At 34.9% G+C, this 72089-nt stretch overlaps 2 protein-coding genes across 5 annotated transcripts in view; one reads left to right on the top strand and one right to left on the bottom strand.

Annotated features, from left to right (window-relative positions):
- Nucleotides 1-25582: 25582 nt before the first annotated feature.
- On the top strand, nt 25583-55892 carry LOC110602835 (protein NAP1). 3 transcript variants are annotated; one of them, XM_021740410.2, is made up of 24 exons: nt 25583-25753; nt 26744-27175; nt 27275-27349; nt 28379-28459; nt 28733-28813; nt 28941-29023; nt 29694-29778; nt 34703-34828; nt 34947-35054; nt 35660-35704; nt 35782-35924; nt 36852-36984; nt 37438-37548; nt 37778-37856; nt 39465-39658; nt 43210-43355; nt 49626-49707; nt 49984-50094; nt 51416-51541; nt 51636-51775; nt 51850-51946; nt 52681-53672; nt 54152-54364; nt 55227-55892. In XM_021740410.2, exons 2-24 carry the CDS (start codon nt 26768-26770, stop codon nt 55720-55722), a joined length of 4155 nt encoding a protein of 1384 aa, XP_021596102.1. In that variant the 5' UTR covers nt 25583-25753; nt 26744-26767; the 3' UTR covers nt 55723-55892. The 3 variants fall into 3 exon arrangements, with proteins under 3 accessions (XP_021596102.1, XP_043807904.1, XP_021596103.1); XM_043951969.1 differs by having other exon boundaries at nt 25584-25753; nt 27265-27349; XM_021740411.2 differs by lacking the exons at nt 25583-25753; nt 26744-27175 and adding an exon at nt 27677-27863 and having other exon boundaries at nt 27270-27349.
- Nucleotides 55893-70445: 14553 nt separating this feature from the next.
- Nucleotides 70446-72089, bottom strand: part of LOC110603166 (sulfiredoxin, chloroplastic/mitochondrial) — a 4081-nt gene continuing 2437 nt past the window's right edge. Inside the window, exons 3-5 of one of the 2 annotated variants that reach the window (XM_021740861.2) lie at nt 71008-71041; nt 70803-70896; nt 70446-70692 (exon numbers count right to left, since the gene is read on the bottom strand). In XM_021740861.2, coding sequence (XP_021596553.1) covers nt 70677-70692; nt 70803-70896; nt 71008-71041 — 144 coding nt within the window. In that variant the 3' untranslated portion in view covers nt 70446-70676. The remainder of the gene's footprint in view (nt 70693-70802; nt 70897-71007; nt 71042-72089) is intronic. The other variant, XM_021740862.2, reaches the window with a different exon arrangement.

Below are 72089 nucleotides of genomic sequence, written 5' to 3'. Positions count from 1 at the left end.
CCACTCCTGACAGGGATGAAGTGAGCAGATTTGGTGAGTCTGTCCACAATCACCCATATGGAGTCCAATCTGTTGGACGTCGCCGGTAACCCCACTACGAAGTCCATAGCTATATTCTCCCATTTCCACTCTGGAATCGGTAGTGGATTCAACATTCCAGCCGGCTTCTGATGCTCTAGTTTCACCCTCTGACACACATCGCAGGCTGACACGAACAGTGCCACGTCCTTCTTCATAGCTGGCCACCAATACACTCTCTTCAGATCCTGATACATCTTGGTGGCTCCAGGGTGAACACTATACCTGGTATTATGGGCTTCCCCCATAATATCTCCCTTCAGACCAATGTCATCTGGCACACATAATCTGTTCCCGTAGCGGAGGATCCCCTTATCATCAAACTTGAACTCATTACTCTGGCCTGACTGAACCGTTCTGGCTATCCTGACCAACTCTGGGTCCTCATGCTGTTTCTGAGCTACCTGCTCCAGAAACACGGGTGTCACTCTCATCTGAGCCACTAAGGCACCTGTGCCAGACAACTCCAACTGTAATCCCTCACTCATAAGTCTGTGGAACTCCTTCACCACCGGCCTCCTCTCTGCTGAAATGTGGGATAGACTGCCGAGTGATTTCCGGCTTAGGGCGTCTGCCACAACATTCGCCTTACCCGGATGGTACTGAATCTTGCAATCATAGTCACTCAACAACTCTACCCATCTCCTCTGCCTCATGTTCAGTTCTCTCTGACTCAGGATGTACTGCAGGCTCTTATGATCTGTGAAGATCTCACACTTTACCCCATAAAGGTAATGCCTCCACATCTTGAGTGCAAAGATCACTGCTGCCATTTCTAGGTCATGTGTGGGGTAATTCAGCTCATGCTTCTTCAGCTGCCTAGAAGCATAAGCGATCACCCTCTCATTTTGCATTAGCACACAACCCAGTCCCACACGGGACGCATCACAATATACTGAGAAGTCATCATCACTTTTTGGCAGAGCTAACACCGGTGCTGAAGTCAACCTCCTCTTAAGCTCCTCAAAGCTTTCCTCACACTGATCGGTCCATATGAACTTCTGATTCTTCTTTGTCAATTTGGTCATAGGAGCAGCAATCTTTGAGAAGTCCTGAACGAACCTCCTGTAGTAACCTGCTAAACCCAGAAAACTCTTGATCTCGGTCACTGTGGTGGGTCTAGGCCAGTTAGCTACAGCCTCTACCTTCTTGGGGTCTACTTCAATACCCTGTTCTGACACAATGTGCCCCAAGAATGATATGCTCCTAAGCCAAAACTCACACTTGGAGAACTTGGCATACAAGCCATGCTCTCTCAAGGTCTGCAAAACTGTCCTCAGGTGATGGGCATGCTCCTCTGCATTTCTGGAATACACTAAGATATCATCTATGAAGACAATAACGAAGTGATCCAGATACTGACTGAATACTCTGTTCATGAGGTCCATGAATGCTGCAGGGGCGTTGGTCAGCCCAAACGGCATCACAAGGAACTCATAGTGCCCATACCTGGTCCTGAAAGCTGTCTTCGGTATATCTTCATTCCTTATCCTCAACTGATGGTACCCTGATCTCAGATCTATTTTGGAGAAACAACTTGCTCCTGCTAGCTGATCGAATAGATCGTCGATCCTCGGCAAAGGGTACTTGTTCTTGGTAGTGGCCTTGTTCAACTGCCTGTAGTCGATACAAAGTCTGAGGGATCCATCCTTCTTCCTCACAAACAAAACCGGAGCACCCCAAGGTGAAGTACTCGGTCGGATGAAACCCTTATCTACCAGCTCTTGCAACTGTTCTTTCAGTTCTTTTAATTCAGCTGGTGCCATCCTGTAGGGAGGGATAGAGATCGGTCTGGTACCAGGCATTAACTCAATCTCGAACTCTATCTCCCTAGCAGGTGGTAACCCTGGCAGCTCGTCTGGGAAAACATCTAAGAACTCACTCACCACAGGCACTGAGGCGGGCTCTCTGACATGACTATCTAACTCCCTCACATGAGCTAGAAACCCCTGACATCCCCTCCTAAGCAACCTACGAGCCTGAAGAGCTGAGATCAGACCTCTAGGTGTACCCCTCTTGTCTCCTCTGAAGACGACCTCTGACCCATCCTGATCTCTGAATCTGACTACCTTGTCTCTACAGTCCAAGGTAGCACCATGGGTCGATAACCAATCCATCCCTAGAATGACGTCAAAATCTGTCAAATCTAGAACCACGAGGTCGGCGGAAAGGCATCTTCCCTCTATGAAAACTGGACTACATTGGCAGACTGCCTCTGCCACTGACGGGTCACACTTGGGTCCACTGACCCATAGGGGACACTCTAACCCAGAGACCATCAATCCTACCCTCTCCACGACTCTCGGAGCAACAAAAGAATGAGATGCACCCGGGTCCATTAAGGCATACACATCAGAACAACCAACGATGAGATTACCTGCCACCACGGTGTTGGATGTGTTGGCCTCCTGTTGAGTCATAGTGAAGATCCGTGCCGGAGCTGATGGACCTTCACCTCTGTATCCTGCTGATGAAGAGGCTGACCCTCTCCCTCTGCCTCTGCCACTGGCCTGTGTTGCGGCTGGAGCTACTGGCTGCACCACACTGTCGGAGGCTGTCTGCTGAGACGGTGCTGCAAAGGCTGCCCTAGGACAATCTCGAGCCAAATGACCCGCCTGTCCGCACCTGAAACATGTGTTTGTCCCTGCCAGACATACTCCCTTGTGTGGTCTCCCACATCTCATACATGCTGTAACCTCTGCGCCAGAGCTTGAGCCACTGCCTAAACCCAGACCTGACTTGATCTTGTTCCAGAACTTATTCTTCTTAGATTTTCTGTGACCTCTGTCCCACTTCTTATTTCCTGCAACTGCTGTACTCAGAGAAGAAGAGTCTAACCTTTCCCCACCTGGGGTCTTGGAACCAGAAGACTGTGCCACTGACTGTTTTACCTTCCCCTCAATGATAGCACTAGCCTCCATTCTCCTAGCCATATCCACTATGGCATGGAAACTCTCCCTCTCTGCTGACTGTACCAAAGAGGAATACCTGGAGTGCAGCCTCATAATATATCTCCTTGACTTCTTTTGATCTGTGTCCAAATTCAGCCCAGCATATGGCAACAACTCCAGGAACCTGTCTGTGTACTCCTCCACACTCATCTGATCAGTCTGCCTCAACTGCTCGAATTCTATCATCTTCTGCTCTCTAGAGCTCTCAGGGAAAGCCCATTCTGCAAACTCATTTGCGAACTCCTCCCAGGACATACTGTCCGCTCTCGGGTTCACATAGTTCTTAAACCAACTACGTGCCTTCTTGCACTCCAGTGTGAACCCAGCCATCTGAATGGCTCTACTATCATCAGCCCCTATCTCATCTGTAATAGTCTTGACCCTACTCAGATACTCAAATGGGTCATCACCTGCTCTGTACTGAGGAGCACCCAACTTCATGTAATCGGTCATCTTGACCTTGCTCCCTCTAGATGAGGTAGGTTTGGGTACTTGTGTTTCCGGGACAGTAGGTACTGGTGGTGGTGGAGGTGCAACATCCCCTGGGGTAGGGTTTGCTGTACTGGTATAGGGAGGTGGAGGTGGGTACATGGGGTACTGAGAGTATGGTGGGTAGTAAGGTGGGTATGGCATATGTGGAGGATAAGGGCTAAAACTGAGGTTATCCGATGTACCTCCCATCGAATACCCTGGATGGTGTGAATAGGGTGGGTAGTGATGTGGCTGGACATAACTCGAGGCCTGAGTGCCTCCTTCTGATTCTCCCATACCCTCTTCCGGCATGCTCACACCGAGATTGCCATCCCTCCTCTGATCTACTTCCATATCCTCAGACATTCCTCCCTGCACTGTTCCCCTTACTGATCTGCTTCTACCCAGATCCAAAGACCTTCTAGGGTCTCTAGCTACTCTGTCTCTGTTGGACCTACTGGACATTGCCCTAGGCAAAGCTGAAGGACGGGCATCAGCGCCCTCGTCCTGAGGTGGCGCTCCAGTCAATCGTGCAGATCGACGAGTTCCTCTCATTCTATCTTCTGAAAAACAGCACATAGCATAAACAATCATTAGCATCATATGGTTCATGTGGAAACACATGAACCCTCATCACATACATAGCATCATATCATAGCAATTATGCACATGCACATTATCATGGCATATCATATCATCATATAGACAGGACTCTACATCCTATCCTAGTGGACATGATTTTCCTAGTGTGCTTGACCTTCTAGAACATCTATGAGCCCGACATACTAGGTCCGACCATATGAACCTAGGGCTCTGATACCACTCTGTAACGACCCGGAAATCCGACCCGTTACCGGCGCTAGGATCCAGATCGGCTTAAGGCCGCCGGGACCCGTAGCAAGCCAAACATACCTCCTGTAACCTGTAATATCCCATACATGATCAACATACATAAAGCTGTAAACTTTTTTTCTTTCTTTTTCCAAGCTTAACCTGAACATGTGCACATCAATAACATAACCACCACTGGAGTCCTCATCAAATGCTCCAATGGGGTATTTCCTCATTCGATAAGCTTGGACTATCAAATACATCATAAAAACATTTCTATAGATCATGTGCCAAGGGGATAACCATAAACATAGGGTCAAGCACATACTAATCCTCAATCATCATCATCATTACTATACATTACTCATTCATTGCATTACATGGTCATAATTACTCATTACATCATATTCATGTCCACTATTATCTATTACAACATACAAGGCTTGACTTCACTCTAGCCGACTTCTTGATCTATCCTGTACCTGCAACTTTGGGGATAAAGGGAGTGGGGTGAGCTACTAGAGCCCAGTGAGCAGAAACTAAAAACATTTGTTTTAATTCCTCCCTTTTTAGGTATATTATTATTCATTTTATTATTATTATTATCATTTAACTTTTTCCTTCTTTTCTTATTCATGCTTTCATGTATGCGCCATAACACAAACATTTCACAACAAGGATGAACTTGTCACCATTTAGCCCCAATCTTTCTTACTCATACATGCCGGGGGCGTAGAGCCGTAGCAGGCACACCCGGACTTTCATAATCAGTCATAGTGCCAGGGGCGTAGAGCCGTAGCAGGCACACCTGGACTCACATAGGCTATCATGACATACAAGGGCTAATGGATCATTCAACATTCATCCACATCAACAACAAAGTATGCAATGCAACATATTCGTGAATTCTAATGCATACAACCTAATATTGCATAGCATAATGATGCATGGGCAATGCTTTATGATTCATTCATTTATTCCTTTACTTTAAAGTTTAAGGGGTTGTTCCACTCACTTGGTAACTGAAGCTTTAACAACGAACTCTTGAACGACTATCTCACAACCGGGGGTCTCGGTTCCTCGGGTCCGAACCTACACAGGTGGACGCAAATGAGGCACCAAACATACGTGAACATGACTCCAAAATACTCCCCAAAGACCCCCTAAAACATCCTGAAAACATCCCATGAAATCATGCAAGAAACGGCTAAACAGGGCACTTTCGGCGGCCGAACCTCCCAGACAGAGACGAAACTTGAGTTTCGGGGGCAGGCTTCGGCAGCCGAAACTGCCTCCACAAGGGGGTTCGGCGGCCGAAAGTCACTTCGGTGGCCGAACCTGAGTTTCTGCCGAAGGGCAGAAACTTGGCTCCCTTGTGTCCAAAGCCTCCAAAACGCCTCAAAACATGCATAAACTTGTTTCTACACATGCATACACATCATACATCACACCTAGGGGTCTCAAACTATAATATACCCCAACTACAACACTTCAAACAACACATTTCCAACATACATTGTTCAAAAACATACATTATACCCATAAACATACACATAACCTAAACATGCATTCTAACCCATAGATCTTGCATAAAACTTATTTAAAACATAATAAGAGTTCAAGATCGACCCTTACCTCTTGAAGATCGAGAGGAAAACGACCTTGACTCAAAGATGGGAGGATTGAGCTCCTTGAACCTCAAAGCACTTAAACTTGCTTAAAACTTGTAAATCTTCAAAACAAAGTTATAAACTTGTTAAAAACGTGAAAGATTGAAGGAAAATGCTCAAGATTGGTGAGGGGCGGCGAAGGTTTACCTTGGCTGACAACGGGGAAGAAAAGCTCGCCCGTGCGGACCAAAGAGACCCTTTTATAGTGGCTGGCCAGGCCACGTTCGGGGGCCGAATGTGCCTCCGCATACATGCCATGTTCGGCGGCCGAACATGAGGTTCGGCGGCCGAACCTGGACTTCCCTCACTCATGCTTTCGGGGGCCTAACGTGCCTCCAAAACGCATGCATGTTCGGCGGCCGAACTTGACTTTCGGCGGCCGAACCTGGGTTTTCCTCCAAAGACTTTTCATGCAAAAACTCATTTAATTTCATACTTAAAACCATTGAAATACATGAAAACACTTCATAAAATCATAGTTTTACCCTTCTAGAGGTTTCCGACATCCGAGGTCCCACCGGACGGTAGGGATCCCGATACCGGAGTCTAGCCGGGTATTACAATATCTATTAGCTATGATATTACTTTGTAGCTAAAATTAATTGTGGCAAATAGTCAACAAATAGTTACATTATATATAAAATAAAATAAAAAATACATATTAGTTATAATTGTTGCATTTTTGTTACTAAATAGTTTAAATTAGCCACAATAGGTTTTTAGCCGTAATAAAATAAATATATTAGCCACAATAATTTTTTTTGCAACTACGTATCGTAACTAGAGATGTAATATGTTTAGTGGCCTCTACCATCTTATGTCTGTGATGCTGCTAAAACTATAGTTGATATTGATAATGAAGATAAATTAATGCAGTTCCTATGGACCTTAATGAAAACTATGATCATGTCAAAAATCAGATTCTAATTATGGATCCTCTGCCTAGTATTAACAAAGTATATTATATGATTTTAAGGGTTGAAAAATAGAGAGATTCATAATTCAACTACTCATGATTTTAATGCAACCATGGCCGTGACTAAAAAATATTATGCAGGAGCTGGATCTGGTAAGAATTTTATCAAGAAGAAGTGCATAATGAAGAAGGCAAAGCATGGAATCAACCACATGCAAACTCAAATGGATTCCCTATTTACTAAAAGAATTTCAAATTCAACATTACATGTTCTTCTTTCACTGTGATAATCGTGCGACTCAGTCCTGTCTTTCATAAACGTACAAAACACCTTGATATCGATTGCCATGTGCTCCGAAAGAAAATCCAAGGGGTTTTCTTCAAAATGTGCATGTCCCATCTTGAGTCTAATTAGCAGATATCTTCACTAAATAATTACATGCAAACCAGTTCCACTCACTAGCTAACAAGATGAGACTTCAAGTCTTTGATTCGTCTTCATCTTGTGGGAGGGGATGTGAAACTCTTTGGGAATTCTAGAAGTCACGAAGAAACAAAAAAGAAAAGAAGATGGCGTTAAATGCTGAGCATCAAAACGATACATTTGATGAACTCCTAAAACAGTAGTGTATAAGCAAAAGGAAAATGACGACACTTAAATAGAAGGCTCTAGTATGTACAAGATCTATTAGTTATATAACAATTACAATTTATTTTTCTTTTGAAAATAATTGGGAAAATGAGCTCCAAAATATTCCCACTCCTGTATAAATATCCATAGAGCACATCAATAAAATTCAATTCATTCTACTATATAATTATTTTGATTACATTTTGTTCTAATTTTGAACAAACTATTCTTTTATAACTGGACAACACATATATCAATAATTATCCTAAATTTTAGTCTAAAAATATATTAAGCTATTAAGTTTCACAAAATTAAAAGAATTTGTTATAATTCACAAAACACAAAAATTTCACGCTATTAACATTTCAATCACTAATGTATCTTTTCATTTCCTAATTATAAATAGAAAATCAAATATGTTTTAATAATATATAAAAATATTAAAAATCTTTCAATTTCCAATAAAATCAAACATATAATAATTCGGTAGCTATTAGATTACAAATTTGATAAGAATCATTTAGGCCCAAAATCTTAACACAATTTACACTGTTTGAGAGGGATTTTACAAGGTAATAAAAGTTTTTTTAAGATTTAAAAACCTTAAAAGAGAAGATTTTTAAAAGTAAGGTTTTTATTCAATTTCAACCCATCAATTTGGTTTGTCAAAAATATTTTCTCTTAAAAACTTTCAAATGCCTTAAAAAAATTTTAGGGTTTGTTTAATTATAGAAAATAATTTTTTGTTATTTACCTTTAATTTAATTTAATTTTTTATTTTATTCTTGTAATATTAAAAATTATTTTTCTAATAGAAAAAATAAAAAATATGTTCAAATTATCATTATTTTTTTATAAAAATATATTTATATTTTATAATACTCTCTACCTTAATTTCTATATAAATTTAAAATAAAGAAAAAAATTTATGCATTTTATATTAATTTAAAATAAAAAAGTTTTACATACTTAAATATATAAATATAATTATTAAAAATCATATTTCTTGTATAACAATTTTTTGTACACGAAATTCTTGTTTTTTTTATTTTTATTTTGAACATTATTTTTCAATATAATCAAGAAAACATGAAACATAATTATTTCAGTAATTTTCAATTCTTTTATAGAATCTAGAAAACAAAAAATTTATTTTATGTTTTTCAATTAGAAAAAAAAAATGAACACGTGCTCTAATTTTATTAAAAGCAAGGAATTTTTTTTAAAAAATAAGCATATTTTCTATAATTAAACAAACCCTTATTTTATTCGATAATAACAAAAAATTGTTAAGATTTAAAAATCATAAAAAAGTTTACCTTATAAAATCATATTTCAGAAAATCTTACTTTATTTTGCCTCTTCCCGAACAAAATGTTAATTTTTAACTATGAATAAAAAAAAAATTTAAAAAATTAGCAAGCCTAAGACTTATTGGAAAAAGAAGTTTATAAAAAATTATACCTATTTATATTTTTAGTAAGAAAAAAGAATTAATCTATGAAATTAATAAAAATAAAAATATTTAAAAATTTATTATGAAAAAGTACACTTAACAAAAACACAAAAAGAATTCCAAATAACTTTCTTTATTTTTGTATCCAAACATCACATTTTACTCTGAAAGCTTTTAAAATGTCATAAGAATATTTGAATTATATATGTAAAAATTGAAAATTTAAACTATAATAAAATTATTTTATATTTTCTTAATAGGGGAAGCAAGCGCAAAAACTCAAAACTCAAACAAAACTTAAGAGGTGTTCAACAGGTAGTCGACAACTTAGAAATTATTATTTCTTATAAGTTGGTTTAAATAATTTAAGATTACATTAAACAAAGCTAAAGTACGCTGATATTCACGACAATCACAATGTTCATTATGATTAACAGAATGATAGGTAAACAACTCACTACCCTCAGCTACTAAATCTCTTTTAAATTGTAACACTTCATTTTGATTAGTTAAATCAATAAACAATAAATGTTCTAAAGCTTTAGCTATATGATAAGACATATATAATACTTACTTGATCGGAAAATTCGTTTCCCCAACCAGTTGGTTTGATAGCTGAGAAAGGCGTTTCTGCCGCTTCTGGTTTAGTGTACCAGACCAAGTAGTTGAACTTGCCGGTAGGTTCGCCGAGAGTGTCTTGTACACTAACTAATTCGTTGACAGGAAGATTTCGTCTTCTGCAAATTTTTGCAGTTTCAGAATTCAAAGATAACTGAGACAACTTCTTGCCAAGAGATCGAGATTCAAATTTAGAAAATGTATTTCTCATTCATAAACTTTCGAATACAGAGAGTGTGGCTACAAAGTTTTTCCCGATGCTCTTCCTCCTTAGCCTACCTCTATTTATATCAACTTGTAGAACAAGTTGAAAGATTCTCTCTTATCTCAAAAGCTAAGACAGCCAATATTAAGACGACATGTGACTGAAAAGACAAAAGAAAAAGAAAGATTCCTTTCGGATAAGAGGTAGTGCGGGTACTCTGTGGGCCCCATCGTCCACTACTTTCTTTTCCTTTACAGCTGGAACCGGGAGTACAATAATTGCATAAAGACAGAAACTAATAATTACATATGGACAAATAGTTTTACGTCATTGCGGACGTACCAGATGCTTCTTTAGGGCCAGGATGAGTCGAACGGATTTTGACTGTCATGATATAGAGAGTCTGATAATAAATCATCATCTTCATCAGAATCACTGCTCTCCTTGATTCTTTTAGATTTGGAACAGTCACCCTTTTCTTGAGTAGTTGGCTGCTTTGTTGGTGTTGAGGTATCAGTTAATTCTTCCAGAGCCATAGTCAGACGAGTTTTTAACTCTTCTTTGGTTAAGGAGTGAAATAACTCCTTTAGCATATTTGTAACTTTAACTGACTCAGTTTCTTCTGGTTTTTTAACCAGTTGTATAATACCTTCTTGATAATGGACAGATAATTTGCCGAAAAAATCGGTTTTATCCCACCATTTTATCATAATTCTTCTAGTCAACCATTTTACATTACTGGTTGAAAACTCATCAAATTTTTTGCCCTTTTTTGCTGTTAGGATATAATCCCATCTAGCAATCCATGGTACCTTATACCGCAGAGTAAATTCCAGTCTTGGATTTTCTAAAGGCTCATTAACCTTTGAAAACTGCTCATAAACAGTTCGAACTTTATTTGGTAGAATAATGGGAAAAATTCCCCAATTAAAAAACCATTCATGGAACCATGGCGGAAATTCTTTAACTTCCTTTTCTAACTGGAATTGAATAAACCAGCTAAATTTTCTCTGTCTGTTCTCGTATAAGAGAGCTCCTGTCCAAGCCTGGATATAATCAAAATAATTATACCACTTTGGGGTGCCATATCTCATTTCTCTCATTTTAAAGAGAGAATCTCCCCATTGCTCACTGGTTATTATATTTTTGATGACAAACTTACTATAGGTCCATTGATGACCTGTTCTTTCAGTAGGAGCTATGTCTACTGACCCTGTTTCAGCAAGAATGGATTGATAGTAATCATAGGCTTTTGGATGAAAAGGAACAGCAGAATGGTGCTCAGTGTAGTATGCAGCTATCTCATATGGATTCAGATTCTCATATCTTTTTTCTATAGGACTCAGTGAGTAATAACTGATTGGAACATAGGGGTAGTTTACCTCCTTTTCATTAACTGGCTGAATGCTTATTTTATAAGCATCATCACGAACATGATCCGATTCTTTAACCGGTACAGAGGATGAGGCTTCATCATATTGTCTCTTTGTTGGAGTCCTTGTACTCATTTCCTGTAAGAAATTCTCTGGTTAGAAAATCAGGCAAAGAGTTAAATTCTCCTTTGATGAACTCAATATCAAAATCAAAGACAGACAAAATAGCCTGCCATCTTGCAAATATTTGTTTAGACGCTATGTTTTTAACGTCTTTAAGGAGTATCTCCTTAGCACTTTTACAGTCTATCCTGATTAGGAATTTCTGATTTAATAAATCAGATTCGAACTTTTAAACACATAGAACAATGGCCAAAACTTCCTTTTTTACCGTAGAGTAATTTACTCTAGGTCCTACCCAGATTCCGCTAGTGAATCTTACCAAAGTTTCTTTGTCATGCATTTTTTGTTTTAATATCCCACCATAACCTTTATCAGAGGCATCCGTTTCTACTATTTTAAAGGATTCTGGATGGGGTATAGCAAGACAAGGCAGGGTTTTTACTCTACTTTTGATTTTCTTTACTGCTAATGTACACTCTTTACTCCATTCAGGTGGGTTTTTTCTGAGACGCTGGAATAAAGGTTTTGCGTCCTGAGCTAATTCTTTATAAAAATCAGCTACATAATTTAAGCTTCCTAGGAACCTTTGCAACTGTGTTTTATTTTTGATCTCATCAGGAAATTTATCAGCAAACTCAATTGCCCTATTGATAGGAATAATGGTGCCTCTAGCAATATTGTGTCCTAGAAATCTAACTTCTGTTTGGAAGATTTTTATCTTCTTAGCAGAGACCACTAGACCGTTACATTTAACGATCTTTTCAAACAATTTTAAATGTTTGAAATGCTGGTCTATTGTCCTGGAAAAAATTAGGACATCATCAATATAGACTATAGCAAATGCTGAATAAGCATTAAATATTTCGTTCATAATCTTCTGAAATTCAGAAGGAGCATTCTTTAATCCGAAGGGCATAACATTCCACTCATAATGCCCAAAGGGCACAGTGAAGGCAGTTTTGTATTTGTCTTCTTCAGCTATCTGGATCTGCCAATACCCAGATTTCATATCAAATTTTGAGAATATTGTAGCTTCATAAAGCCTATTCAACAAATCTCTTTTGTTGGGTAATGGATATCGTATCCATCTAAGCGCCTTATTTAAGGGCTTATAGTTAATAACTAGTCTGGGAACTCCTCTTTCGAGTTCCGCTGCATTTTCAACATAAAAGGCTGGACAACTCCATGGGCTATCACTTTTTCTTATTAACCCTTTAGCCTTTAACTCAGCAACTTCCTTTTTACAAATCTCTAAATGCCTTGGTCCCATTGCAATGGGCCTGACCTTTGTAGGAATGGCCTTTTCTGAGAATTCAGGCTCATATGGCAAATTTACCACATGTTTTTTCCTAGACCAGAAAGCATCTGGGCTTTCAGCACAAATGTTTCTTATTAACTCTTCCTGGACTTCTTTAATCCTTTGTTGTATTCTGGGTTCTTTTAACCTTTCATCTATGCATTTATAGACTACTTCTTGTTTTAAGGAGTTAATAAACTTAGTCTTACTTTCTATTGTGTTTTTTAACACATCTATCTCTTTTAGTTTTGATTGAGAATTAAAATGAAAAGTGATTACTTTTCCATTTATTTCTGTACTTATTCCTTCTTTAGTTATCTGCCTAATAGGGTATAGCATATGTAAAAAGGGGTTCCCTAAGATAACAGGATGAGATAATCCTTTTACCATAAGGAAAGGGATTTCGAAGCATGTACCTTGGTTGCAGATGGCAGTATTGTTTAATTTATATCTTACCGACATTCTGCTTCCATCCGCTGTATGCAACTCTTCGAGCGTCTTTGAAAAGTACTTTGAAGGAACTAGTCCTTCATTGATACAGTTAAGATCAGCTCCTGAGTCGATCAAGGCATTGGTTTCGAACACCCACTCCTTGTGTACTACTATGGTCACCCTGGTGTGCCATTTATAGGTTATTACCCTATCTGCCATGTTGATATACTGGAGATTATTTAAATCTTTTGTTCTTCCATCTGGTTCTTGTTCTTCTATGGCTAATTGCTGCTGTTCATTTAACAGCTCTAGAACACCTATTCTTTCTTTTAACTCTTTGATCTCAGTTTTTACTGAGTTGAGTTCTGACCGTAATTCTGCCACTGTTGGCTCTTTTTGATTTTTTGAATTTTTAATTCTTTCCAGTATCTCTTTAAGATTGTATGGAGACTGGTTTTTCTCAGATTGCTGACTCTGTACTGGGGTATTTACCCCTGTATTTTTGTAGAGATCAATATAGGTTTCTAATTTCTCCCTCTTCTTGTCTGGATCTTCAATATTATCTATTAAGTCGAGGATGAAATTATCCTCTTTTGTTAGTACCATGAGACCATTCATTGCACAGAGTGATTTATAATAATCACATTTTCCATCATAGTCTTCTTTCTGTTCTTTTTCTTCGTCAGTACTGCTTTCTTCTTCAGTGGTATAGTCTACTACATTGATTTCCATGGTCTCCTGTTCAGAGTCTGTCTCATTTAGCAAAATTTTTGCCAATGCTTCTTTTAAGTCATCGTCTATAGTTAATGCCTGAATTTGCTGCTTTACGCGACATTTATTGGCATAATGTCCCCTTTTTCCACATCGGTAGCAGACAATAGTTTTCTCTGCTTTGCTCTGATCATGCCTTTTTCTTCCCTTTTCTGGGTTATTAACCCTTTCAGTTTTTCCCTTTGATTTAAAGGGTTTCTTGTATTTATATTTCTCTGCTTTGCTCTGATCATGCCTTTTTCTTCCCTTTTCTGGGTTATTAACCCTTTCAGTTTTTCCCTTTGATTTAAAGGGTTTCTTGTATTTATAGAATCGCTTTTTCTTGGAGAGTTTTTTGTAGTGTGGTGGTGGCGGCTCTTCCCTACCCCCTCTAAATTTCGGGGACGGAAATTTAAAAGGTTGAATGCCATACTGCTCACAAAAGCTTCCAAGAATTTGCTTGCCATGAAAGCGCTCTTTCTGCATCTGCTTATGAATTTTTAATTCATTACAAAGGGAGATGCCTGTGGTAACTACTTCAGAGGCTAATTCACCATAGGTGTAATCATGATACGGTATATTACCGTTATGTTTACTTCGTATTTGATCTTTCACTCTTTCTGCAAATAGTGCTGGCAATCCTGCTAAGAATTTTTCTTTCCAAACACTATTATTGCTGTCTTCTCGTATAAATACTAAAGAGAAGAAGGTATCTTTATACCATTTAAAATGTGATAGATCTGGGCATCGCAGATTAATTAACTGCTCCTGAGCTCTATCGATCAGCATATTTACTGATCCGATAAAGTGTAACCCTATAGTATATAATAGGGTATTAACCACATCTGGTACTTGCTGGGTGCCTTCTTGTTTAACCATTTTGAATATTATCTCCTTTCCTTCGTTAGAGACCGCGAAGTCCCACCATCCTTTAAGTTGGCCACCAAACCCTGCTATTAGGGCTTTGGTTGTACTAGGGTCATCATTACCCTTAGCTCTGCTTGCAATAGCATACATAGTCATATATTGAAGGACATTCTTGATTTGATAATCGGATAGTCCATCAATATTCCATTCGACGATTGAAGTACCATCATATTGCATGTAGTTATAACTTGTGTCTTCAAACTGCAGATTTATAGGCGAAGGCCTTGGATAATATGGCTTTAAGTCCATTGTCGCTCTTGCTTTAGGATATTTTATCCTATTAATCTCTGCCGGTTCAGTTTCTCTTAGCATTGTTTCGAGTTGGATTAACTCGTGATCAGTACTTGACTTTTCTTCTTCTTCTGACTCCATTGTTAATGGAGCAATTGCTTTCAGTTTGCCTTCTTCCTTCTTTTTGTCATCTCCTTTGATTCCTAATTTGGCTAGTCTTTTTGTAAGCTCTTCCAGCATTTCTTCATTCTTGTTCAATTTGATACCAAGGGGTTTACTATCCATGGGTTTGAATAGCACCTTTTCTTCTATTCTAGGGCCTGCAGAAGATTCTGCTATGTCCCTTTTAGGAAGAATATCTGTAGTCCTTGGCTGAGCTGCTATTTTTGACACTTGATTTTCAACTCGATTTAGCTGTTGTCCAATGGTATGGAGGCTAAGATTGGTATAATTTTGTTGTTTAGCTGCTGGGTTTTCTGAAGGATCATGAGAAAAAGGAATGCATTCTACTTTAGTATTTTCTGTTGGTTGATACGTTATGTCGGTCAAAGGTGGATGCATTTCTTTAAGGATTTTCTTTTGAGAGGTTAGGAAGGTTTTATAATGGGATTCAAGGGTGGTTAAAAAGGAAGGATCCTCTAGGTTTGGGTATGGTCTTTTTAAAATGGAAAAGCAGTGTTTGAGGAACCCAGGAAAGTCTTTACTTCCTTGTTTCTGGGTTTTGTATAGCTCATACTTCCTGTTCCACATTTTTTGTTCTTTGAGAGGAAGTTCCATCTGGAACCATTTATTAAATGGTTCTTCTTCTGTTTCTAGCAGCATGATTTTGAAGGATTTTGAAATCAAACTTTCTGCATCATAGCCCATGTCTGAAGGTGTTGGGCTTTGAAGCCTTGTTGGGCTTTGAGGTCTTGCATATACAGGATTAGCCACTTGTTCGTCAGATCTTTGGAGCCCAATTACTGAGTTACTTCTCAGGGATGGTATGGATACCGATGTCCTGGGAGGTAATGGTTCTGACAGTATTGATCTTCTATCAGAGACACTTCTACTTCTGCTAAAGGTAATAGCAACTGTTCCTTCATTGGACTGCATAATGGATTGAACAGTGGTTGATTCCTCCTTTTTTAGAGGTACTGCTTCTTCTAGAAGCCAACTGTCAGGTAAATTAACCTGATCCCATTGGATGGGTTTTGGAACTATTAAATTCCCTTTTGACATATTAGTCAAAAACAAAGTAGTCGTTCCTTTCGGAGAGACTAATTTTGTGGCACTATCCCTCAAATTAGGGACTACAGTATTCATTGCCTTGTAATGAATTCTATAAATCAGAATTAAATTTTCTGATCCTGGTACCATGTCGTACCCCATTGTTTTGATATCCAGAATAAGAGTTTTCATTATATGTGGGTCGGATAATGACAACGTGAGATTTGGATAGCATTGAAAAAATATCGGCCCATCACATAGAGAGGATTCTACTACTCCTAATAAGGAGTCACTGAACTTATTGTGCCTTTTATCTCTGACACAGAGCATGGCGGCTGTATTAACCCCCAACCTGGTTGCGGGTTTTACCGCTACCTATATCATTCCTATATGAAGGAATAAGTATTTCTCTTGATGCTTTCGAATGAGTTCTTCTGACAATAAACTCATCGATTGTAAGTTTCCATGAACTGGGGTAGCCTGTTCTACAGTTTTAACTATGTAATCAGATCTGAGTCTAAAAGGAGTTCTATAGATAAGATCTGAGGAAACAGGAGGTAATTTCCAATTTTGCAAACTAGTATCTATATCGGCTGCTAATAATATTTCTTTATTTTTATTTTTGTTTTTTGAGATGATAGAACTGGCTGTGCTAGATGAGCTAGATCTCCTAGAATTACCAGAGATTGAGTTAAATATCCTTTCCATTTTTCTTAGATCACTGTCAACGATTTACTCCACCACGCCTAACAACTATGGTTTTCTGGCAACAGGACACGCGACTTGGGTTTCACTAAGAATTATGGATTGGGTTCAACCAGGCTCTGAAGAGAAATACTTATTCCTTCATATAGGAATGATACAGGTAGCGGTAAAACCCGCAACCAGGTTGGGGCTTAATACAGCCGCCATGCTCTGTGTCAGAGATAAAAGGCACAATAAGTTCAGTGACTCCTTATTAGGAGTAGTAGAATCCTCTCTATGTGATGGGCCGATATTTTTTCAATGCTATCCAAATCTCACGTTGTCATTATCCGACCCACATATAATGAAAACTCTTATTCTGGATATCAAAACAATGGGGTACGACATGGTACCAGAATCAGAAAATTTAATTCTGATTTATAGAATTCATTACAAGGCAATGAATACTGTAGTCCCTAATTTGAGGGATAGTGCCACAAAATTAGTCTCTCCGAAAGGAACGACTACTTTGTTTTTGACTAATATGTCAAAAGGGAATTTAATAGTTCCAAAACCCATCCAATGGGATCAGGTTAATTTACCTGACAGTTGGCTTCTAGAAGAAGCAGTACCTCTAAAAAAGGAGGAATCAACCACTGTTCAATCCATTATGCAGTCCAATGAAGGAACAGTTGCTATTACCTTTAGCAGAAGTAGAAGTGTCTCTGATAGAAGATCAATACTGTCAGAACCATTACCTCCCAGGACATCGGTATCCATACCATCCCTGAGAAGTAACTCAGTAATTGGGCTCCAAAGATCTGACGAACAAGTGGCTAATCCTGTATATGCAAGACCTCAAAGCCCAACAAGGCCTCAAAGCCCAACACCTTCAGACATGGGCTATGATGCAGAAAGTTTGATTTCAAAATCCTTCAAAATCATGCTGCTAGAAACAGAAGAAGAACCATTTAATAAATGGTTTCAGATGGAACTTCCTCTCAAAGAACAAAAAATGTGGAACAGGAAGTATGAGCTATACAAAACCCAGAAACAGGGAAGTAAAGACTTTCCTGGGTTCCTCAAACACTGCTTTTCCATTTTAAAAAGACCATACCCAAACCTAGAGGATCCTTCCTTTTTAACCACCCTTGAATCCCATTATAAAACCTTCCTAACCTCTCAAAAGAAAATCCTTAAAGAAATGCATCCACCTTTGACCGACATAACGTATCAACCAACAGAAAATACTAAAGTAGAGTGCATTCCTTTTTCTCATGATCCTTCAGAAAACCCAGCAGCTAAACAACAAAATTATACCAATCTTAGCCTCCATACCATTGGACAACAGCTAAATCGAGTTGAAAATCAAGTGTCAAAAATAGCAGCTCAGCCAAGGACTACAGATATTCTTCCTAAAAGGGACATAGCAGAATCTTCTGCAGGCCCTAGAATAGAAGAAAAGGTGCTATTCAAACCCATGGATAGTAAACCCCTTGGTATCAAATTGAACAAGAATGAAGAAATGCTGGAAGAGCTTACAAAAAGACTAGCCAAATTAGGAATCAAAGGAGATGACAAAAAGAAGGAAGAAGGCAAACTGAAAGCAATTGCTCCATTAACAATGGAGTCAGAAGAAGAAGAAAAGTCAAGTACTGATCACGAGTTAATCCAACTCGAAACAATGCTAAGAGAAACTGAACCGGCAGAGATTAATAGGATAAAATATCCTAAAGCAAGAGCGACAATGGACTTAAAGCCATATTATCCAAGGCCTTCGCCTATAAATCTGCAGTTTGAAGACACAAGTTATAACTACATGCAATATGATGGTACTTCAATCGTCGAATGGAATATTGATGGACTATCCGATTATCAAATCAAGAATGTCCTTCAATATATGACTATGTATGCTACTGCAAGCAGAGCTAAGGGTAATGATGACCCTAGTACAGCCAAAGCCCTAATAGCAGGGTTTGGTGGCCAACTTAAAGGATGGTGGGACTTCGCGGTCTCTAACGAAGGAAAGGAGATAATATTCAAAATGGTTAAACAAGAAGGCACCCAGCAAGTACCAGATGTGGTTAATACCCTATTATATACTATAGAGTTACACTTTATCGGATCAGTAAATATGCTGATCGATAGAGCTCAGGAGCAGTTAATTAATCTGCGATGCCCAGATCTATCACATTTTAAATGGTATAAAGATACCTTCTTCTCTTTAGTATTTATACGAGAAGATAGCAATAATAGTGTTTGGAAAGAAAAATTCTTAGCAGGATTGCCAGCACTATTTGCAGAAAGTGTGAAAGATCAAATACGAAGTAAACATAACGGTAATATACCGTATCATGATTACACCTATGGTGAATTAGCCTCTGAAGTAGTTACCACAGGCATCTCCCTTTGTAATGAATTAAAAATCATAAGCAGATGCAGAAAGAGCGCTTTCATGGCAAGCAAATTCTTGGAAGCTTTTGTGAGCAGTATGGCATTCAACCTTTTAAATTTCCGTCCACGAAATTTAGAGGGGGTAGGGAAGAGCCGCCACCACCACACTACAAAAAACTCTCCAAGAAAAAGCGATTCTATAAATACAAGAAACCCTTTAAATCAAAGGGAAAAACTGAAAGGGTTAATAACCCAGAAAAGGGAAGAAAAAGGCATGATCAGAGCAAAGCAGAGAAAACTATAGTCTGCTACCGATGTGGAAAAATGGGACATTATGCCAATAAATGTCGCGTAAAGCAGCAAATTCAGGCATTAACTATAGACGATGACTTAAAAGAAGCATTAGCAAAAATTTTGCTAAATGAGACAGACTCTGAACAGGAGACCATGGAAATCAATGCAGTAGACTATACCACTGAAGAAGAAAGCAGTACTGACGAAGAAAAAGAACAGAAAGAAGACTGTGATGGAAAATGTGATTATTATAAATCACTCTGTGCAATGAATGGTCTCATGGTACTAACAAAAGAGGATAATTTCATCCTCGACTTAATAGATAATATTGAAGATCCAGACAAGAAGAGGGAGAAATTAGAAACCTATATTGATCTCTACAAAAATACAGGGGTAAATACCCCAGTACAGAGTCAGCAATCTGAGAAAAACCAGTCTCCATACAATCTTAAAGAGATACTGGAAAGAATTAAAAATTCAAAAAATCAAAAAGAGCCAACAGTGGCAGAATTACGGTCAGAACTCAACTCAGTAAAAACTGAGATCAAAGAGTTAAAAGAAAGAACTCACTAAAGTACGCTGATATTCACGACAATCACAATGTTCATTATGATTAACAGAATGATAGGTAAACAACTCACTACCCTCAGCTACTAAATCTCTTTTAAATTGTAACACTTCATTTTGATTAGTTAAATCAATAAACAATAAATGTTCTAAAGCTTTAGCTATATGATAAGACATATATAATACTTACTTGATCGGAAAATTCGTTTCCCCAACCAGTTGGTTTGATAGCTGAGAAAGGCGTTTCTGCCGCTTCTGGTTTAGTGTACCAGACCAAGTAGTTGAACTTGCCGGTAGGTTCGCCGAGAGTGTCTTGTACACCAACTAATTCGTTGACAGGAAGATTTCGTCTTCTGCAAATTTTTGCAGTTTCAGAATTCAAAGATAACTGAGACAACTTCTTGCCAAGAGATCGAGATTCAAATTTAGAAAATGTATTTCTCATTCATAAACTTTCGAATACAGAGAGTGTGGCTACAAAGTTTTTCCCGATGCTCTTCCTCCTTAGCCTACCTCTATTTATATCAACTTGTAGAACAAGTTGAAAGATTCTCTCTTATCTCAAAAGCTAAGACAGCCAATATTAAGACGACATGTGACTGAAAAGACAAAAGAAAAAGAAAGATTCCTTTCGGATAAGAGGTAGTGCGGGTACTCTGTGGGCCCCATCGTCCACTACTTTCTTTTCCTTTACAGCTGGAACCGAGAGTACAATAATTGCATAAAGACAGAAACTAATAATTACATATGGACAAATAGTTTTACATCATTGCGGACGTACCAGATGCTTCTTTAGGGCCAGGATGAGTCGAACTGATTTTGACTGTCATGATATAGAGAGTCTGATAATAAATCATCATCTTCATCAGAATCACTGCTCTCCTTGATTCTTTTAGATTTGGAACAGTCACCCTTTTCTTGAGTAGTTGGCTGCTTTGTTGGTGTTGAGGTATCAGTTAATTCTTCCAGAGCCATAGTCAGACGAGTTTTTAACTCTTCTTTGGTTAAGGAGTGAAATAACTCCTTTAGCATATTTGTAACTTTAACTGACTCAGTTTCTTCTGGTTTTTTAACCAGTTGTATAATACCTTCTTGATAATGGACAGATAATTTGCCGAAAAAATCGGTTTTATCCCACCATTTTATCATAATTCTTCTAGTCAACCATTTTACATTACTGGTTGAAAACTCATCAAATTTTTTGCCCTTTTTTGCTGTTAGGATATAATCCCATCTAGCAATCCATGGTACCTTATACCGCAGAGTAAATTCCAGTCTTGGATTTTCTAAAGGCTCATTAACCTTTGAAAACTGCTCATAAACAGTTCGAACTTTATTTGGTAGAATAATGGGAAAAATTCCCCAATTAAAAAACCATTCATGGAACCATGGCGGAAATTCTTTAACTTCCTTTTCTAACTGGAATTGAATAAACCAGCTAAATTTTCTCTGTCTGTTCTCGTATAAGAGAGCTCCTGTCCAAGCCTGGATATAATCAAAATAATTATACCACTTTGGGGTGCCATATCTCATTTCTCTCATTTTAAAGAGAGAATCTCCCCATTGCTCACTGGTTATTATATTTTTGATGACAAACTTACTATAGGCCCATTGATGACCTGTTCTTTCAGTAGGAGCTATGTCTACTGACCCTGTTTCAGCAAGAATGGATTGATAGTAATCATAGGCTTTTGGATGAAAAGGAACAGCAGAATGGTGCTCAGTGTAGTATGCAGCTATCTCATATGGATTCAGATTCTCATATCTTTTTTCTATAGGACTCAGTGAGTAATAACTGATTGGAACATAGGGGTAGTTTACCTCCTTTTCATTAACTGGCTGAATGCTTATTTTATAAGCATCATCACGAACATGATCCGATTCTTTAACCGGTACAGAGGATGAGGCTTCATCATATTGTCTCTTTGTTGGAGTCCTTGTACTCATTTTCTGTAAGAAATTCTCTGGTTAGAAAATCAGGCAAAGAGTTAAATTCTCCTTTGATGAACTCAATATCAAAATCAAAGACAGACAAAATAGCCTGCCATCTTGCAAATATTTGTTTAGACGCTATGTTTTTAACGTCTTTAAGGAGTATCTCCTTAGCACTTTTACAGTCTATCCTGATTAGGAATTTCTGATTTAATAAATCAGATTCGAACTTTTGAACACATAGAACAATGGCCAAAACTTCCTTTTTTACCGTAGAGTAATTTACTCTAGGTCCTACCCAGATTCCGCTAGTGAATCTTACCAAAGTTTCTTTGTCATGCATTTTTTGTTTTAATATCCCACCATAACCTTTATCAGAGGCATCCGTTTCTACTATTTTAAAGGATTCTGGATGGGGTATAGCAAGACAAGGCAGGGTTTTTACTCTACTTTTGATTTTCTTTACTGCTAATGTACACTCTTTACTCCATTCAGGTGGGTTTTTTCTGAGACGCTGGAATAAAGGTTTTGCGTCCTGAGCTAATTCTTTATAAAAATCAGCTACATAATTTAAGCTTCCTAGGAACCTTTGCAACTGTGTTTTATTTTTGATCTCATCAGGAAATTTATCAGCAAACTCAATTGCCCTATTGATAGGAATAATGGTGCCTCTAGCAATATTGTGTCCTAGAAATCTAACTTCTGTTTGGAAGATTTTTATCTTCTTAGCAGAGACCACTAGACCGTTACATTTAACGATCTTTTCAAACAATTTTAAATGTTTGAAATGCTGGTCTATTGTCCTGAAAAAAATTAGGACATCATCAATATAGACTACAGCAAATGCTGAATAAGCATTAAATATTTCGTTCATAATCTTCTGAAATTCAGAAGGAGCATTCTTTAATCCGAAGGGCATAACATTCCACTCATAATGCCCAAAGGGCACAGTGAAGGCAGTTTTGTATTTGTCTTCTTCAGCTATCTGGATCTGCCAATACCCAGATTTCATATCAAATTTTGAGAATATTGTAGCTTCATAAAGCCTATTCAACAAATCTCTTTTGTTGGGTAATGGATATCGTATCCATCTAAGCGCCTTATTTAAGGGCTTATAGTTAATAACTAGTCTGGGAACTCCTCTTTCAAGTTCCGCTGCATTTTCAACATAAAAGGCTGGACAACTCCATGGGCTATCACTTTTTCTTATTAACCCTTTAGCCTTTAACTCAGCAACTTCCTTTTTACAAATCTCTAAATGCCTTGGTCCCATTGCAATGGGCCTGGCCTTTGTAGGAATGGCCTTTTCTGAGAATTCAGGCTCATATGGCAAATTTACCACATGTTTTTTCCTAGACCAGAAAGCATCTGGGCTTTGAGCACAAATGTTTCTTATTAACTCTTCCTGGACTTCTTTAATCCTTTGTTGTATTTTGGGTTCTTTTAACCTTTCATCTATGCATTTATAGACTACTTCTTGTTTTAAGGAGTTAATAAACTTAGTCTTACTTTCTATTGTGTTTTTTAACACATCTATCTCTTTTAGTTTTGGTTGAGAATTAAAATGAAAAGTGATTACTTTTCCATTTATTTCTGTACTTATTCCTTCTTTAGTTATCTGCCTAATAGGGTATAGCATATGTAAAAAGGGGTTCCCTAAGATAACAGGATGAGATAATCCTTTTACCATAAGAAAGGGATTTCGAAGCATGTACTTGGTTGCAGATGACAGTATTATTTAATTTATATCTTACCGACATTCTGCTTTCATCCGCTGTATGCAACTCTTCGAGCGTCTTTGAAAAGTACTTTGAAGGAACTAGTCCTTCATTGATACAGTTAAGATCAGCTCCTGAGTCGATCAAGGCATTGGTTTCGAACACCCACTCCTTGTGTACTACTATGGTCACCCTGGTGTACCATTTATGGGTTATTACCCTATCTGCCATGTTGATATACTGGAGATTATTTAAATCTTTTGTTCTTCCATCTGGTTCTTGTTCTTCTATGGCTAATTGCTGCTGTTCATTTAACAGCTTTTACATACTTAAATATATAAATATAATTATTAAAAATCATATTTCTTGTATAACAATTTTTTGTACACGAAATTCTTGTTTTTTTTTTATTTTTATTTTGAACATTATTTTTCAATATAATCAAGAAAACATGAAACATAATTATTTCAGTAATTTTCAATTCTTTTATAGAATCTAGAAAACAAAAAATTTATTTTATGTTTTTCAATTAGAAAAAAAAAATGAACACGTGCTCTAATTTTATTAAAAGCAAGGAATTTTTTTTAAAAAATAAGCATATTTTCTATAATTAAACAAACCCTTATTTTATTCGATAATAACAAAAAATTGTTAAGATTTAAAAATCATAAAAAAGTTTACCTTATAAAATCATATTTCAGAAAATCTTACTTTATTTTGCCTCTTCCCGAACAAAATGTTAATTTTTAACTATGAATAAAAAAGAAATTTAAAAAATTAGCAAGCCTAAGACTTATTGGAAAAAGAAGTTTATAAAAAATTATACCTATTTATATTTTTAGTAAGAAAAAAGAATTAATCTATGAAATTAATAAAAATAAAAATATTTAAAAATTTATTATGAAAAAGTACACTTAACAAAAACACAAAAAGAATTCCAAATAACTTTCTTTATTTTTGTATCCAAACATCACATTTTACTCTGAAAGCTTTTAAAATGTCATAAGAATATTTGAATATTATTATAATAAAATTATTTTATATTTTCTTAATAAAGCTAATAAAAGGCCATAAAAATGTAATAAGTTGCATAAAAAAATCACTATATAAAGCTAATACATTATAATATATTTTCTTTATTTTTCAATTATTATATAATCTAAATTCATAACTTTTGTTCTTTCTATAACATTAAAAAGATAGTTGATTCTGAGGAGAGAAAAAAAGTTAAATTATTTATAACTTTAGTTGATAAAAGGATTTTTCAGTTATAAAATTTTTTAACAGAATTTTATTTACTTTTTGATTTTTCTAAAATTAAATTATTTATTCATTAATAATATAAATCATCAGAATTCCTTTTATTTATTAATAATATTTGTTAAAGACTTCGATATTCAATTTTTAATGGAGACTTACAATGGTGGGTTTTATATTTTGTTAAGCTATTTCTACTAAATTTAAATATTATAAAAATAAAAATATTTATATGAACTAAAAGATTTTTAAGATATAAATAAGTAACTCTCATTGTAAAAAAATAAATACAACTCATTTACTATCTCTTAAATTTATAATAAATTGGTTACATTTAAAAATTAAAAAAAAATAAAAATTTAAATATATTAGGTGGATTTTGGAAAATTTTTTAAGAGTTCAAAAAGCATTTTGCCAAAAACAAAATATTTCTATTATGGAATTAATTTCTCATGCAACATTTTAATTTTTTTTTTAATTAAAAAGAAAAGAACCCAAAAAAAAGAGAGGAAAAAGGGGCTATCTGTTTAATTAAGGAATAAGAATTAGATCGTCATTTTCTTGTCATCTTCCACTCCCGTTTTCCAATCTCAGAAATACAGCTCTCCCACTAAAACCAACTGACCTCTCTCTCTCTCTCTCTTACCTGTTTTCAAAGACTCTTCAGATCTGAACTCGATACTTGGATGCCATCAAACAATCCCCAGCTGTGAATTCCCAATTTCGCAGCTTCAACTTGTACGGTACTCTTCTCTCTTCTAGCTATGCCACCGTGCCTCTTTTTTGGTGCTTGTGGCCTTAGATTTTCAATTTTTCTCTTTTTTCTTTCAGTTCCTCAGGAAACTGGATGAAGTATATATTCTTGGTTTTGTTTTAAATTTTTTTTTTCTGTTTTGTTCATGGCTTTGAGTTGCATTTTCCTCTTTCTTTTGAAAATGCTATTTTTTTCTGTTGTGTTTGTCTGAGGATGCGAGTTCTTCCTTCGGTTGCTGAGGAAGTACGAGGAACAAGAGAAAAAAATTTTGTTCTCAGACCTTGACTGAGCACTTAATCTTTCAGGAACAGAACTCCAATGTTCTTTCTTTTTTCCTAGGATTTTTCTTAATATTTGTTTTACATTTGTTGAGCAACTAACAGTTCTTTTCCTTTTTTTTTTTAACCTCATTTTGGAATATAATTAGTGGTAAATGATTTAGAAATAGGTTGCTTGTGAATTGTGATGCTAGCAGTTTGTTTTTATTTGCTCTATCGGGTTTCTCTCTGTAAATGAATGGAAGAAGACAAAAATAAAACCTTTTCAATATTCTGGTTCTTTATGCTTTTGCTGCTTCGTACTTCTATTTTCTCTTTTGATATAGATGATGAGTATTAATAGGCAAAAATTTTAAAAAGAAAAATATTCCATCTCTTTTTCCCTTCTCACTTGAAATTTCCTTAGCTGCTAAAACAGAATAATGACGAAACTGTCTATTTTATTTGGGATAATCATAAAAGTTCCCTGGGAAAGAAAAATACTGGCTTCATTTCTGTTTTGGTGGCAAAAGAAACTGTGGAAAAAGAAAATATAATGAAATTTGAAGGTTCCCCATCTACATGGTTGTCACAAAATAAAATTAATAAAAGGAAAAAATGACCGCAGAATTCAAATGGGAAAAAATAAAGTCAATAAGGAAATAGTTTCTTGAGTTTCAGATCTGAAGCTAGCTCTTATTTAAACTTAACTTGCAGAGTATCCAAGCAAACCATTAATTCATGGCAAAGCCTTGGCAAGATTTTTCAGCCCAAGACCTCTCACCCACAGCTGCAAGATCAAAGGAGTGGGATGGTCCATCAAGATGGACAGAGTACTTGGGTTCTGATATGTCTTCTCCAGTGACATTTAGGACTTCTAGGAACAAGGGTCCCGATGGACAGATTCAAAGTTCAGGTGGCTCATACAAGGGTTTAAACTTACAGTGGGTAGTGCAGCTTACTGAAGTAGCTGAAGGCCTCATGGCCAAAATGTATAGATTGAATCAAATCCTGGACTATCCAGATCCAGTTGGTCATGTGTTTTCTGAAGCATTTTGGAAAGCAGGTGTGTTCCCAAACTATCCAAGGATTTGCTTATTGCTCTCAAAAAAGTTTCCGGAGCATTTTAGCAAACTGCAACTTGAGCGAGTAAGCATTGTCTATTATGTTAAATATACACATATTTGTTTCCTTAATGTCTCAGTAGATGAATAGATGAGTTCTATAACTTGGGAAAGATTGATGCAGGTTGATAAGATTGCTTTGGATGCTTTAAATGATAGTGCAGAAGTTCATTTGCAGAGCTTGGAGCCATGGGTCCAGGTATTGAATTTGCTTGATGCTTTCATTTTTATATTGCAAGCATGTTCAGTATTTAAGGCTGCAAATGCTCATTAATATAAGTCATTCTCACAGTCAGATATAACAATTATGGGCCTGTTACATCCATTATGTATTGATTCAATTTGTTGATTTACACTTTTTTTCCCCGTAAAGTTTGCATAATTCATTAAGTTGAATGAATATTGAATGAGTTTACAATGAAGCGATTCAAGGATTTTTGAGGTTTAGATGTGTTGTGTTCGGGCCTAGGTTACCACTTCTTTATAGGTTAATTATAATTTACTAGATCTATGCCTTGTTATTCAGGAAAATCAAACTGAAAAGTGTAGAAAGAGTTTTGAAGGATTTTACTTGATGAAAATGGTAGCTACAAGAAGTGGTTGGCTGTAGGGGAAATGCAAACTGGAGCGTGCAGCAGAAATCTAGCCTTTTATACATGTCAGCTGTGAGCCATTCTTGTACTAGGAATGAACAGATGATGATTGATATTAAGGTAAAAACATGCCAGCACATGGGTAGTAACTGGAAGCAACCCCTGAAAAACTGTTAAATAATGGCTGTTATTTGAAATCATGTTATTAGCTATCATGGTGCATATTAGGAATGTCCTGTGAATGCAAGTTGATTTCCAAATCAACTTCATTCGAAACAAGTGAGGGAGAGGGAAGGGAGAAGAGAATCTTAGAAGGAACTGATCTTGATTGTTATTACTCAGTGAGTCTCTTCAATACTGATCCTGCTTCATATAGTTCAGCTTGAAAGAATCTTAGCGATTAACATTGATTGATTATTAACAAACTTCAACTAATCATTGCAGCATGGGAAACTTCCAGCAATAGCTTCAACTAATCCTAACTGCTTATTATTGAATTGAATGCACTTCTTTTCAGACTACACTGTCTTTGATGATGATTGATGACATAGAAATTAATTGCTTTGTGATGATTATAGAGATTGCAAATCAATTTTGATCTATAGTTGATAATAGCTTTCTTATATGTCGACCAGCTGCTTATTGACTTGATGGCATTTCGAGAACAAGCTTTGAGACTTATATTGGATCTAAGCAGTACAGTAATTACCTTGTTGGTGAGTATCGAGATTGCTTCTCCTGTATCTCCAAATTATTTTTGGCATTTTCGTGTGAGATGACAAACAATTGATCTTAAATGTCCAATGATCTATATCGCATAGCTGTTGATGTGCATCAAAACCCATGAAGATGCTATGCTCTCCTTGACACCTGCCAATATATATATATATGTGTGTGTGTGCGTATTATTTTGTTTTTTCTGATATAGATGGGCATAGTGGTTGCTCTTACCCATGGTATCTCTGAGAACTCGGCATAGTATTTTGCAGCCCCATCAGAACTCACTTATACTGCATGCATTTATGGATCTGTTTTGTTCCTTTGTCCGCGTTAACCTTTTCTCCGAGAAGGCAAGTCATCTTTTTTGTTCTGTTCTCCTTCAATTCTTCTTCTTTCCTTTTTTTTTTTCTGGTTTTATATCCTTTATTTGAGAACTTCCATACATGTTTGACACTGGAAACTTTTTCCCTCATGTAGATACCAAGAAAAATGATGCTACAAATGTATAATCTTCTGCATGCCATGTCAAGAAATGACAGAGACTGTGATTTCTATCATCGGTATGGATTGTTTTAAATTAATTACTTGAGTTAATTTGTGTGTCCTAGATTTGATAATTATAATGAAACTGGCCATGATCCTCTTATGTCTTCATTATAATTCGCTGGAACCTTTGCGCATTTTCAGTTTTCATGTTGTGGAAAATTCTTTATATTCAAATAGTGAAAGGGATAAAATTTATATACAAGTATTCCTGTAATTTTGCAATCCACTTACCTAAATAGGAATACATCCCTATAACTTGCTAACTAATGAGGAAAAAATATTTATATAGTTGACTTCCTATAACACAGTTATTAACTAATTGTTATAAGATAATGAAGCTGAAGGATCTGCAATTTGAGCCTAGTCGGATAAAAATATGTAAGTTGTTGGTGGTGTACTAAAATACATATTTTTCCTCATAGTTCTCTTTCCTAGTAGACATAGAGTACTAAAATGCATATTTTTCCTCACAATTCTCTTTCCTAGTAGACATAGCATAAGTCTCATTTCTACCTTTTGAATGTCATCCCTACAAGATTTCATAGTCATATTCGCTTTCAATCTTTTTTGTAGGTTTTGTAATCTGTTTCTACCATGATTTCTTCAATTTAATTTAAGGGAACATTATTACATGTTTGCTAATTTTTTCTACCATATAAGCACATATCTTTATGTGTATATTAGGTTGGTTCAATTCATAGACTCCTATGATCCACCATTGAAAGGTCTACAAGAAGATTTAAATTTTGTCAGTCCACGCATTGGGGAGGTAAGTTTTATCTTCATGTTTTCTTTTCCTCTCTCTCTCGATATGATATTTTAGTGTTGATGATAAAATTTCTAATTTATGTTTGGTATTGGTGGAGTTTATTGAATCTTTCAATTGATCCGTCTGCTTTGTATTTCACAATGAACACCCATTTGTAGTCAATTGGTTTTAATCTAGGTGAAAGAGATATTAACTATCAGGTCTCTTTTTAGCCAAGACTTTCATTTCTTCAATCATTGCTCCCTTCCAATTAGAATCTTTGAGGGCTTTCTTCTAATCCTGTAGGATAGACATAGAGGAAATAGACAAGGCAAAGACTATATAGGATGGAGACAAAGAATCATAAAAGAGAGTTAGAAATAGAGTGATTTGTGCAAGACTTAAATTTTTTCTTTGAGTAATTGGTTTATTTAGATCATCTATGGGCTTAAGGTTTAGGGATAACTCACCAGATACAGAGGAAGATTCATGACACCGAGTAGGTTGCACAATGACTTTTTCTACTTCTATTGTGTCTCTTCTTGAGCATCTCCTTAAATCTGATTTATTTAAATGTTCAATTGTCTTTTCCTAATCACCAGTAGTCTCCTCTTGTATGGTAGTCTCCTCTATAGTAAAACTCTCTAGAGTTATAGGACTAGAAATCATCTTTTCTCTCCCATTGTTCCCTCTGAATAGGTGATAGGATAGTACTGAAGTAAAGTTCGGTCTCTCTAAACGTAACATCCATACCGACATCCATACTGACCAAGTATTTTCTAGATGGAGGGTGGTAACACTTTTAACTCCTTTGTATGGGAGAGTACTCAACAAACACACATTTAAGAGCTCTTGGATCGAGCTTTCCACCTGTCCTAGTATGAAAAAAACACTTGCATCCAAACACTTTTGGTGGAACAATATAAGTATTTTTTTCATTGTAGCACCTCTTTAGAGCTTTTAAAGGCAAGAGCTTTGAGAGACATTATATTAATGAGATAAGTTGCGGCTAAGACTACATCTCTCCAATAGGTTTTTAGAAGGTTCATGGTGGAAAGGAGAGATTGGGCTACTTCCAACTGGTGTCTATTTTTCCTTTTAGCAACAACATTTTGGGCACTAATGTGAGGACAAATAGTTTGATTTGATGTATTATCCCATTAGACTCCGGATAAGCAGAAAAACATTCATCTATGCACTATGTGTGATTATCGGTTTTCAAAACTTTTATTTTAGTATCAAATTTAGTATAACCCATCTTGTGAAAATATTGAAAGCAAGAAAACACATCACTCTTTGCCTTTATCAAATAAATTCAAGTCATGCGAGTGCAGTAATCAATAAAAGTAACAAACCAATCAATAAAAGTAACAAACTAATGATTACCAGATAGTGAGGCCATTTGAGTAGGTCTCCGAACGTCAGAATGGATGGTCACAACTCCCAAGCATCACAAACTAAAATATCACACTGAGCCTTAGAAAATAAATTAGGATAAAGTTTTTCTAAAATAAAAAAGGATGGGTGACCTAACCGTTGATGCCACGCTATGATTTCCTGGTTGACATACTCATTTTTTCCAAAAAGAGGCCGAGGTAAATTCAAACTTAGATTCCCTTCCAACATATATAAGCCATCATGCAATTTACTATTGCTAATCCTCTTTCCAGTTTGAAGGTCCCGAATAACACAATGGTCAAGAAAAAATTTAGAACAGAGGATAGCTTGATATTTGAAGTACAAATAATAGAATCGATTTTAGAAATAGGAGTGAAAGAACCACTGACAGTGTCCTTTTTATAAACATGGAAGAAAATTAAGGAAATCTTTAAAAGAGCCTGTCATGTGTCTATTTGCACTAGAATCAATAATCCATGGAGACGACATATTAGAAGATAGCAATAAAGCTAACACAACAAAGAAAAGAGATTGCCCAACTAAAAACAAATACCCAATCAATACCCAACTCAGTAAAGAGTCTTTTTTGCTTTTGCCATAATAGAGAATAGCAACAAAGCAAAGGAATACCCAAAACATTTGGAAGAGGAGGCTGCCACAACAATAAAACACCCAATCAACACCAAATCCAGCAAGAAACAACAGGAATAGGCTAGAAAGAGAGGTCCAGAGGCAGCAACGAGGTTCGAACGTGAAGATTTATGTCGGAAACAGGCTCATGCACCGAGGGAGGGTGGCGTGTGAGTCACACGTGCCGAGATCTCAATCACCAGAGGCTGGTGGACACTCGACGACAGGGCTGCGACTCCAACGGGGTAGGTGACAATGAAAGAAAATGGGTTCTAGATAGGTGAGTACCAAATTTAGTTGTCTAGGATTTTGAAAGTCCAAAATTGAATTGGAACCCTAAATTAGGCAAAAACTCGTATACATTGAAGAATTTTTGGAGAAATTTTTTATTCTATTTTAATTGAATTGATCTTTACAAGGTTTGATTATTTATATACAAAGAATTAACCTAAATTAGAATTTACAATAAGAATAAAATTGTAAGAATGAATTCTTGGAGAATTTTGAGAGTTCATTTTCGCAACAAGGGCAATGTTTTTTGGTAGTCCACACCATAGATTTAAGTAAATCACTTTGCCACCAACCAGCTTTTTTATCTTTCAAGTTTCAATAGATTCATTTGCTTTGTGCTTTACAATAAGCAACCATTTATACCCTATTATTGCTTTTCCAAAGGAAGTGTAGCATGCTTCCTAGTTTTATTTTATTTACTTAGTTTTTCTGTCAAGGCTTTTGTCTCTTAAACCATAGCTTCTTTCCACTTCGGATCATTAATATTTTCTTGCCAATTTTGTGAAATAGAAATGGAACAAATGGATGATAAAAAGACTACAGGAAGGAGGCAATGAATCATATGAAACAAAGTTAGAAGTGGAAGGTTTGGTGCTAATTCTAACTCTTTGTTGAAAATAGGAATACAACTAAAAGAAGTAGAATTAGAAATAGAGTTTGAAGGAGACCAGCTATCGAGTTCTATCATAAATGAGTCTAGAGGTGTTGCTTCTTGACTAGGTAGAACATGCTTAATGTGCTTAATGGCTTTATCTGCTATGTCTTTATACGAGTACCTTCAAAACTAATCTATCTAATCTCTAAATTTGTTAAGATCAACTTCTAGTTCATTTTTCTTTTCTTCTTTCTCACCTTCAATTACCTTATAACACTTATAAGATCTACTTCTCAAAGTATAAATAATGCTCATAACTCTTTTGAGTTACAAAATACCAAAAAAACACATATTTAAATGTTTGATGCCCTAGGTTTCCCGCATTTCTCCTATGGACAAAATATACACATCCAAAGACTTTAGGTGGAATGATATAAGAATTAGTTCCTTTAATGACCTTCAATGGGCTTTGATAATTTAATGCTTTCAAAGGCATTTGATAATTGATAATAAGATATTGGATTTTTTATGCCTTGGTAGGCATTTGGAGCATTCATGGTGAACATGACTAACTTCTAGCAAATGCTGATTTTTCCTTTATGAGATTCCATTCTTATTTGAAGAATTTTGAAGAAAATGACTAATTGGAAGAAATGACCAAATGGAACATTCAAGGTGAACACGAGGGATCGACTTTAGATGACTAATTTGAAGAATTGGTTTATCATCAAGTTTCCCATTCTTATTTTGTCAATGTGATATGGATGTCGAGTTTGATTTTTTATTGGGTAATTTATAATGGTCCTTGAGATTTAACAAAACCCCCAATTTAGCCCTACCATTTTAATGAGAAACACTTTAGTCCCTAAGGTTTCATTCTATCAATGATAGTCTTTCTGTTAAAATTCATTATTAGACTATAATAATTTAGTCATTCGAATTTCGCTTTTCATTGCAGTTTAATCCCTCTAATTTTACTAATTTGTAACAATTTAGTCCTTATAGTTTTAATATTTGTAACAATTTAGTCCTTTTAATTTGAGTTGACCTTTTTAATTAACAGTTGACTAATGGTAAAATTTTAAAGGAGGACTATTTTGTTAATAAAATAAAAACTCAGGGACTAAACTGTCTACTATTAAAAAAAGCAGGGACTAAGTTATGGTTTTGCTAAACCTTAAGGATTATATTGTAAATTATCCTTTTTTTTTTCTTGTAAAATGTTCAACTGCTAATAGTAATGGTGACTACTATATGAGAAAAGTACCCATGAACAACACTAAGGCCTTGATGAATGGATGGGTATGGTACCATGTTGATAACAAGATAAGATTAGATTGAACTAGATGATTCTAATCTTATTGTCTTAGTTCTGAAAGTTACAAGGCAACCTATTTATATTCTAAAATAGGAATATTTTATACGAGGAAATAAAAATATAAAGGCCTATATTTACAACCTTAAAATTAGGAACCCTTATTAGAGTCCTAATTAGAAAATCTAAAATAAAGGGAAAAAGAAATCCTAAATGGTAAGAAAATTATCAACAAGTGGGTCCCACAAAAACTAATATTAGCAAGTTGGTTGAACATGGTTTTGTGAAAAATCTATTGTCAAGGCCATCATTAGTGGTGCTTCTACTTGTCATTTAAGTATTTCATCAACATTTTAGGACATGGATCCATGTCAACTTTTACTCATCATTGAATGTTAAATAAAGTGACAAGGTTATTCATTATTGTTTATGTACTTAACTGTACTAAATTATTTTTCAAGGACTATATTGCAAAAGGATATAAAAATTCTAGACTTGTGCCACCAGATTTGGGAATTATTTTAATGTTTGACTTATTATTGCTGCTTCATTGACCTCAAGGTTACATGCTGTCTTTGTGTATTTATTTTGTAGAAGCACTATCACCAATAATTGTTTTTTTTTTTATTGTGACCATTCTTTTCTTCTCTTCCTTTTTGTGTTCTTAACAAATCCAATATTTTTCATTCTTGAAAAGTTACAATTTTATTGTATAGGTTTTAGAGGCCGTGGGTCCAATTATTTTCCTATCTACAGATACAAGGAAGCTGAGAAATGAGGGGTTTCTAAGTCCGTATCATCCTAGATATCCAGATATACTTACAAATTCTGCTCACCCAATGGTAAAAACTATTATTTTGGAAGACATTGTTAAGTTTGCCTAATTACTTTAATTTTCAACACTTCTGTTAATTGCAATTGGCACTCCTAATTGCTCTCATGTTACTTTTCACATTTTAGAGGGCCCAAGATCTGGCAAATGTTACATATTACAGGGAATGGGTGCTTCTTGGATATCTTGTTTGTCCTGATGAGCTACTTCGTGTCACTAGCATTGATATTGCTCTGGTATGTCTTGCAGGATTAATGGCCTTAATTCTCATTATGTACATGATATCAGGAATTTATAATATTGTCCAAGTTAATTAAGACATCATCAGTTATTAGCTTAAGCAATGAAATTCAAGTATTTGGTATCAATCTTTTTGGTTTTGATTTGGTTTGCATTCGGTTATTGATTCAGTTAGTTGGGAAATAGTAGCTGAAATATTTATTATGTTTATCAATAGCATATAAATTATACTTGTTATATTTTACATGTGTTAATGTTAACTTATAAAATTATATTTTTAATTAATAATCGAAGCAAAACTTTCCTCTTTCTCTCTCTCTCTCTCTCTCTCTCTCTCTATATATATATATATATATAATTTGCAGCTATGCACTGAAGAACAGAATTTTTGTGTTTTCATGGCCGTTAAAGATTTAGAAAAAAATATGTTGATTTATCTTGTATTTTCCTTTGGCACTTCTCAAATTTCCTTCTTTGTTTTTCAGTTTCTTCCAAGTAATATAGTATTCATTATTCTGCTGCTTTTTCATGGATATGAAATTTCTGTGTTGAGTTTGCTGCTTATCTTACATCACTTTTATCTGTTCAAAATGGTCATCAGGTTGTACTGAAGGAAAATTTAATTCTTACCCTATTCAGGGATGAGGTGAGTGATGCTGTTTGTAGTCAAAATGGAATTCTCCATATTTGTATCTGATTTTCATTGAAATCTTGAATGTGCAGTATGTTTTGTTACATGAAGATTATCAGTTATATGTTTTGCCACGGATATTAGAGTCAAAGAAGATGGCTAAATCTGGACGAACTAAGCAAAAGGAAGCAGACTTGGAGTACAGTGTGGCAAAGCAGGTTGAGAAAATGATAAGGTATAACTGATTGGACTATGTTCTTAGTTTTGATGCTTGTGCTAAACCATTTTTCCTTTCAATTTTACCTGAGCAAGGTGATTAAAGTCTAGAACAGGAGTTTCCTTTGATTTCCTTTTCTAGAACTATGTTTAGCTAAATTCTTTTCCCCTATGATTTTCTGAAGTGGAAAATAATATTTATATAGCTGAGATTTCTTTCGTGGTGAATTTGTCAAGGACATTATGGAATTGGAAACTTTAGCATTTAATCTTTATTGACTTAAAATTGGTCCTAGACTCCTAGTTAAATCCAATGATATTTGTGAGGTTTGAAGAATTGATCATGCAAGGATAAGTTACCAGAAGCAAACATTGAAGAGGCACATTATCATTTTTTAGCTTATATTTGGATTCAAGAAGCATTAGATTGCCTGTATATCTTCTAGCACAAATAAAAAAAAAATGTGGCTGTGACTTTGAAGGCATCAACTTCAAGCTTCGAAGCCCGTACTGAGTTCAACAGGATGATGGTGTGGAAGAGATTAATTTCCCCAAATTCTAAACAAAGTAGATGCTTCCTAATGTATTTAAAAGAGTTAGTTTCATACTAGCAGTTAAATGTTTGCTAGCATGTAAGAATTGAAGGAGCAAAAACAGAGACATTAATTGCAGTAATCACACTAGCAATATGGAAATTCTAGCATATAAAGAACAATACTCACTGGTGATAAATGAAAATAATTAAGATCTGCAGCTAGTAAACTGAAAGATTCCTTATTCTATATAATACACGTTTTTCAGAATGATGGTCATGTATGTTCTAATGTTTGTCCTTTATATATTCTAGCATACTGTAATGCTTTTAGAGAAAAAAAAATAGGGGACAAAACAGCATGTGTACTGCTTCAGCATCAGTATAATTTGGGAAATTGATGAATGGTTGCAGTGAAGCACATGAGCAAGCGCTCGTATCATGTGATGCCATTCATTGTGAGAGGAGAATATTGTTAAAGCAAGAAATTGGAAGAATGGTGCTTTTTTTTACAGATCAGCCAAGTTTATTGGCACCGAACATCCAGGTAAGCCTGTCCATAGACTCATTACAGACTTCTAATAGGATATGAAATGATTCTCATAAATTTTGCATCCACTTTGAAAGGAGTTCTCAAACATTCATGTGGCTGACCAGTAGGCTGTTTCAAGTCCTTCTGGTCTAGCCAAGGTGGGGAATACTTGTGTCCTTTGGTTCTGTGGAACTTGTTGTAGGTGAAAATAGTTGGATTTGTTACGCTTGACATTTGTGAAAAAGTTTGGAGAAGCCTTGGAACTTCCTAAAACTTTTATGCTCTGTTTTTTATTTGTCAGCTTAGAATTCTACAATCTTTAAAATGGGGTTCCTACTTTCTCTTTTATATGTCCTTGATTCCTCATTCCCAATCTTTAGATTTCAATTAATTTACACATTTACCCAGAGTATAAACTGGAATAATACTTGCAAAATTTTTTTTCTAATCTGATTTTGTTCCTTACAGATGGTATTTTCTGCATTGGCTTTGGCCCAATCTGAAGTCATCTGGTATTTCCAACATGTAGGAATTGCGCCATCAAAATCTAAAGTTGCTCGAATGGTTCCTGTGGACATAGTATGTCAGCTTCTCCCATGTATTGCTTAATTACATCACCGTTGCTTGTGTTATTACTTATTAGTTTGGTTGCTAGCATCCGCTGACTGAGCTGAATGCTGGAAGGTATCCACATGGACAACACTAATGTCTAGCATGGAACTTAGACTCAGTTCCATTGTAGGGGAATAGGATTGCTGATAAGCTTTTGGAATTCTGCAACTTAAAGGCATCTTTTTTTTGGTTGCAGGATCCAAGCGACCCAACTATTGGTTTCTTACTAGATGGAATGGATCGTCTCTGTTGTTTAGTTCGCAAGTATATTGCAGGTTGGTATATGTATGCAAAGTTAAGTTCCTATTCACAAGTGATATACTTTACATTGATTTTCAAATGTGTGGATAATTTAAATGAAACCTTTATATGCAATAGTTAATATTTATAAAAAAGGCTTATTTCCATGAAAAATTCAAAATTTTTTGCTATTTTGCAATTTAATCTAAAACTTCAAAAGTTGGTAAAATTGTCCAAAATTGCGAACTTTATTGCAATTATATCTAAGTTTAAAACTTGAATTGGTGAGAGTGTCTTGTTGATATGGCAATATGATGCGAATTATTTTATATTCATATGTCATGTAAATAAATATTATTGATAAAAAAATTTAAAACTTTTAGCTAGTTTATAATTTAATTTAAAATTTTAAGAATTGATGTAATTCAACTCAAAATCTCTAATTTATTTGTCTTCATTCCCATCTAGTCTGATGTAAAAAATCATAACTTTAACTTCTTTCTATTTGTCACTGGTTCCAATAAAAATTACAATAGATCTCATATTTATTGGTTTCTTATTTTCTAAATACCTTGTTAGGTGTCCATCATAGTAAATTTCACTATATTTATTAGAAAAAATCATATCAATAAAATAGTTATTGTAGTCTTACTGTTCACAGTTGTGCTATGATTTTTTATTACAGCTTAATAGTATAAACCAGCTCTCAAAGACACAACCAGAGGAGTTGTATTAAGAGTATATATGATTAAAACTCAAAAAATTTAAGAGAATCGGAACTAAAAAAAATAGAAAGATGTCCTATTATAAAGTTTCTTGCACCAAATAGATAGAAATGAAGTATAATAATAGGATCTCAGAGGAAAGAGCATAAATTTAGAGATTTTGAGTTGAATTATATTAAATTTTTAAAGTTTTAGATTAAATTGCAAAATAGCTAAAAGTTTTGGATTTTTTTATCAATAGCATTTGTTTACGTAACATACAAATATGATAAAATAATCCACATCATCTTACCACATCAGCAAGACACTCTCTCCAATTCAAGTTTTAAACTTAAATATAAAATTGCAACGAAGTTTGTAATTTCGGACAATTTTACCAACTTTTAAAATTTTGGATTAAATTGCAAAATAGCAAAAAATTTAGATTTTTCATGCAAATAGCCCTATAAAAAATTATATATATATATTTTGTGGTGTGGGGTGGCGAAGCAGTTGCCTTTTGTACTGAATTCCAAGATCTATAATCTTAATCACCCGTATATTCTTCACGAGTTGTTGATTTTTTCTCTTGAATTATCGGTTGATGTTTTAGGATAACAGCTTTATCTAGCAATGTTGGGCAGTGTATTTTTTTTCCTTGTATATGGGTGCTAAGTTACGACTGAGGTTTCTTAATTCTTTTATAAGAATACAGAGTAGTTATTAAACTTAATCCCAGTTTATATTGACAGAGAGCAGAGTACCGGTTTTCTAGAGCTAGGAAAGTACTGATGTTTTGTAAATTTGTTCTTCTTTCTCTGGTCATCATTTGATTTACATGTTCCCTTAAATATTAGTTTTATGACTCTGCAGCTTCTTTTCATTCACAAACCTCTCATATGAATTGAAATCTTTAAAGATATTTCATATGTAATGCAGCAATTCGAGGATATGCGTTATCATATCTTTCTTCATGTGCTGGTAGAATCCGCTTTTTGCTGGGAACTCCAGGAATCGTGGCTCTTGATCTTGATGCTAGCTTGAAAGGGCTTTTACAACAGATTGTTCATCATCTTGAAAATATACCAAAACCACAGGGTGAAAATATTTCTGCCATCACATGTGATCTATCTGTAAGAAATCTTTATACACCATGCTTTATATTTTTTAAGGTTAGTACTTTTGGATTTGAACTGATACTGATCCACGTTTGAAGTACAACTAACCTTATGTAAGAATTAGATATTGTGGTTACACATGGATTTGGTAATGGCCCTTACTTCTTCACCTTGAGTAATGGTTTTTTTGGTGTACCTTTGCTCAACTCCATTACCTTTTTTTTTTATGCGTCTACATGTGTATTATGAGCGTTTGGTTACGGTTCTGGTATAGTTATAGCTAAGAACTGGAACCAAACTTTCGGTTCTTTGATTTTTAGAAACTAGACTTGGAACTAAATTTTGGCTCTAGTTCCAATGCGGTTCTAATTTTGGTAAGGTTTCCAGTTTTGGTTCAGGTTCTTATTTTGATTCTATTTTAACATTAGTTTTAGTTTCAATTTTAGTACAAATCCTGATTATTGCACATAATTGCAATATTCTTATGTTCATTTTAAAATAGTAAATAATTTTAATTTTTTAACATCAAAACATTAATAAAAATCATAACATTAGCATTTAAACATTAAAAATATTATGATTAAAATCTGTTATATTATAATTCTCAATAACAATATTATATTATTTTATGTATAGTTAATCTATTATATATAATTCTCATTAACAATATTATATTATTTTATGTATGGTTATTAGTTATATAATTTTTAATTAAAAGATACACGTGTAATTAATATTTAAAAGTATATTATATGATTAATATATAATTCGCTCATAGAATTGAAAACTATAAAGTAATTCAATACATTTATGACTGAAGTTATTTTACCAGTATATAAAAAAGATAATACTAAATTATATACATTTATACTTAAATATAACTTAGGTTATATATCTATATGCACTTTGGATTTCACATACATATATATACAATTTTATGCTAATCACATATTTATACATCTAGTTTATTTGAGATTAACCCATGAGCACATAAACTTACAAAGATCCTAACAATTAAACACAAATTAATCATGTTATGGATGAGTTGTAAAAAGTAAGAAATAATCTTACTTGTTATGTACTCCATATTTTCTTAAAATGATAAAGTTGCTTTTGTCTAACTTTGTCAATCTATAAAAATTTATAGCATAATTAGCAAATTTAGAGTGCAACTAGCAATCTGTGTGATTAATTTTAACTCCTATTTTTTTTAAATAACCATTGATAATATGGCTAATTTACATTTAGTTATTATAATTTGGCTAAAACATATTTGCACCTCTAACTTTATCAAAAAAGCCTCGTAGCACTTTGAATTTTGAAGACATTCTATGTTATACCTGGACTATTTAAAATTGTAATTAAGATGACTTTGCAATTTTACTGTAAGGTAGCGTGGATTGCAAATGCACTAGCATATTTCTATAAGTCTCAAATTGCTGCCTAAATTCACCATTAACATTTAATAGTCAATAACTCAACGATTATAATCCTATACAATGTATACATTTTGAAATTGAAACTCACTTTATATTTTCTACACTTAAAGAATCTTTTCCTTGGATTGAAATTGGTCTAATAATATTTTAGAAAATTTATGCCACTTATTGATTAAGATTATAAGGTCATCTTAATTCCACTTTTAAATAATTCAAGTGTCATTTGATGTCTTCAAAGTTCAGGGTGTTGCGAGACTTTTCTGGTAAAGTTGAGAGATGTAAATATATATTATGCCTCATAAATTTTACAAGTTCAAATGTCGAATAGGTTACGATTTTAGTTTCAGTGTTCAATGAGTTAATACTAACTAGTATAGGGTGTAAGTATATTTTTGGCCTATAATTTTATTAAAATTATAAATACATCTAAAAACAAATATATAAAATTGGTTCTTCGATTTAGTTCTGATTCGCTATGGTTTAGGGATGGTTGTAGTTCATTTCTGATAAAGAATTGGAATTGATCCAAAATAGTAGATGTAAGTTTAGTTTGGTATGGTTCAGTTCTTACAGTAGCTGTTCTTTTTCTGTTCTAGTACAATTGGGTATGGTTCTTCGGTGTTGGATCCCTAGGGAGCATGCACAGCCCTAATTTGTATAACGTTGCCCCCAATATGTAACGGTAACAGCTTACATACAAACAAAACCTTGTGCATAACATTACCACTGATTTATAATGGTAAAAACTGTTACCCTTTGTCTAATGGCCATTATTCTATAAGAGGAAATGTTTTATCTGGCAGTGGGAGAAGCTGCTGACGCTCCAACTCCAACCCATTAAAACACTTCAGCTGTTCTTTTTATTTTTTATTTTTATTTATTCTTTTGTTTGGTTATCTTCAACTTCAACCTGATTGAAAGCAATTCCGAATTTACCAAGTATCAAGGGAAAATTTCATAGAACGGAATATTCTTCCTAATTTCCTTGAAAGAGTGATATTATTATATTTTTATATTTATAATTTGTCTTTAAAACGTGTAAATTTGCTTTATCTTTGGTGGGTAATTTAATTTTAGTTCATTCAATTCTGTTTAGTTTACTGCTTTTTGCAAAATTTCAAAAAATTTGGGTAGTAATTGTCCATTGCAGTTGCATTGTGGCTGTGACAGCCCCAGTTATATTCCATGCCATTTTGACCATTATCGTGTCCACCACAACCATAGTTAAACTCATGTTACTACTGTATTACATGAGAATTTCTCTCTTATTAAAGACAAATTATTAGTTGACATGGTTGAGAAGACACAACAGTGGGTGTTGTTTGAAAGATAAACTTTGTAAAGAAAGAAGAATCTATTTCATTCTAGGTTGCAAGTATTGCTGGGTTCACGTGACAGCTTAAAGAAACTCCATTTTGAACACTATTACTATGTCTGTGTTGCCAAGGTAGAGATCCTTAACAGGCCACTAAATCGGTGGTCTCACTTAACAGGCGGTGGTCTGTAAGTGGACTTCTTGCATTCACAACTTGGAGGAAACCTTCTCTTGTGGATCTAGCTCCTCTACCTTAGGAGTCAGTGTAGGTCTACGACATTATATTTTCGGATGAAATGAAAGAACATTCCACCTTAATGGCCGATTCTAATTTGGAAGTGATGCATCCTTTTATCAGGTGTGAGTGTGACACCAATGTATTCCTAATAAGTGATTCCAACCCCAGTGTGATGCTAGGTTTTGTTATCTTTTTTGCCTTTTTTCCCCTATCCACTCAACTTTTAGCTAATGTTAAAGATAAAATCCTATCTGTTCTTAATTAAGTTGTCAAAAATCTTAAATTTTCTGAGTTCAAGGTTCTGGAATCCAGAGTTAGTCAAAACCTACACTTAATTTTCTGAGCTCAGATATGTTTTGTTATTTCTTCCCTTCGCATGCTAGTGAAAGGTACCTCTAGTATTTATTTATCTATATTTGATTATTGTTGTGTCATGGACAGTTTTCTGAATGTTGTCGTTGGACTTGTGCTTCCTGGAATACTCTTTTTTGTTGGCATCGTTTTCATTCATTTAAATGTTGGCATCTTTATGAGTATGTTGCTCATTGCATCATCACTTGTCGGTGTCAAGCAGGAATTCCGCAAGGATTGGTTGTCAATATTGATGATTGTCACATCCGCTAGGTCTTCTATAAACATAAGACATTTGGAGAAAGCTACTGTCTCCACTGGAAAGGAAGGCTTACTATCAGAAGGAAATGCTGCCTACAACTGGTCCAGGTATTATCAGACTTTGATTTGACATGACTATCATTATTCCCCAATCCGTTACAATCCAAAAACCTTAATTATTGAAATATCTTTGGGTAAAAACATAATTGTACTACTGGGTGGTTGTTAGAAGTGTGTTCAAGACCACCAAGGTTGTTGCACTTCTTAGCCTTATTGAGGCCATTCATTTGGGCACATCTAAAGCTTAGAAGATATGCTAGGCTTGGGGCTTTAGGAACCCAAAAAAAAATGCAAATTTGTATTATACATTGTGTAGAAAGATAATATTTGTTGTCTATTATAATAGAGATTACAACATATTTATACATGAGAGGCTGTATTTAGAAAGGAAAGGAAATCAAACCTATATTCATGCAATCCCTAAAATTAAGTAACTAACACATCTATCAATATTTACTTTCTATATTAACATATTTACTTCCTATAACACTCCCCTCAAATTGGAGCATAGATGTTAATCATGCTCAACTTGTTACATATATAATCAACTCGAGTCTCATTTAGAGCTTTAGTGAAGATATCTCCTGGTTGTTCTCCGATTCGGATATGTCTTGTTGAGATTATCTTTTCTTAGACCTTCTCACGAACAATATGTCAGTCAATCTCGATGTATTTAGTCCTCTCATGAAATACTGGATTGGAGGCTTGATTATCTCACCACAACTTAGCAGGTACTGAATTTGTGAGCCCAACCTCTTCCAACAGTTGACGTACCCACAAGACTTCATATAGGGCTTGTGCCATAGCTCGATATTCAGATTCAGCACTAGAGACTACATTTTACTTCTTACTTTTCTATAAGACTAGGTTACCTCCCACAAGTGGTGTGTGAAGGAATTGGAGATTCTGTACGCAACACCCTAGTAAAAACATCATGGAACGATAATATTTCAGAGTTAGAAAGAATATGAGATTTAGTTGTCTCAAACTCTGAGGGAGACCTGCAAGGAAACTCATAACAACCATTTGCTCTTGTTGAATTTGTTAAGTTTTCACATCTGTACTAAAAGGCATCGAGACATTAAGTTCTTGATACATTCTTTTAAAATCCATAAAATAGGAGGTTAGAGTTCTATCATTTTTCTCAGCTCGATAAAACTCCTTACACACATCATAAATACGAGAAATGTTCCCTTTGCCAGAATATAAAAACTCCAAATAATCTATTAATTCTTTAACAAATTCACAGTATAAGGTTGATTACCTCACTATGAATAGAATTTTGGATCTGTAAAAATAATCAAGTATCATTCCGCATCCAATCTCTCCTAGTTTCATTAATTGGAGGATCCACAGTAAGATGATCATCCATTCCGATACTTCGTAAATAAATATGGATAATTTTGCTCCAATCCAATTTAATTTGTGTTATGTGATTTTAGTCATCACAGGAATCACCTCAGCTACGTGTTTTTAACTTCAGCCATGAGAACCACCAACCCAAAGCAATAGCAATAAAAGAAACACAGAATCAAATAGGACGTGAACAGTACCCGATGTGAACAGTATCTGAATTTGAACAGTACCAAAAATGCCTCCACCCAACACCCAAACAGCAAATGAACCACATATCTGACAAGGGCTGCGAGGCGACTCCGGCGAGGGTGACTGGAGCAGCGACGGACAAGCGACGCACCTCCATGCGCCGGCGAGTGGGACTGTGTCAGAACCTTGTTGCGGCGTGTGAAGCTCACTCGCCGGCCGGACACCCGTCGGCTCTTCAGGGCAGCTTTGCTGGTGCTCCGGCGTCCTTTCTAGATGGGCTGTGAGAGGCAAATGTTACCCTATATGGATAACTCAAAAGAACAGAAGTCCCAAGTCTCCAAAAAAATTTAAATCTCTATAGGCGGCTCTGATACCATGTGCAAAGATAATATTTGTTGTTTATTATAATAGAGATTACAATATATTTATACATAAGAGACCGTATCTACAAAGAAAAGGAAATCAAGTCTATGATCATGCAATCTTTAAGATTAAGCAATTAACACATCTATCAATATTTACTTCCTATAACCTATAACAGTATTATACATTGCATGATGATTTGTGTATGTTTGGGAGATTTTTTTTATTCATAATATAATATAATTTGAGAGAATTTTTTTTAGGAAAAATTATTACTTAGTCTCTATGGTATAGGGAAACTCATTAATTGGTTCCTCAGTTTTGAAAAATACATTGACGTTTTAAAAAGTATATTATTTAGTCTCTTCGTTCATTTTAACCGTTAAATATTTTACTATTTAGTTTTTATGATTTTGAAAAATTAATTAGTTGGTCCCGTATGTTTTTAAAAAATATACGAATTAAACCATCCATATCTGGGGCATCTTAGACTTTTTTACAATACTTAACGGCTAAAATTAACGAAGAGACTAACTAATAGACTTTTTAAAACATTAAGAATGTTCTAATGCATTTTTCAAAATTGAAGGACCGACTAGTGAGTTTCCGCATACTATAAGGACTAAGTAGTAATTTTTTCTATATTATATTATAATTTACATATATATACAGCCCAAAGTACTTAATAGAAAGAGAATAGTAAACCCTACAAATATGTAGATTCTTATGATTACAATATTCTAATCAATATAGGAATGTTGAAGGACTAACTTCCTATTTTTATAACTCTCCTACAATCTGGAACTTGGATGTTAATCATACGATACAAATAGGGGTGAGCATTCGGTCGGTTCGGTTTTGAACCGAACCGAATAAACCGAAAACCGAAATTTTAGTGTTTATAAAAACCGAACCGAACCGATTTTGGTCAGAAACCGAATCGAACCGAACCGGTCTGATTCGGTTCGATTCGGTTCGGTTTGATCGGTTTCGATTTTTAATAATTTTTTTATTTTTTACACTTTATTTTTAGTATTTTAAAATTTAATTAAAATATTTTAATTTTAATATGATTTAATTTCTCTATATTATTGAAAAAACATATTATTATTACTAATCGGTTCGGTTCGGTTTTTTCGGTTTTTTTCTGATCAAAACCGAACCAAACCGAAATCACCGAAATTTTTAAAATTAAAAATCGAACCGAATCGAAATATATAAAAAACCGAACCAAATTTTTAAATCGGTTCGGTTCGGTCGGTTTTTTCGGTTTGAACCGAATACTGCTCACCCCTAGTTACAAATATAATCAACTCAGCTCCATTCAAAACTTTTTGAAGATATCTCTTACTCTCAATTTTAGCATACTTTAACTTTGTTGAATTTTTTCTCAAACAAAATGGCAATCAATTTTAATACGCTTATTCTATTTCATGAAACATAGGATTAGAGGCAACATGAAGAGTATTATCATACTACAGTTTTGCTACTGATGAAGACTTGAGACCACTTGAACTCGATAAATGGGATATCTGTACTATGTCACACAAAGATTGTGCCATAGCTCTGTGTTAAGACTTTGTAGTAGATTAAAACACTACATCCTACTTCTTACTTCTCCATGAAATTGGATTTCTTTCAACAAAGACATGATGATATATTTTTTTATCAACATTGGATGTTTCCCTATCTACATCTGAAAAACATTCAATATTAGAATATTCATAATTTGAATACAACAAACCTCGTCCTAGAGCTCTTTTCAAGTAGCACAAGCTTTGCTTGAAGGCGACCCAATTATTAATTGTTGGAGAAGAGATCAACTAACGTACAAGTACAAAACTAACAGAGTTGGTGTTGTGAAAGGCATTGGACGAGCCGCAAAGTGAAGCGATGTGGCACCCTCGCCTCTCCTAGCTTAGGACCTTAGGTGCACCTAGTTTGCACGAGGCAATGCCTTGGACTAGCAAGGCACCGGGTGATGGGCAGACAAGGCTACGCCTTATTGAAATAGCTGGTGATTTTTTTTTTTATTTGTTTTGAATAAAAAATAGAAAATCCTATCATCTTGATCCAATTAAAAAGGTAGCTACAGTTAAGAACTCTCCTCTTTCTCTTTCTTAATAGGTATGCCTCTCATCCTCTCTCTCTCTCTCTCTCTCTCTCTCTCATCTTCTCTCTTCTTCTTACTTTCTTATCTTCTCTCTGTGGTGGACCTGGCACATCAGATGCACACTGTTGTTATTTTTATTTTTATATTTTTGTTATTTCTCTAATTCTTTTCTTCAATCCTCCTCCTTATCTTCTCATCTCTTCTCCTCTTTTTACGTGGACTTGATGAGCAATATTTATTTATTTACTTGTTTTGTTTCTTTTTACTTTTGTTTTTTCTATTGAATGCTTTTTTTTTTGTTAGATGGGGGTATTGATTGCTTTCTTTTTAATTTTTTTGTTGAGGTGTATAACTAATTTTTTGTTTGTTGCTTTTTAATATTTGTTTCTTTTTGTTAGATGGATGGTAAGGATAATCTTTCTATTTTTCTTATACTACATGGTACCTATGTTGCAAACAGTATGCTTTTTCCCTCCCTTTTCAATATGCTTTTTAACTTATTAAATTAGTTAAAAGTATATTTTTTTTAATAGTAAAATCAATACACACACGGGCCACCTCAATACCTGTGGTGAATAATTTGCCATATCTTATTTTAAGAATAATTCATAAAAGTTATTATCCTCACTAATTAGGAATACAAAATCCATAAATTTATTGCAACTCTAAAAGGGATACTTAATTAGCTAATTAGGAATATACACACAAGTATAATTTCCTTAACACTCCCATTCAAGTTGGAACCTAGATGTTAATCGTGCTATATTTGTTGCATAGTCAATTTATTCAAAGCTTTTGTGTAGATATCTTCTAATTGCTCCCTAGTTTTGACATGTTTTATCAAGATAATTTTCTTCTAAATCTTTTCACGAGCGGAGTGACTATTAATTTCAGTATGTTTGGTCCAATTTGAAATTTTGGATTAGAAGCAATAGGAAAAGAACTTGATTATCACACTACAACTTAGCTAGTAGTGAGGTCTTAAGATGTGCTTCACTTAATAGCTGATATATCCATATTATCTCACACATAGATCATGGGGTAGTTTTGTAATATGATTTTGCACTAGACCATAATAATATATTATGCTTTTTCCTTTTCCATTAACCTATTTCTCTCCAACAAAGATACGATAGTTTGTTCCATAGTTTTGTATTATGATTTTGCACTGGATGGGATTATTATATTATGCTTTTTCTTCTCCAAGGAACTAATTTCCTTTCATCAAAGACACAATATTCCATAGTGGATCTCTGATCCATCTTGGATCTTAGGCAATTTGCATCTGAAAAAAATTCCATATTACTGTTTTCAAGATTTCCATAAAATAGCCCAAGTTTGAAGCTCCCTTCAAATAACATATGACTCATTCTAAAATTTCTCAGTGATTAACTGTTAAGAAGACATGAATCAGCTTATGACACTAGTACAGTATGTGGTATCAGGATGAGTCACTGTAGGATAATATAATTTTCTGGCCAGTCTCTTTTGCTTCTTAGGATCTCCAAATTCGCCATCCTATTTTATAAGTTACAAATTAGGGCAATTGGTAAACTTTATTAGTTAGTGCCCAATTTTTTCTCCACCAACAAGTCAAGGATATATTTTTTTATAGACATAAAGATACACTTGTAATCTCAATACCCAAGAAATATTTTAGCAATCCTACATCTTTTGCTTGAAATCAAGGGTGAAGGAAGGATTTGAGAGATGAAATATCTACAGTGTCAGTCCCAGTAATAAAAAAACTCTAGGACTCATAGACGTACATCTTTGGGCGTTTGTAGTTTGTTGTGCTGTGCCTTCCAATTCCACTTTTTTTTGTACATATATCTTTTCCAATAATGACCTTTGCAAGTTTAGATTGTTGGGTTAAATAATATGGTTGGAGATCCTACCATATTATGCTGCGCAATTCTATGGTTTTTTTCCCCAATATGTTTGGTCTGTCCATGTGTGGTCTTATTCTTCTTGGTTTGTTTTTTTTGAGGTTTTGTTGAGTTTGCACATGGGAAATTTTGTTCGGGAGCTTATTTCTGGAAAATTGTGGAAATGACTTTGGCACTAGATTGAATCCATAATCAGATGTAAACCTCATCTTAGAAAATGGGTATTGAAGGTTTTCAAGAAAACCCTTCTGTATGGGTTCTCATATATCTAAAACAGCCATTCAGTTTAGTGTCTCTTTGCTTCGGTTTGGTCTAATGTGGTTATTCCCTTCTCTATCCAATGTTGTTTGTGTCGAATATTGTCGAAATATCCAGCAATAATGCATATGATTTTTTTTTTCAATGTAGATGTGTTGATGAATTGGAGTCTCAATTATCGAAGCATGGAAGTCTGAGGAAACTGTATTTTTACCACCAGCACCTCACAGCAGTGAGTTCTTAGCTTCTGTATTTATTTTACACTTTTAGGTCTCCAAGATTGGTTTCTAATCATCTTCATTGGGGTTGAGTAACCTCTCTTCCCTCTACACCTTGTGATAGAATTTGGGACTTACATGCCTTAACATTTTTTGTTATTTCTACTGTTACATTTTTTGTTATTTCTACTGTTATCTTGTTTCCTTTCATTTTACAGTCTTACTGCTATGTCTTTCCATTTCATCTCGAAAACAGCTCATGTAATCATGAGTGCACATGATTGTCATAGGTCTTCAGAAACACCATGTTTGGACCAGAAGGACGTCCCCAGCATTGCTGTGCATGGCTTGGCGTTGCTAGTAGTTTTCCTGAATGTGCTTCTGCAATTGTTCCTGAAGAGGTGATCCATCACTGGTTCATTTTTATTTCGGTTTTTTCTTTACCTTTTTTCTGTTGAAATTTAGAATAGTAGAAAAGGAAGTAGAAAAAATAAGATAAGGATTTATGGGGTTCAGCGACTTAGAGCCTACATCCACGGACACAAAGCCTCAGAGGGTTGCATTTTATTCAATTGTCTATTAGCATGTGTCCATATTTGTAGTAGAAGATACAAGATATATATGGCATCCCATGAATTTCTCCTTAACGCAAGCATTGATTAATCCAGGATTTTTCCAATCAATCACGTGTTTTCTCATAATTATATCACATCAATTAAGGAAAATCTCATCAGTTCCTCCATGGGGATTGCTTAGCAAAGACTAAATTCATGGTTTTCCACTAGGCAGTAGAAAGACAATGGAGTAAAGTACAACTATGATCACTGATTTTGCACTCAATTTCCAATGTGGTCTCAAATATTCTATTTGCATAAATTTTTTCACTCAAATTTTAATTTAGTCTCAATTGAAATAATTTCATTGTCACCAGAATCTGGTAATTGTTGAAAAGCTAGTATGCTCTCTCTCTCTCTGTGTGTGTGTGTGTGTGTGTGTGTGTGTGGTCACTGTGGTGTGCGTGTCTGAGTGTCTAAGCACAAATCCAATTTCTGGATTCTTCTCTCTCAAATTTCATCTAGCCTTTTTCCCAAATCCTGCATTTATGTCAGCTTTCTGGTGGGTCTTTCATTGGATTCCAAGTTATTTAGATTCCATTGTAACTGAATGAAGTATTTGTGGCTAAAATTGTAACGGCATGTAAAGTTAAGTGCCAAACCACCAGTGTAATTAGCCTAAATCACCAAGTACGCTTTTTTAACTTTTTTTTTACCTATATATATGTAATTCTTTCAGAAATAGGAAATTCATAAGATGCAATTTATTGTTTATAATCTACTTGAAAATGAATGTGCAGACATTTCCAGTTTCCATCATTGTTCAGGTCAAAACTTCCATTTATTATGATTTGAGGAAATTGATTCCTCATAATATTATTGGAATTCTGATTTCTTTGTAAAATTAATTGTTCACTTGTGAAAAATAGTGAAATGAACATTTGGAAGAATGACTTTTCCTTTGTTCAAGTTATTGGTTGTATGATCTTCATTATTGAATTATGTAGCGGGTAGCGCATGTATCAAATGCATCTCCATATACTTCATTAACCTTTCTGCCTCCCTCTTTTTCCTTCAACTCACACACAAAAGTGTCCTCTATCATTAGAATGAAAAACAAAAGATCTTCAAACCTTTGTGAGCTTTACTGAACATTTACTGTAATCAGGTTACCAAAATTGGGCGAGATGCAGTCCTCTATGTGGAATCTCTTATTGAATCTATCATGGGAGGATTGGAAGGCTTGATCAATATTCTTGATTCTGAAGGAGGGTTTGGTGCCTTAGAGACACAGGTTGTCACCTTTAGTTATTGCGATAACAAATAAGGAATTTTTTATTCAGATTGTATTTATTTATTGACTTATTTATTTATTTTGAGAATTTCAGCTTCTTCCGGAGCAGGCAGCTTTTTATTTGAATAATGTATCTAGAGTTTCAATTCCCTCAGCAAAATCTCCTAAAGGAGCTGTTGGGTTTCCACTGCCTGGTCATGAGAGTTATCCTGAAAATAATAGTTCTATAAAAATGTAAGGCAGTCTATAATATTGTCTTTTGAATCTGCAAGATTGCATTTAGTTCTTGACCTTTATGTTTATTTCAGGTTAGAAGCTGCAATGCAAAGGTTGACAAACTTATGTTCAGTTTTGAATGACATGGAACCGATATGTGTTCTAAATCATGTTTTTGTTTTGAGGGAGGTGAGACATGCCATTTCCTTTTCTTTCTTTCCCCCCGGCCCTCCCCTCCTCCTCTCATCCTTCCAACCCAGTTAAATTTAATTAAAATTAATTAGAAAATGTAAAAGGATAAATGTCGGAATATAGTTCGTGATGGTACCAGCTCCCTTTGCTGTAAATAAGTGTGAACTAAAAGTAACATTTAGAGAATTAGGAAAAGAAAAGCAAGAATTAACTTTAAAAGCATCAAGTTAGCTTTTTAGTTGATTTGCTCTTCCTCGTATTGAACCAAATGATTTGCTCTTCCTCGTATTGTCTTGGTTCTTTCCCTTCACTCATTGTTTTTTTTATGTTTGATTTGACTAATTGTTGATCCAAAAATAAAAAATGTACAGTGTCAGTGGCCTAATCATAATAATGTGTAGATGCAACTATATTCTTGATATTATAACCATGGTACTAAGAAATAGAAATGGTAGAACAAATAAGGTAGGTAAAGTAAAATCATGAACTTATAGGTGAAAGAATTTGTATAGGTAGAATCTCATTTTGGTGAGGTTTCAATCTACTGCTCCACTGCACCAGATAATGAATATCAAATTTTATTTGGGGAACTTGTTTCTTTTTCCCTGTTTTCTCGGAATGCTGACTTCTCTGAGCTGTTATTGCACCAGAGATGTACTTTATTATCATTTTAATTTGTAAAATGCATAGCATCTATTTCTTGGGTTATAAATCTTCAGCTTTATGTGTAGTACATGAGGGAGTGCATCCTAGGAAACTTCAGGAGAAGAGTGCTTGCAGTACTAAAAACTGAAAATGATCTTCAACGGCCATCTGTGCTAGAGTCATTAATTCGCAGGCACATGAGCATAGTGCATTTGGCAGAGCAGCACATAAGCATGGACCTAACCCATGGTATTCGAGAAGTTCTACTCACAGAGGCTTTCTCAGGACCTGTTTCTTCTTTGCATTTGTTTGAAAACCCGACTGAGCAGCTTCCTGGAGCAGCCACTGAAGTTGTATGCAACTGGTACATGGAAAACATTGTTAAAGATATATCAGGGGCTGGAATCTTGTTTACGCCGACGCACAGATGCTTCAAAAGCACAAGGCCCGTTGGTGGATATTTTGCTGAGTCAGTCACTGATCTCAGAGAATTGCAGGCCTTTGTCCGTATTTTTGGTGGCTATGGAGTTGACAGGCTAGACAAAATGATGAAAGAGCACACTGCTGCACTTTTAAATTGCATTGACACATCACTGCGTTCAAACCGAGAAGTGTTAGAGGTAATTGCTGGAAGCATGCATTCTGGTGATCGAATAGAAAGAGAGGCATCGTTGAAGCAGATTGTAGACTTGGATACAGTAATTGGATTTTGTATTGAGGCAGGGCAAGCGCTTGCTTTTGATCAGCTTCTTGCGGAAGCTGCTGGAGTTGTGCTTGAAGAAGGTGCACCTTTGATATATTCACTACTTGCTGGGGTAGTTAAGCATATACCTGGAGAAATGCCTGAAAGGAAAGAAATAAAGAGGATAAGGGGGGTGGGAAGCAGTGTTGGTGTTGTTCTGGATCATGATTCTGAGTGGGTAAGATCAATTCTGGAAGAAGTTGGGGGTGCTAATGATGGTTCCTGGACCTTGTTGCCTTATTTATTTGCAACCTTCATGACATCGAGCATCTGGAACACCACTGGCTTCAATGTTGACACAGGGGCCTTTAACAACAATATGCATTGCTTGGCAAGGTTGATTTTGTTTTTCCACCTATTCAATTTGGTTAACAGGATATTATTCCTGAATCCTGATAAGATGTGTTAAATACTTCCTTGAACATTATGGAAAATACATGTATACGTCCTCATCATTCAGTTCAGAGGTCCTTAACTATCATTTGTGTACAGCTTTTTGGTGGATTGGTTCATTATATATATATATATATATATCTTTTCTTTGAACTGGAAAACTGCATGAACCTCTGCATGCAAAATTTACTTCTATGATCTATGCCGTGGGAGAGGCATATGTTTCTCGACAAACATTAACTTGGTCTCTGGTCTTATTGGTTTGAGTGTTGATTATGTCATGCCTGTTGCCTTCTCCTTGCTTCACCTTTTGAATCATTGACGTATCATAGTGTTGATAGGGTTCGTCCATTTACCCTTTATGGACAAATGGTTTTCAAATATTCATCACTAATATCTACGCCTTGCAAATCAAATTGCAGGTGCATGAGTGCTGTGATTGCAGGAAGCGAGTTTGTGAGAATGGAACGTGAACATCACCAGAGGCTGTCTTTCTCCAATGGCCATGTTGGTGAGGCTTTAGATCCTGAAATACATAGCCGATTGTCAGCAGAAGCAAGTATCAAATCTGCAATGCAGCTTTTTGTCAGATTTGCTGCTGGAATTGTGCTAGATTCTTGGAGTGAAGCTAATAGGTAAAGATTGATGCATACACACTAGTTCATTTGTGTAATATATACAGGAAGCATACGTGCTCTTTTCTCTTATTGTGAGTTGACCTCATGCTAATTTTAGTCTCTTCTCTACTTACCCCTTAGCCCGAAAACTTGCATCTTCCAGGTTTCAACCAACTGCATGGATAATTCTTTACATTCCAGGAAAAAGTGTGCTAACTTTTGCCAATATGTTAAAATCATCACCAGTGCTAACTTTTACCAATATGTTAAAAGTCATCACCACCATATTGAATTGATCTAGATGCATTTAGAATATGTGAACTTCAATTCTGGTTCTTATGTTCCCTGATTATCCATTTATCAGTTTCATCTGTCTCATTCTGTAGAACACTATATTGTGTCTTGTGTCTTGTGTCAGTATTGTGTATTTTATGTCATTATGTTTTTACCATTGCGTTTACCATAAAATCCCTGAGATGGGCTTTATAAAAATCTATTGTAGATAATGTTCTTGTTAATGTATAACAGTAGCAGAAGAAATCATTATTGAACTATTCGACCAAACAAAAAAAACACCATCTTTATTTCAGTATTTTGGGACACATTTATTTCAATTCTCAAAAACTAAGGCAGTTAAGAGTTATATATTTTTCATGGAATTATAAAAGAAAAATCTGTGTTCAATTCATTGTTGCACGTAGAATGTGGTGTTAATTTGCTCAGCTGTCAATAACATGATAGTATTCATTTAGACGAGTAGAATGATGGTAGTTAACTTTTCCTGTTCACTTTTTCCATTTACCTTTGATTCTGCTCTGTTGTCAATAGTTTCTTGTTGTGAACATAAACCAACTGATTAATCTGGCACTGTTTCCCACAGATCTCATCTCGTAGCAAAGCTCATTTTCTTGGACCAACTCTGTGAGATGTCCCCATACCTTCCGAGAAGTTCCCTTGAAGCTCATGTTCCTTATGCAATTATGCGTTCAATTTACAGCCAGTACTACTCAAATTCTCCGTCCATCCCACTAGCATTGCTAACTGTATCGCCTCGCCATTCTCCTGCGGTATCGCTGCCACACGCATCTCCTTCGGTGAAGCAGCCTCGTGGAGATTCAACACCTCAGTACAGCACTAACGATTCAGGATTCTTTAAGGTATCATCATCCCATATTCAGGAACACCCTTATGAAACTGATAGTGGAAACCTTCGCAGCAGTGAAAACAAACAATGGAATGCTCGCCGGTCTGGGCCTTTGGATTACAGTTCAAGCCGCAAGGCTAAATTGGTGGAAGGCTCAACTTCAGGCAGCACAGGTCCCAGTCCATTGCCGAGGTTTGCGGTGTCAAGATCTGGCCCTCTCTTGTATAAATAGAATATGGAGAAACAAAGATGTAGAAATAGGAGGGTCGTAAATTATCCACTTGTAATTTCTCAATTATATATCACAACACTTGATGATAAATTTTTGGCTCATTGTAAATGTATTACTTGTGTTTATTTGTACTTTATATGATTAATTGATGATTGGATTTTGTCCTCTAACCAACCTTTTAAAAGGACTTATAGTTAAAATTTTTAAATATATTTATATTGTTCGCCAAAAGAAAAATAGGTTCCATTTTCATTTAGTAGTAGAAAATATTAAATTTATTAATCAGAGTGAAATTCACACTTGCAGACTCAATTTTTAAAAATTTAGTCAAGTTATTTTTTTTTTTTTTTTTTTTTTTACAAAAATTTAATCTTCACTATATTTTAAACCTCTTGTATTTAAGTTTTCTTATAAATTAAAAGTTAGTTATATAAAAGAAAGCTAAATGGTTTTCAATTTTAACTAATTCTTTTAATATTATTAATTATAGTCTCCAATTAAAATTGCAGTTGCTACATGAACATTGATGTGTTGTATTATATTATTATTTTAATTATAATTATTGATATATCATAAAATTTAATAAATATTTTCAATTTTTAGCGACTAGTCTATAATTTAGCCTATAAAAAATTTTAGACACTAAACTATTATTTAAAGCAAAATCTTAGAAATTGAATAGGTTATTATATATGTAAGTTTTATAAAATTAAAATTAGTGGTAATTATGTTTGAAGTAAAAATAATAGAGATTTACTATAATTTATGGTTTAAAAGATTTTACAAGTGTTTAATGCCCTCATTGGCCCCAACATAGATCTATCACTACCCAAAATATTTGGAAAATGAGGTCTGCTTGAATTTTGAGAAAAGTTTGAAAAGTTTTTAACAGAAACCGTCATTTAATTGAAATAATGAATTTTGTAAAATTCCATCTATAAGGTAGAATTTGGAAGGTCATTAATTTTCCAAAAATTCATCTCTTTTTAGTCGCGATGATACAATATTAAAATTTTTGGAATTAAATTTCGATAAATTAAATATGCATTTAAAATAATGTTATTAAAATTTTTTATATTGTGTTGATTCTATATTTATATATTATAAATTTTTTTTTTTAAAAAATATCACTTAGAAAAGGAAAAAAAATAAAAATTATACATAATTAAAATTTATTTTCAGGTTCAGAGTGAACGGCATGACAAACATATTTGACATTTTTTTTTTTTATCATTTATCAAATAACCTATAATAATTCAATAATTTTGAAATAATAACACTTAGTCTTATTATTTATCAGACCAAATAATATATATATTCATATCTAATTGTGTTAAGAAAATCTTTCTAAATATCTTCCTTCTTATATCACAATAAAAAGACAAACAGTTAAAGGAATAAGTGGATTTAAATTTAATAGACTGCAGAAAAACCATTGAAAGTAAAGGAATGAATAGAAACCTTGTGGAAATTCCATCACAATTTTAGAATTTGAATAGTACTTACAAAGCAGAAAGAAAGAAAAATCTCTTAGAAGTATGCTAGACTTTCTAATTGATATATACATAAAGGAAGAATACATACCTTGATACGAACCAGCAAGCACAATCACATGGAAATCAAGGGAGTAAGGATCCATTAATGCTTCCTAGTGGATCAGTGACAAGAAGTAAAACTAAGAAACTTGAAGTAGATATGAACCTACATATTCAAGAACAAGTAACTCAAGAATGGACTAAACTTACAATTGGCAAATGTCTCGTGGAGCTTGAAGACATACTTAAACTACTCACCTTGCTTGAGGTATGTAATGAAGATGCCGCTGTCTAATTTATTCAACTTGTCATGATGGGTTTGCCATATTTTATTATTTAAACGCATGCTTTATTTTGACTTTGTTTGGCCTTATATTCTGACCATATTTTATCTTTTAAGTTTTAGAGTATTTGGCCATGTTTTGAGCTTATATTTTAATATTTATGAGTTTTGATATGTTATTTTAGTGTGTGATTGGGTTTAGCCCTTATGTATGGTTCGGCCAAGTCTAAGAAGAGTGTCTTAGGGTTTTATTCATTTTCTTCTTACTATATAAGATAAGAAACACTTGTAAGAGAGAACTTTTTGAATCAAAATTTTCAGAATTATTCTTCATCCTTTAGTGTGTATTGCTTTGAGTGAGAGTGAGAATTTACTTTCATCAATTGTATCAAGAATCTTGGCTAACTTATCAACTATTCATTGTAGAATTTATCGGATTCTCATCTAAATCCTTTAATCATTGGTGTTTCACCTTCTCTAAGTGTGAGGTGCCATAGGTTTATCAAATCTTTGAATTCTATATCTACTTGTGCGTGTGAGTTTGAGACTTGTGCCATAAGATTCTACGTTAATTGGTATCAGAGCACGATGATAGATAAATTTCTATTTATTTATATTTATTTGTTTCATATTTTTTTTATATATATTTTAATCTATTTTATTATTTTGTTATTTCAGTTTATCTTATAGTTTTTCTTAAAAAAAAAAAAGAAAAAAAATTTCAGTTATATTTATGTAAAAAAAGAAGAAAACAATTTTATTTCAGTTGAGTGAGATTTAAAAAAAAAGCGAGAGAGAAAAAAAAAAGAAGAGTGAAGAAAAAAATTGCTTCAGTTATTTAATTTTTCAAGGCTCTAGAAGTGGAGAAAAGAAAGATTACAAAAGCCCAATCCAAATGGACAAAGATTCGATCTCCACTAACAAAGGCCTTCTCAAGGGAATAACAAGCAACAGTCAAGAAATTCTAACTCTTTTACCCCTAGTAGAGATGTAAAATATTTTAAATGCTTGGAGAAAAGACATATTGCATCTCAATGTCCTAATAAGAGAGTTATGATAGCAACTGCTGATGGAGGTGTATTGTCTGATTCTAATCATAATGATAATGAGATATATGCTGATATGACTGAACTGATTGATGCTCATAATGACGTGATGATTCGGATGTGTTTGTTGATAATGTGTTGCTTACTGAATATGGTGAGATGCTTGTTGCTAGGCGTGCTCTAAATATGTAGGTTAAGGAAAAAAGCCTAGAAAAACAGAAAAACATATTTCACACTAGGTGTTTGGTTAATGGAAAAGTGTGTACTCTCATTATTGATGGGATAGTTTTACAAATGTGGCTAGTGTGTCTATGGTGGAGAAATTGGGCTTGACTTCTATTAAACACCCTAGGCCATACAGATTGCAATGGTTGAACAATTGTAGTGAGGTTATGATTACACACTAGGTGGTTGTACTATTTTCTATTGTAGGTATAAGGATGAGATTTTGTGTGATGTATTACCTATGCAAGCAAGCCACTATTATTGGGTAGGTCGTGGCAATATAATAGAAAGGTGCAACATGATGGGTTCAATAACAAATACTCCTTCACTTATGAAGGAAAGAAGGTTATACTCGCTCCTTTATCATCTCAAGAGGTATATGCTGATCAAATAAAGATGCTAGAGAGGGAGAGGGAGAGGGAGGCTTTGACCTTGGCTACAAAGGGGAATGAGAGTTTGAGTTCTATGGAGTAAGTCTGAGAGTAAAGAGGCTGAAAAAGAATCAAGACTAATAAATGGCCCATTGGTGAGAAAAAAGACACAAGAAGGAAGGGCCAAACGAACATTTTATGTGAGAGTGAAAGAGGTTAAGAGTGCTATTTCTTTAGGGCAGCCCATATTGCTTATAAGGTATAAGGAGATTTTATTTGCTGACACTAATATTAACCTTTTTTCTTTGCCTTCTAGTTTTATGTCTATGTTGCAGAAATTCACTGATACCTTTTCAGATGAGCTACCTAGTGGATTGCCACCGTTGAGAGGGATTGAGCATCAGATAGATTTCATGCCTGGTTCTACCATCCCAAATAGACCAGCTTACTGAAGCAATCCAATGGAAGAAAATGAGATGCAAAGATAAGTTGACAAGCTTATGGAGAAGGGATTGGTGAAAGAGAGTTTAAGTCTATGTGTTGTTCCTGTGCTGCTTGTTCCAAAGAATGATGGCACTTGGCAAATATTTTTTGGCTGCAGAGCAGTTAATAAGATCATAGTGAAGTACAGACATCATATACCTCATCAAGATGACATGTTGGATGAGCTTCGTGGTGCCAGGTACTTCACTAAAATTGATCTTATGAGTGAATATCATCAAATTAGGATGAAACCTGATGATGAATAAAAAACTGCATTTAAGACTAAGTATGGTTTGTGTAAATGGTTAGTTATATCTTTTGGTTTGTCAAATGCACCTAGTACGTTTATGAGGTTGATGAACTATATGTTGGGTGTAACAGCCCGGAAACTGAACTGCTACCGGCACTAGGATCCAGATCGACTTAAGGTCGCCGGGACCCGTAGTAAGCCTGCTATACTGTCTGTGTACCTGTGACATCCCATACATGATCATATATTTTCTGTCAAACCATTAACACTTTTCTTTTCTCCAGGGCGTAACCTGTGCATGCACTATTTGTGGTCTAACAACTCATAATGTTAAGCCTGGTTTTCTCCTATTCATAACAATAAAAGAAAACATACATAAACTGATCATGTGTCTACAACAAGGGTTTTGGTCTAACAACTCATAATGTTAAGCCTGGTTTTCTCCTATTCATAACAATAAAAGAAAACATACATAAACTGATCATGTGTCTACAACAAGGGATTACAACTCTTATAAGTCAAGCACAAAGCTACACACTATACATTATCTCTTTACATATACATGTCCACACTAGCTATTACATAACTCTTCTTCTTCTTGCAAACCCTGCTGGACTCCCTCTAGACTCTGAACCTGCAAACCTGGGGGATAGGGGAGAGGGATGAGCTATACAAGCCCAATGAGCAGAACTATAAACCGTAATTTGAAAACATGATCTCATGGAATGCACTACATCACATCATCTCAGGGATAGACATGACCACCAAAAATCCCACTAGAAGGATGCCTAGCCTAGCCAGGTCTTACAACCTCAATCTGCCTAGCCCGGCCAGGTCTTACAACTCTGCCTGCCTGGCCCAGCCAGGTCTTACTATCTCTGCTGCCTGATCTAGTCAGGTCTTACCTACAGATGGCTGCCTGGCCCGGCCAGGTCTTATAACAGAGCTTGGGCTATTGGAGTCGCCTTGGTCTATCCACAACCTCATACACATCGTATTATGCAATGCGTCAACTTCGTGAAACTAATGCAAACACCCTACTATACTCTTATGATGCATGACATATGCTCAAAGTAGTTTAGTTCTGAAAAGAGAAGTTCCACTCACCTCTGGCTGACTCGGCAGGTTCTGAAACAGTACTCACTGCTGCTCTCTGGGGTTCCTTTGGTCCGTACCTACACAGGTGGACTCAAATGAAGGACCACACTAACTCAAGAATAACTCTAAGAAACTCCCTCAAAAACCCTCTAAACGATCCCCAAACAATCACAGAAAACATGCAAAAGAAAGCTGGACAGGACACTTTCGGCGGCAGGTTCGGCGGCCGAAACCCCTCTCCAAAGACGAAACTCATGCATGTTCGGCGGCACCTTCGGCGGCCGAAGGTCTCGTCCAGAGACGAAACTCACACACTTTCGGCGGCCGAACTCCCTCTTTCGGCGGCCAAAAGTCCCTTTCTCAACCGAAAGCCTCGCTTTCGGGGGCACGCTTTGGCAGCCGAAACTGCCTCCACAAGGGGTTCGGCGGCCGAACCTTCCTTCGGCGGCCGAACCTGGTTTTGCCCGCTGGGCAGAACCCTGCTCTGTTTCATGCAAACCTTTCCCCCAAACTTACCCAACATGCATATCAACTACTCCCAACTAGCACATACCAGAAAACATGCATAAAAGGGCCTAAAACTCACTTAGAACCCCAAGAAACATACAAACAACACTTAAACATGCTTAAACACAAAATCATGCAAAACCTCAACCAAAACCCTATTCAAACATACTATCCATACAACTCCCATAAAACCTTCAAAAATCAGTAAAAGAGGTTCTGGATCGTGACTTACCTCTTCCAAACAAGAGATCAAGTGATCCTAACGTGGAGATATGGAGAAAACCTCTTCCAAAGCTCCAAACTTCCAAACTTGCTATTTTTGCTCAAAACCTTCAAAACACACCATAACTCTTAAAACCTTTGCAAGATTTGGTGAAAAACATGAAAAACATGAAAGTCAACTGGGGAGAGGCTTGAACTCACCTCTGGCTGCCAGTGGAGGAGAAATATCCTCCTTCCACCGACCTTTGGCCCTATTATAGGTGGCTGGCCAGACCACCTTTGGCAGCCGAACGTGAATCCGAAACCATGCAATGTTCGGCGGCCGAAAGTGACCTTCGACGGCTGAACCTTTGCATTTCTCCCTTATTGCTTTTCTTTCAAAACTCATTTCCTTTAACACTTGAAAACATGCACAACTCTTAAAACACACAACGCTTAAAACACACATGAAAACATATGTCTTACCCTTCGCGAGGGTTCCGACACCCGAGATTCCACCATACGACAGGAATTCCGAGGCCGGACTCGAGCCGGGTATTACATTGCGTGCATACATGGAAAAATTTGTAGTTAATTATTTTGTTGATATCTTGATCTATAGCAGGTCTATTGACAAACATATTAATATGTTCATTTAGTTTTGCAGGTTTTGAGATAAGAGAGCTTGTATGCTAAACTTGAGAAATGCACATTTTATATAGATAGACTTGTTTTCCTTAATTTTATTGTGAGTGCACAGGGAATTGAGGTAGATGAAGAGAAGGTGAAAGCTATAAAGGAGTGGTCTATTCCTAAATCTATTTCATATGTGAGGAGCTTTCATGGTCTTGCAAGCTTTTACAAGAGGTTTGTGTAGAATTTTTCTATTATTGCAGCACCACTCACAGGAATTATCAAGAAAGAAGTTGGGTTCAAGTGGAGAGAGAAGCAACAAAAAGCTTTTGACTGCTGAAAAGTGAAGTTAACATATGCTCCTATTTTATCTTTACCTTAACTTTGACAAAATTTTTGAAATTGAGTGTGATGCTTTTGGCGTAGGTATTGGAGTTGTATTGATGCAAGAGAAGAACCCAATAACCTATTTCAACGAGAAGTTGAATGGAACACAACTTAATTACTCAACCTATAATAAGGAGCTGTATGCCTTGGTGAGAGCACTAGATGTGTGACAACACTATCTCCTGCCCAAGGAGTTTGTGATGCATACAGATCATGAGTCTTTGAAGCACTTGAAGGGACAAGGCAAGTTGAATAAGATGCATAGTAAGTGGATTGAGTTTATTGAACAATTTCCATATGTGATTAAGTATAAGCATGGGAAAGACGATGTGGTTGCAGATGCTTTGTCTAGGAGGTATGCTTTAATTAATACTTTGAGTTTTAAATTATTTGGTTTTGAGTATGTTAAGGACTTGTACATTAATGATACTAATTTCGGTAATGCGTTTATGGCTTGTGAGCATGGAGCTTTTAACTTTTTTCATAGGCATGATGGTTACTTGTTTAAGGGTAAGAAATTGTGTGTGCCTAAATGCTCCATGCGTGATTTGCTTGTGCTTGAATCTCATTGTAAGAGTTTGATGGGGAATTTTGGAGTACATAAGACTTATGACACTTTATTTGAGTATTTTTATTGGCCTTCTATGCGCAAAGATGTTGAGAAAATGTGTGCTTCTTGTATTGCATGTAGACAGGCAAAGTCTTAGTCTATGCCTCATGGTCTTTATATGCCTTTACATGTTCCTAGATCACCTTGGATGGACATTTCTATGGACTTTATGTTTGGCTTACATAGGACTAGGCGTGGTAGAGATAGTATATTTATTGTTGTCGACAGGTTTAGCAAGATGGCTCACTTCATTCCTTGCCATAAAACTGATGACGCCATCAATGTAGCTGACTTGTTCTTCAAGGAAGTGGTTCGACTTTGTGGAGTGCCAACGACAATTGTGTCAGATAGAGATGCAAAGTTCTTTTCACACTTTTGGAAAGTATTATGGGGTAAGTTAAATACTAAACTATTATATTCTACTACTTGTCATCAACAAACAGATGGCCAAATAGAGGTGGTGAATAGAACTCTTGTGTAACGACCCGAAAATCGGACCGCTACCGGCGCTAGGATCCAGATCGGCTTAAGGCCGCCGGGACCCGTAGCAAGCCTGACATATAACCTGTAAACCTGTACAATCCCATACATGATCAACAACATACATAAAAATTAAAACTTTTCTTTCCATGTACATCAACCAAACTCAACCTGTGCATATACATTAACATAACATTGATCCCTCTGTGGGATCTCATCAGTGCCCCCAAATGGGTGACATAACATATGTTGAGTTGGTTTACATAAACATCATAAAAATCTCTAAGATCATGTATTAAAAGGGATAACAACAGTCTATGGTCAAGCACCCCTCTAACATCCATAAACATCATCTCATTACATATCTATACTGATTAAGACATTACATTACAATTTGATCATGTCCATTGCTAGCTATTACATAAACATGACTTCTTTACTCTATCCGGGCTCCTGCTCTAAACTGTACCTGCAAGCCTGGGGGTAAAGGGAGAGGGGTGAGCTAAAAGCCCAGTGAGTAGGACTATAAAACATATTAACACTATGCTCTATGAAATGCATCATAACACAGACAATTCACATAAGGGTTGGGTGAACTTGTCACCAATTAGTCCAAGCTAACTCTATGCCAGGCCGTAGCATGGGGTCCTGGTCTTCCTGTCATAACATACATTACTTACCATTGTCCCAGGGCCTCCTCTGGGCTCCTGGTCTTCGAGTCCCATAACTGTGCCAGGCCATAGAATGGAGTCCTGGTCTTTCCTTACTCTGTGCCAGGCTGTAGAATGGGGTCCTGGTCTTCCTGTCATGGACTAATTGGGTCATCCAATATTCACCCACATCAACAACAATCGATGCAATGCGGCATATTCGTGAAAACTAATGCAATCATCCTATTGCATAATCATGATGCATGAAACATGATAAAACATTTAATTTCTCAATTTAAAAGATTAAGTTTTAGTTCCACTCACCTCTGGCTGACTCTGACAACACCGAAGCAGCTGAACTCACTGCTGGGGTCCTCGGTTCTTTGGGTCCGAACCTACATAGGTGGACTCAAATGAGGGACCAAACATACATGAACATAACTATAAACTACTCCCCAAAAACTCCCTAAAACATCATGAAACAATCATAGAAAAACATGCAAAAGAGGCCTGGACAGGGCACTTTCGGCGGCAGGTTCGGCGGCCGAAAGTCCCTCCAGAGCCGAAAGTCAGGCAGGTTCGGCGGCACCTTCGGCGGCCGAAACTGCCAGACAGAGACGAAAGTCTCCTTTCGGGGGCAGGCTTCGGCAGCCGAAAGGCTTGCCTCCCCAGCCATGTTCGGCGGCCGAAAGTCCTTCGGCTGCCGAACCTGGTTTCTGCCAAAGGGCAGAAACTTGGCTCCTTTTGCACATTTCGCCTCCAAACCTTCCAAACATGCATCAAACCTATTCTACAACACACATACACAAGCATACATGTCCCTAGGGGCCTCAAACCATCATAAACCCCATCTACAACACATCAAGCATCCACATTGTTCATGAACATACATTTATACCCATAAACATACCCATAACCTAAACATGTATTCTAACCCATAGATCTACTTAAAACTTGCTTAAAACATGCAATGAGCTTAAGATCGGCTCTTACCTCTTGAAGATCGAGAGAGAGACGACCTACAACTCGGAGGTGGTAGAGATTGGGTTCTTGAACCTCCAAGCTCCAAAACTTTGCTCAAAAGCTCAAATCTTCAAAGCAGAGTTAAAACAAATGAAAATCTTGAAAGATCTAGAGGAAAAACATCAAAGATTGGTGAGGGACGGCGGAGAGCTCACCTTGGCCGAAAATGGGGAAAAAGCTCGTCCATTTTCGGCTAAGGGACCCTTTTATAGTGGCTGGCCAGGCACGTTCGGGGGCCGAACGTGCCTCCGCATGCATGCCATGTTCGGCGGCCGAACTTGAGATTCGGCGGCCGAACTTGAGATTCGGCGGCCGAACCTGGACTTTCCTCCCTTATGCCTTCGGGGGCCTAAGGCACACCCGAAATGCCTGCATGTTCGGCGGCCGAACTTGGGGTTCGGCGGCCGAACCTGAGTTTTCCTCCAATACTATTTTCATGCAAAAACTCATTTCCTTTTTACTTAAAACCATGAAAAACATTAAATCATTTTATGAAAACATGTTTCTACCCTACTAGAGGCTTCCGACATCCGAGATTCCACCGGACGGTAGGAATTCCGATACCGGAGTCTAGCCGGGTATTACATCTTGGTACCTTACTCAGAGCTATAGTGGGTAAGAATTTGAACATTTGAGAAGATTGCTTGCCTTTTATTGAGTTTGCATATAACCGTAGCATACATTCTTTCATAAGGTTTTCTCCATTTGAGCTTGTTTATGGTTTAACCCACTGACTATACTTGATCTTGTTTCTTTACCTTTACATGAGCTTGCTAGTTTAGATGGTGCTAAAAAGGCAGAATTGGTGAAGTCCTTGCATGAGAAGGCTCAGTCTAACATAGAGAAGAGGAACAAGGTGTATGCTGACAAGGCAAACATGGAACAAAAGAAAGTGGTGTTTGATCCTAGTGATTAGGTTTAGATACACTTTCGAAAGGAACAACTTCCAAATCAGAGGAAGAATAAGCTGGATACTCGTGGTGATGGTCTATTTCAAGTTTTAGAGCGAATAAATGACAATGCTTATAAAATAGACTTGCCAGGTGAGCATGGAGTTATTGCTACCTTTAATATGTCTAACTTGTCTACTTTTAATCATGTTGCAGATTTGAGGACAAATCTTCTCAAGGAAGGAGGGAATGATAAGAACTAACAAGCACAATCATATGGGAATCAAGGGAGTAAGAATCCATTAGTGCTTCCTAGTGTACCAGTGACAAGGAGCAAAACTAAGAAGGTTGAAGTAGCTATGAACTTACACATTCAAGAACAAGTATCACAAGAATTGATTGAGCTTGCCATTGACAAATGTCTCGTGGAGTTTGAAAACACACATAAACTACTCACCTTGTTTGAGATGTGTAATAGAGATGGGGCTGCCTAATTTATTCAGCATTTGATGGGTTTGCTATGTTTTATTATTTAAACACTTGCTTTATTTTGGTTTTGTTTGGCCTTGTATTCTGTCCATATTTTGTCTTTTAAGTTTTAAAGTGTTGGGTCATGTCTTGAACTTATATTTTAATACTTATGAGTTTGATGTATTATTTTAGTGTGTGATTGGGTTTGGGTCTTGTGTGTGGTTCGACCAAGGCTAAAAAGAGTGTCTTAGGGTTTTATTTATTTTCTTCTTACTATATAAAGATAAAAAACACTTGTAAGAGATAACTTTTTAAATCAAAATTTTCAGAATTCTTCTTAATGCCTTTGGCGTGTATTGCTTTGAGTGAGAGTGATGATTTGTTTTTATCAATTACATCAAGAATCTTGACTAGCTTATCAACTATTCGTTGCAGCATTTGTCAAATTCTCATCTAAATCCTTCAATTATTAGTATTTCAGCTTCTCTATGTGTGAGGTGTCATAGGAGGTGCGTTTATCAAATCTTTGAATTCCATATTTACTTGTATCTGTGGGTTTGAAACTTGTGTCATAGAGTTTCACATCATACCTAAGACATGAAAATAAAAAATTACATGCCAATATGGGTGGGCATAATAAGTATGAGACTGATTTATCTTCTAAGTATAATATATTCATATGAATCCCTTGGGTTAACTTTTCCCCAATAAATACAAAAGTTATTTCATAAATTTCATAACAAATAAATTTTTGAAAGAATTACTATTAGATCCCTATATTTTTAGAAAATGATCTCTATAATTCTTGAGCCCAACTACAATGCTTTCTATTATTCAGAAATACTACTTTCTAGTCCTTCTCTAGATGACATTAATGGATCCCATTTATTAAAATACAAAAGTCAATAAAATACCCTTATTCTCTCTCTCCCTATTGTTCACGATATTCACCTCTCCTAAGGCCTTTGATTCACCTTCTTTACGTTCATTATATCTAATATAATCTTTTACTTTCAAATCTACCGCTTCTCAATCTTGGCTTAGTCTTGACAACTCATTTTTGTTATTTCTGCTATCTATTCTTAGTTCTCACTACTGGTTCCAATGGTGATTACATTAGCGGCAAGATAAGTAAAATTTTCATAAGATCTTCAAAGTCTAGATTGCTCTTTATTCTAGTAAATTTTCTCTGACACCCATTTATTCTGTCTCCTTAGCTCTTGTGCATCTATTTCACAAGCAATTTATTGCCATTTGCAATGCGATGAATAGGCAATTCCCATCAATTGAGACATCTTCTCTATGAGACAATCTAAAAATCACCTATCTAGGTGGCGAGAAAAGTAGACGGAAAATTTTATTACCATCACTGGATGCTTCCAAAGCATGCTTTTGATTATTTACTGGTCCTCTAGACCATTTACTTCCTCCCACGTGGTGGTGATTATTGTTATTACACTCTCCTCTCCAAGATCAACTATTTCATAAGGAAAACCCTATTAGGGTCTCTCTAATGGAGGGTCAATGATAGGGCCGAATTGTCATTTCAGCAATGGCAATTGAGTCGTATAGAAGTTTCATAATTGATAGTCGATTTTTATTTGATTAACTTTGTAACTTTGCATACCCTTTTGACTAGTTGCTAGAGAAGTGATTTTGAAGATAGTTGAATTTATCAATCATCTTCTGCAATCTCTTTTGCTTGTTAGTTGTGGAGCAATTCTTGTTTGTTATTTAGACTAGGTTATAATATTAGCATCAAATCAAATTTGTAATCATCCACTTTTTGTTGTTTTAATTGTTTCACTTCTAGGCATATAAATAGTGGGCATGTTAAGGTAGGAACCAGGTGGGTGAGCAGTGCAGTAGAGATGATTTTTTTTTTACTGCTAATTAATTCATTTGACTAACAAAAAATGTAATTGAATTTAAAAATTACAATAAACTTTTAAAAATTTAGCGATTTAAAAGTAATTTCTTAAATTTTTTTATTCATTAAATAATCATCTTTTGATTGTAATTTGAAATTGAAATAAAGGAATGAGAAAGACATAACAAAAAAAAGAGTTATAATAAAAAAGGTAAAAACTACCTTACAAAATTTCTTACTGTTAAATTCTTCTACTTATTAGATATTTATCTTTTGATTATTCACGTAAGCTCAAGTGAAAGAATGTGAAAGAGAGGGAGAACCTATGAGTTAAGATGCCACTTGGCAAAAGAGTAGAATAAACACTTGGCAATATCAACATTATAGTATTTATATAGATTTGAAAAATCATAAAAATATTTTTAAAATTGGGCCATCTTTGCCTATACATTTATAACAGGTTTCTTTACTTAGTTGCTAGGTTTTAATTTGAAACTTCATATATTTTAGACATCAATCTACTCTCTTAAATTAACGCTTTCTATTTATATTATATATAAATAATTGGATTAATTAAAATACGCAATAAAACTTCATATATATTCCTCAAGCAAGGATTAAATTTATTTTTTATTTTAATTAGTTATAGAGTTTCTATAAGTTTAAAATTATTCTATGTTTTTTCCTGTTATAATTCAAGAAACAAATATATTGTTACTTTTACTTTTTATAAAATTGATAAATTAAAATATTGACCTTAATGTAATTTTTTTTAAAAAAAAAAAAACCTTTATTTTGAATTGATAATTTTCTTAAAAAGCTTGATCAAAAACTCCAAATTTTTAGCATTAGTAAAACTTTAACACTTTTTAATATTTTCAAAATTAAAAAATTTATAATATATTAAATTTTAAAATAAAATATAAATGTATAACCTATAACCTACATAAAAGTAAAAATATGGATAATAATATCATATAACTCTAGTTATTTGCAATTATATTTGAATTTTTAAAGTGAATGATAATTTTACTATTTATATTACTTTTATAATTAACTACAAAACTAAAAAAATTTATAATTATAATGAGATTAAATAATTAAAATAAAAAAGTGAAATATTAGATAATCTTGAAAAGTACTATAAAAATAATAACCAGTAACAAATTCACAATTTTAAATTAAATATTAAACACATTTGATTAGTTGATATTACAACGTTGATAATTGCCTCACTTATTTTGATAATTTAAAAAAAATTATTTTACTTAATTTTTTAATTATGTTATAAGTATTTAAACTTTAAAATAGATGATAATTGTTATTATTTAAATTAATTGTAGAGTTATCAAAAACTCTCAAATTTTAAAATATACTTAGTATAATATTAAAAATTATTAAAATAATAAATTGTCATTTCTCTAGTGAATATTAAATTTGATAGCATTTTAATAAGTTCATACATATTTTACTAATGTACAAAAAGGACAATTAAATCATAAAATATTACAGTATCACATGTTTTAAATGGATAAATTCTTCAATTCTTTTTTCAGAAACAATAGAATTCTTCATTTGATTTTTCATAATGATGAATATATTTTTAAAACTAAATAGAAATTTTATAAATATACATCACTCCTCTCCTCTCCTCTCCTCTCTATGCAAACACTAACACTTTTCAATTGGAGGAAGGCCACAGCAACACCATAGATAAAGACTCATGTAATTTTTCACTTGATTGTGTTTGCTTTTTGTAAATACAAATTGCAGTCAGAAATAGCAGCAGCTTATGACGAAGCCAGTAACATTTGATAACTATACATTGCTGAAACTGCATATACATACTCATAAATATCTGGTGAGACTACCACAGAGCATCACAATTAATGCTTGCAAGAAGATTTGCAAATTCGCATACATCATTCCATCAGCTAAGACTCACCGAAGATGATGCCTGTGCATAGAATGGAACCCAAAAACATAAGAATGCAACTAAAAATAGTCAAAGAGGGTGTAAGTAAATTAGTGAGGAAATGTTAGGCATTAGAAAGACATGACACCTACCTGAGAGTTTCTTTTGTTCCACGTCGAACTTTGCAGCGGATTGTTGGGAGACCAAGCCGCTGATGTGCTTCATACCGATGACAGCCTGAGAATCCTTTTCAGTAATATCAAAAATAAGCCATGAGCTTGGGACATTGACGAGTGGATTCAATTGCACAAGCATACGATATTTGAAAATGAGAAATATGAATGAATGAGCACATACCATAGTAAACTCCATCAACCTCAAGCACATCAATCTGCAAAACGTATCAAAATGTCAATATAAAATGAACACTGAAATAATATGATGTCGACAAATCCCCTTTTTCACTTTTTATTTCTCTCTGAAACTAGAGAGAACTGAAACATTTTGAGAAATCAAATGAACAAAAACTGTATGAATTGGCCAGAAGAGTGATTCAAAACTTCATCGAGGCTACCTTGGGATTAAGGTTTATTTGAAATGATCTGATTTGTATTTAGGGTAAAATAAATTCTTCGATTTGAAATATAATGCTTATCTAATTTATATAGAATTATGCATAGTTCCTGGGGTTTTTAATTGAACCTAAAACACGTAGTGAACCGTAGAAGAACTGAAAAAAAAAAGGGGGCTATTGTAAGAATCAAACAATACTGAAACGAACTTATACTTACGGGTTTGGTTCGATTTCAATTTAGTTCCAATTCTTTATTAATAATCAAATCGAAACTTTACCAAATCAAAATTGAACCAAAAAACTGATTTTATATATTTATTTCTTGATGTATTTATAAATTTAATAAAATTATATATATACTCATATGCAATTAAAATTGAACACAAATATATTTAGGTATGGATGTATATAATTTAATATTATTTTTATACTTTTTAACTAATTTCAACCATAAATATATTACTTTATAATTCTTAATTATATGAATGAGTAACATATCAATTATATAATACTTTTAGATATTAATTACACATGTATCTTTTAATTAAAAATTATATAATTAATAATCATACAAAATAATATAATTTTTTATTGAGAATTATATACAATATATTTTTAATATTTATTATTATTATTGTTTAAATGTTAGTATTATTATTTTTATTATTGTTTTGAAGTTAAAAATTTAAAATTATTTACCATTTCAGAATAAACATAAGAATATTATAATTTTATGTGTAACAATCATGATTTGACAGAGATTAAAGTTAAAATAGAATCGAAATAAGAACCAAAATCATATTAAAATTGCTTAGAACCGAAACAAAATCATACCATAATTTGATTTAAAGTATGGTTTTTAAAA

Source organism: Manihot esculenta, chromosome 16 (genome assembly GCF_001659605.2).
Source record: "Manihot esculenta cultivar AM560-2 chromosome 16, M.esculenta_v8, whole genome shotgun sequence".
Taxonomy (NCBI): Eukaryota; Viridiplantae; Streptophyta; class Magnoliopsida; order Malpighiales; family Euphorbiaceae; genus Manihot; species Manihot esculenta.
The sequence above is the reverse complement of the archived record's forward strand: the minus strand, read 5'-3'. Positions and strand labels throughout refer to the sequence as shown.

What these genes read in the sequence shown, in the direction of transcription:
- LOC110602835 (XM_021740410.2), top strand. Translation starts at nt 26,768, where the DNA reads ATGGCAAAGCCTTGGCAAGATTTTTCAGCCCAAGACCTCTCACCCACA. An exon ending in AGTTCGCAAGTATATTGCAG is followed by an intron (nt 37,857 to 39,464) that starts GTTGGTATATGT and finishes TATGTAATGCAG; the next exon opens with CAATTCGAGGATATGCGTTA. An exon ending in GCTGCCTACAACTGGTCCAG is followed by an intron (nt 43,356 to 49,625) that starts GTATTATCAGAC and finishes TTTTCAATGTAG; the next exon opens with ATGTGTTGATGAATTGGAGT.